The sequence below is a fragment of the Camelus bactrianus genome, chromosome 23 (assembly GCF_048773025.1).
Source record: "Camelus bactrianus isolate YW-2024 breed Bactrian camel chromosome 23, ASM4877302v1, whole genome shotgun sequence".
Taxonomy (NCBI): domain Eukaryota; kingdom Metazoa; phylum Chordata; class Mammalia; order Artiodactyla; family Camelidae; genus Camelus; species Camelus bactrianus.
In genome coordinates, this window is record NC_133561.1 from 2,585,517 (window position 1) to 2,646,464 (window position 60,948).

The 60,948-nt window shown below is 43.9% G+C and overlaps 3 long non-coding RNA genes across 3 annotated transcripts in view; 1 reads left to right on the forward strand and 2 right to left on the reverse strand.

Moving 5' to 3' along the window:
* The window catches only part of LOC141574836 (uncharacterized), an 11,382-nt gene extending 3,531 nt beyond the window's left edge, over window positions 1–7,851 (reverse strand). The window contains exons 1-2 of the long non-coding RNA XR_012501977.1: window positions 7,492–7,851; window positions 2,115–2,262 (exon numbers count right to left, since the gene is read on the reverse strand). This is a non-coding gene — a long non-coding RNA (uncharacterized LOC141574836). The remainder of the gene's footprint in view (window positions 1–2,114; window positions 2,263–7,491) is intronic.
* Window positions 7,852–22,794: 14,943 nt separating this feature from the next.
* LOC141574745 (uncharacterized) lies at window positions 22,795–41,294 on the forward strand. Its single transcript, XR_012501770.1, has 3 exons — window positions 22,795–25,004; window positions 37,641–37,811; window positions 38,545–41,294. It is a non-coding gene; the product is annotated as an uncharacterized LOC141574745 (long non-coding RNA).
* Window positions 41,295–41,429: 135 nt separating this feature from the next.
* Window positions 41,430–60,373, reverse strand: LOC141574744 (uncharacterized). Its single transcript, XR_012501769.1, has 4 exons — window positions 58,812–60,373; window positions 56,357–56,477; window positions 45,062–55,851; window positions 41,430–41,893 (listed from the first exon to the last, which is right to left on the reverse strand). It is a non-coding gene; the product is annotated as an uncharacterized LOC141574744 (long non-coding RNA).
* Window positions 60,374–60,948: the final 575 nt, after the last annotated feature.

Consider the following 60,948-nt stretch of genomic DNA (forward strand, 5'->3'; position numbering starts at 1 on the left):
GACTGAAACCAACGGATAGTAATTATGCTAAATTCAGCACACAGCACTGGGAACCAGGAAGCAGCTGGAGCCTTGACCCAGTCTTCAGTGCACGTAAAGGGCTGTGTCGCGCTCGCCTCGCTGTGAAATGAGAAGACCGGACTAGTTTGCTCCACGTGCTCCCTCTCATGGAAATGCTTTATTCCTGGGAAGCTATTACATTTCAAACTCCAAAAGAGCCGCATGCAAGGCACTGATGGCAGGAGGACTGTGGACCTTGTAGAGAGTTGTAGGCAAGAAGTAATGTTTACCAACATAGCCACTTCCCAGCGTGAACGGTCGCCTCCCAGAGGCTGAGCTGTAACCACTCCCGGGCAGGAAAGCTCAGACAGGCCAAGCTACGCATCACACGTGAACTGTGAACGCTTGTAAAACACACAAAAACGTGTTATGAGAAATGAGTCATTTAGCAAAACAGAAAAGCAGTAAAACAGCATTTGGATGATCTTTTAGGCTGAAGTCAGCTCAGTTAGAGCGCGACGCAGAAGTACGGAGCAACGTTAAGAAAACTACTGAAGAGCTTTCCTATCACTCTTTAAAAAGAGAGAGGTTGACTTTCCTATGTTCAAGAAGTCGCTGGAAGACGGATGAGCAGTGGAAGAAGACTTAGGGATGAGTTAGGCTCTGTGTTAGTGACAGCTGGAGGTGAACAGATCAGGGCTTTCCCTCTGGGATCCCCCCAGTCATGGTACCTGTTTTGCTTAAGCAAGTTACCAACACATTTAAACTGTAACAAATTCACTGGAAGAAGAGAACATTACGAAAAACCACTGCTTGAAGCTATTCAAGAGTTTCATTTCTAGGCCATTTTCTGCTTTGTGCTTGTTTTTTCCCACATATATTTCATAGTAAAACACGATTATTTACACAAAGGTGAGAGTTTTGAGTTGCAGCCACAGTATTAAGTTGTTGAAGCGTGTTTAGTTTCAAAGTGTTCAAAATGAAATGAGTCTAGTAGTGCGATCAAATCTGGTGGAAGAATGATGAGTAAAACACAGAGTAATGACGAAAAGCAGCAGCTGCAAAAACATGTCTCCGAAAGAGCGTTTCCAGAGTTTTCGCTAAGGACAAAATATGTGGATATATATGGGAAATACAAATGAAATACTGAGATGCCAGAAGAAAAAAATAACTAAAAATAGGGGGGAGGGTGTAGCTCAGTGGTAGAGCACGTGCTCAGCAGGCACGAGGTCCTGGGTTCAGTCCCCAGTGCCTCCCCTAAAATAAATGAAATAAACCTCATTACCCTCCCCCCATTTTTTTTAAAGTAACTAAAAATAGAAGACAGAACTAAACAAAACCAGAACGTAACGATTTTGATTATGGTTCAGAATAGGACCGTGGAAGTAGCACAGCATATTTAACAAGCAGAAATTGCAGAATTCAGCACACCTGGGGTCAAAGCCTGCGTCCTGTGGTCTTTGGTCAAGAACCTGGACCGCTGTGAGCAGAGCTGTCTCATCTGTAATATGCGGAGAGTAGCTCCAAGCTCACAACATTTTCAAAACAATTAAGTGAAATCACAAAAGCAAAGCAGGTCCTCGTAAGTGAGCACCAAGTTGGGAACCTTTATTGTATTATCATTTTTAATACTTATTATAAATGTTGGTATTTGCTATCTATCCTGTATCTATAAAGAGAAAACATAAATATTTTAATTTCAAGGCATTCCATAATAGTTCTATGAAATGACGACATGCTTCTTTGAATTCCTTTTGGTTTTGTAAACTTTTTTTTTTTAACCTCCGTTGAAACTCATCTCATCTTTCGATATGATGAAGTGTAAGTCTTTATTTTAGAGATCTTTTCTGGGAAGATAGGTAGGTATGTGATTTGCAAAATGCACAGTGGACAGCTCTTGTAACCTTAAAACATTTTCCTTTCCCTGCCCCCCGTCACCGCCTCCTTTCTTGGTCACCAGTTGAGTACATGCAAACTCTCTGGCTTTAAAATGTTATCTATGTAAATTCTTCCATCACAGCTGGACAAGATGCTTTCAAGAGTTTTTCTGTTTCCTGTGTGGTGAGGCAGCTTTCCCCTAACGCCCGTTTCCCATCAGTACCACAAAGACCTACCTTCTCAACCACCGTTTCAACGGTCTCTTACCACTTCCACCTTTCTGTAGAACATTTCATTTGGAAGGAGGCTCACAAGTATTTGTTCACTGGGCTGTTCAGACTGATAACATCTCTTGGGACTTAAACTCTGATGCACAGTTCTCATCTGGGAAAAAAAAAAACGCAACTGTCAAACATCAGCAGATAATACCCAAAATGAAAACAAACTCTTTTCTGTTGCAAAGTCACAAGATGGTTCTTTGTTTTGCTCTTTTGGAAAATGGAACTCTTTACATTTTTCTAAAAATCAAAACGAGAAAGTTTTATTATTTATCTATTTGCTAACTTTTGTAGGATTTTAATATAATTAGATTCTAAATCATACACTTTATGAATGAACGTGTTGTTTTTGTAGTAGCAGCTATAGACCTAAGAATAGAAAATACAATTAGATTAACATGAAGACATAGATTTAAATTTTTATAAGAAATGAGAGAATTATGTCTTTATTCTAGTAACATAAAACATGTCAAGGCATCTTTTGACATGCCCTAAAACTTTCATCTAAAAATAAAATTACCCCATATTGACTGCAAAAGCAAATTAGTAGAATTATGTCTGTGTTCTTTATAAAGAATATTGTGATACAATCCCTATTATGCATAATAATATGACCTGCTCATTTTAAAAATGCTGAGTTTATTTGCATTATTGTTCACCAGCCCAGCAATTACAGGAGCTTCACTGTTTAATTTTCACTTGCTTTATAGTCTTTTCTTATGATTTTCATTCTATCATGAGTTTCCAAGATATTTTCAAGTAGATAAGTTTCGTAAGAATGAAAGCCAGCCTACAAAATGTTGACTTCAAAATATTTGGTGATTCAGAAATCTGTATGGCTCACAATGACCGCCCTCTCCTAAATGCAGACACTGATAAGCAATGATCAGCGCAGAATAAAAATATAAGCCGTTGTGCTTACGTCACAACAAAAGGCAGAACTGCGGGCGGCTGTCTGCACAGCTGGAAGCCGCGGAGAGCTTCAAACGTGGACAGGTGCTCTGCACACGACTGCACACGCGCCCCCGTTTCTGCTCTCTGAGACGTTTGGGAGTTTCTTGCTGAGATAAAGTTAAGCGGGGCTTCTTGTAGACTTCGCTGTGTTAATACTCTGAACGCCTCAGAGCAGAATGGAGTTCAGACTCCTTGATGCCCCTTGGAAAACTCCCACAGGCTTTGGGCTCTACTGTTACAGAAAGCAACTACTGCAAATTGTTAATTCGATAACCACATTTAAATAACCACAAATTGTGGGGTTTTTTTTCACAGTTTGGTTCCTTCTCTCCTTCCTCAATGTTGTCACCTAAGTTTGGATTTTAAGCTTCTCTACCCATTTCTAATTTTCTTTCTTGTTCCCTCCTACTAATTTCATCATATTAATCTTTCTAATGCAGCTCTGATAAAGTCACAAATTTTTTTTAAGATTTGCAATGGGCTTCCTTTACTACTACTACTAATAATAAAATTTTGAATGTAATCTGATATCCAAGAATGTGATCCCAATCAGCTCTCCAACATTTTTTCAAATGACTTCATTTCACGGCCCATTTATGTGAGGAATTAGCCTGATCACCAAACATGCCAGAGATTTCTTCTCCCCGATCTCGTCCTCACGTTCATTCATCTGTCTGAAAGACGCTCAACCGGTCTGTTTCTTCTGAAACCCAGGATATTCCTTGGTTGGAATTTAACTGAAATCTTCAGCATAAAACTCTCAGATGCTTCTGTCAGTGTATAGCAATCTCCTCACCTGCACTGCCGTAAAAGTCCCTTACAAACCTTTGAGGCATGAATCGCAGTTGTGTGTGGCTGCCTCACCTGCCTGGCTGGACTGTAAACACCTTAGGATGGGGGTGGGGCGTGGAGGAGGATTCTGCTAGGCAGCTCGGAGGGTGGCTTTCGGCCGTGGTCAGTTGTGTGTGGAATGGGTTCAGGGCTGTCCACCTGGGAAGGGAGCTCGTTACCTCAGTGATCACAGCCCTGAAAGATGAAGAGTGATGACGTGTTCGCAGCGTGTCTTCAGCAGAGCAGCTTTTATGGTTCCACCCTCTGTATGCATCACCGTGCTGCGCCCACGCGCAGAGTGGGGCTTTCAAGTATCTTATGTGTCCTCAGATCTGTTTCTGATTTGTTGAATGGACAATAGGGGGAAGTCCGATGCCCTAGGAGAGTGCACATTTCTTTCTCCCCTTTTGTTGATGCTACCACGGTCCTTCAGGAACCTAAATTATCCTAGCCCAGGTGAGTGCCTGCATCTTGAAAGCAGCTCCTGGGAGGGCACCTGGTGTATCACACCGAAAGCCTCTGTTTGTGACCATGAGGCATTATTGTCAGTATGATTCTCCCTAGGACAGTGGTGACTCCAGGCAAACGAGGGAGCGGTTCCGGAACGCGGGCCCATCCCACCTCTAGGAGCACGAGGAGTGGAGCAGGAGAATCCAGAAACACGAAGCAGTGTTTTCCACACAGGAGGAGTTTACGCCTTGGGCCAAATCTCCCCAAACAACCCACGTGCTATCCAAGGAGGAGTGCAGACACCCACACACCTCTCCAGGAAGCCTCGGGGAAGGCACTGCGCCGTGTTCCCAACAGCTCAGAGCCTCTCTGCTGAGGGGGAGTGAAAACCAAGACCTCACTTTTTAACATGTCTTTCGGGGGGAGGGTACAGCTCAGTGGTGGAGCGCGTGCTCAGCATGCACAAGGCCCTGGGTTCAGTCCTCAGTGCCGCCATTAAAATAATAAATAAATAAAGAAAACCTAATTACCACCCCCAAAATAATTAATTAAAAAAAACCTAATACATCTCAGACTTTACCTTAGGTTCATAACAGACATGATTTTAATGGAATGAATACGTCTATGCCCAAGGTTTTCCTCCTCTCCTTAATTCAAAGCAATATTGATAAAAGTAAAAATAGGAGAGCTATACGATTTGGCTCATCTCAGAAGATCGGCTTCAGAGTTACATGTTACAGTCACAGGATTTTAGTCCCCCTGGTCTTGTCCTAATCCCTTGATAAAATCGACAGACAGTAGATTAATGTACACACATTTCGTGTGCATGTGCACACGTATATATATGATGTGCCTGTTGCTAATGTGAATGCAGGTTAGTCAGACACCTGGAATTAATTTAACAACCCTCTGAACTTTACGTAAATAGCCATTATCTGACTAGATGATCTGAGTGGTTTCGGATGCCAGGATTGTCCGTGGTCCTGGCATAGGAAATTTGCACTGAGAAGATGACTTCCCGATGGGCTGTTTCTCTAGGGAGAGCAGTTTGAATTAAAGAGAAAAATGCCTGTCAAACTCATTATCAAAAGTGCATAATGGTAAATGGCAGCCCGTGGGAAATCCAAGGAGAATTTAATTTATTTCTCTAATGAAGGAGCCAGTGTTATTATTTAAAACCAGTCCTCTTGTACTTTTGCCTTGTCTTGAGGCAAATATTTTAAGATGGATTGTAAGTGATTTCTTTCTTTTAAAACTGACTCTGTTTCTCACTATTGTTGCCCTGAGTGATCTGGACATTCTAAATAGGCAATTAAAAGGTAAAATTGGGGAATGAGATGGTTAAGATAAGCTCTAATTTAAAAAAAAATGATATTTTGAGGTCTAAAGAAGATTTTATAGCACTCTTTCCAAACAGTGCAAAAAGAAATTCGGCCTCACTGTTGACTGTTGCCTTCACATATTATAGAGGGTGACAAGCTGTCTTGATTATTCCATTTGGGACGATTAAATGTCATTCAATCTTTATGTTTTAGAAAGAAAGCCAGGGAGAAAAAGAACAGAGAAGAAATAAGTGAGTTAAGATCTCAAATGGAATTTTGATTTTAAATCGTGAATAAACACTAATGTTACAATTTATATAATCCAGATAATTTGGGGAGAAAGGTAATAGTGGGTCTCAAAAAATAGTGGGGTTTTTTTTTCAGCCATCAAGGGTAACTAACTATAAATGCAAAATACCATTAGGCTTCTGCAAGAATAATCATGAGAGCGTACATCTGTTGATTACTGAACAATTTATTCCACTTGGGTCCTGTGAAAAGTCTTTGCACAGTACAGATCTTTTTAAAAACTTAGAATCCTGCTATACCACCCTACTGTAGCACAGCTGGTCTCTTGCTTAAAAATAAAAGTAAACTGAGAAATCTCTAGCTGCCAGAATTATTAGATATCACCATTGCCTGCCCTTCTTTTCTCATGCCACGTTATTTTTTTAATTGAATCTTGAGCTAATCTCTCAGAATGAACTCTTAGAATCTTCTATTCTGTCTTCCAAAATGAGAAGCCAAATTCTAGCCTTCTTTTGCCTCCCTCAAATACTGTCTTCCAGCTTTCAAAACAAACTGCCCCGGATTCTCAATCTAGCACAGTAGACCAGAAATAGACAATTTTATGCACATGTCAAGTATTGAAATCTAACTGAGAAAAGGAATAAGCAATGGGCATTATTAATCTCTCACTGGTATGCAATTCCATAGTCAGGAGCTGTCTTTGGTTCAAGCTAATCCTTTAATTTTATGGGTCATTAGTGTTTCCTGAAGTCAGATACCACAACATACTGCCAAAATCAGGGTGCATAAGAACCACTCAGAATGAGCACACTGCACCTGCAAGATGTATAAAAATATATTGTTCTGGGGCTTACTTTTTTTTACTTCTAAATTATTTGATATAGCTATTAGATTAGATGAGATGGACTAAAAGCATCTGAATTTGCTTATACACTGAGAGCAGAGTTCCTTTTGGGGTTCCAGAAAGCAGCCTTAAGAAGCTGATACGTTTGTTGCAAAATTAATGTTTTAAAACAGGGGTAACTCTTTTCTGCTTAAGTTGACATGCAGTTCAGAACTAGCATGCAAATAGCATAAGCAGCTTTGTTCAAAATCAGCCTTTCTACATGCGGGGTGATGATAACGCGCGTCCCCGAGCAGCTCCGTCTTCGCGGGTCTGCAGACTTGGTACGTAAGTTTTGCATGGTCTATACTCGCTTTAAATACCTGGTAATTTAACATCTGAGGAAATGGAGGCTCAAAAAAGTTAGATAACATGAGTAAAGGTTAGACTTTTAACATTAGACCCACCCTGCCTGCTCTTGGATTTGGACAGAGGAGAGGCGGTGCCCAGGTGGAGACGGTGGCCCAGGAGCCCTGTCCCCCGCGCACTGAGGGCATCGACCCCGGCACTCGGGGGTCCGTTCCAGGTGAGCCGGGGTGCCGGGAACGTGACCCCCAGGACGTCCACCACCGACCTTCAGCACAGGGCGCGCGTTTTAGCCGTTTGTCAGAGTTCCACCATAAAATGGCCCACTCGAGGTACCTACCATTTCGAAGATGCAAGGTCTAAAAACAGACCTGTTCTGCATCTCGCAAGGGTCAAAACTTTAGCCCTGTTTTAGGAGAGATGGCCTTCATTTGATTTCTTTTCGGGTCCGCGGAGGCGCACAGGCTGAGCCGGAGAACGCTTGGGTGGAGGGGTGGGGGGCGCGGTCCCGCCAACGTCCCGCAGCGCTGACCGCACCGCCGCGGCCCTGCCCCTGGGGAGCCGCGTGCTGGTGAGAGACGCCGGCTTCCTCTCCACGCAGGCCCCTGGTTTTCCTTAATAAGCCCACAAGCACTGTAGGAGTGTGCGGTAAACAGCATTACAAAGTGTAAACCAGGCACTGCCCCTCATCCGTGCTCCCTCCCCGCTGTCACCTGCAACCCAGTGACCCAGGGACGCTCCTCCCACTTCGGAGCCGCGGGGTCGTGAGCCGCTCATCCCCCGGGGGAGAAGTTTACGACTGAGCGAGAAAATCATGGTGGCAGGAAACTCTAGGCTTTATGGGGAAAAGAAAGATGTGTGTGTGTGTGTGTGTGTGTGTGTGTGTGTGTGTGTGTGTGTGTGTGTGTGTGTGTGTGTGTGTGTGTGTACACACATATAAAACAACCAAGGTTTGGGAGAGAAAGAACTGGAAAAACACCGCCCTTCCTTTTGCTCCAAATGGAGACGAGATTAAAGGAAAATGTAAGAATCTCTGAGAGCTTGGGGAACAAGAATGGCAGGAGGAAGCAAGGAAGGCAGACTCCAGTGAGGATGTCTTGGAAGGGCGCAGGCCAGGGCTGGGGAGTGGCTGGTGGGACGCCAGGAGATAGGGAATTCAGAGAGGAGACCACCAACTTCTACGCGGGACCGGGGATGTGGACACAGCTCCAGATAATCCTGAACGTCAGCAACAGGCGGTCTGAAATGTCCGCATGCTGAATCTGGACAGATGGGATCTGACCAGCTCCTTGGACTGTCCTGTGCAAAGTGTTGTGCGGGGGCCCCCAGAAATTTCCCCTGCCTCTGAGAGAGGTGAGAAATGGTGAGGGGAGAGAAATTAGGTGGAGGTGGGAAGAGGATGTGTGGATTAATAGCAATGAAGCCAACTCCGTGGCTCCAGGAGGAGGGGAGTCAGCCAGCTCGTGGACACCAGCACGTGTCCCTCAACAACAACCCCAAGACCTTGGGACGCAATCTCCCTAAATTAGATGCATCCAAGGAAGAAAGAGGTTTGTTGGAAACTGGAGATGACTGGGTTAAACATGCATTTACATTTACTAAGTTTCCTCAACATCAACAATTGTTACGTTTTCTGATAATGAATTAGAGTCTTCTAACAGATTTGGTTGAATTATAAAAACAAAGAAATTTACATTTTTTAATACCTAAGTGCTCTGCCGGGTCTACTGTCCACCTTGTAAATGTAATGCCCCAGGGCCGTCCCTGCGCAAAGCGCTGTTGTTGAAGTCTAGACCACAGGGCAAGGTGGTCATCAGGGTTTACGCTTTGCTTTGTTTTTAAACTTAACTCTTTAACGATCTTCTCTCATTTCACTGACAAAAATCAGTGTGAGTTATTATATTTTTATTTCAATATCAGTCGTATCAGAGAACTTGGCTTTCTGGATGGTTTAACAATATTTGAAGTTTCCCTCTTAGCAAAGGTCTGATCAAGGCTTTCTTTCTATGAATGCATATAGTCTTTGAATGGTTTAACTAATAAAATACATTCGACCCAATTTTTCTAATAGCTCTAAAATGGGTCTCATTGTGGAAAAAAAGGACATTTCAAGAGAAGAAAGAGAAAATGCACACTTTATTTCCAATGTCTTTTTGAGCTACCTACTAACACCAGGTAGAAATAAGATATTACATATTAATAAAATAAATTGTGCTTTGAAATAAAATCCTTTCACAGGTATAAAACAAGCCTGTGGCTACAGTGGGGCAACTCTTAAATCCACAGACACTCAGGCTGGGTGGACTAGGAACACACAGATGAAGTTTCCACCGCAGACTGCCTGTGTAGCCCAACGGCCGAAAGAACAAAAGTGCTTCTGGGGTTTGCATCGTTTGGCTCAGGGGGTAACACATCCAGGCGCTGAGCACAGAAATGTAACTCTTTGTGGTTTCTTAAAAAAGAAAGGCATTGAGTCATTTTAGATTAATAAAAGCAAAGAGGATTAATGGCCTTTTTAATCGGAAAGAAAATTCAGCTTTACCAGAGTCCCTTCGTTACAGAAAATTTAGATGACTTCAGACTGAATGGAACATGATGAAAAGGAAGTCATGGGCCCACTTCGTGACTATTTCAGAATGTCTCGCACCAAACAAACAAGCAAGCACACACATAACTGAAGCGCGTGTTTCCACCAGGTGAAGCCGCGCCTCGTCTTTTTTAACAGCTATTCAGTTTCAGTCGTGATTTTCAGATCCTCCCCCTGCAGATAGTCCTGTGATGAGAGGGCTCTGTGTTGTGAAGGCACATCCCCGCCCAGCGCCGGGTCGGTGTTCCAAAAGTGGTCTATGGTGGCAGAACGGAGCGCAACAAAGCCGCTCTCCACCCAAACGCTTCGCGGCTGCTGGTGCCGTCTGAGACACAATGAGCTTTTGGTGAAGTCAGATCACATTTTGGAGACTTATTCTTGCTAAAAAGAATCCAAAAACAAACAAACAAACAAACAAAAAGCCCATGGCTTTTCCACGTCTGCCTTGTCCATCGTGTACTACTGCAAGGGACTTGTGTGCGTCTGGAGCAAGACAAAGGGCTCTTCGTTGGTGAGCGTAGTTTCAGAAATCTATTCAGAATTCAGCAAATTAAAAATCTGGGCATGTGCACTCACTACTACTGTATGTAAAGCAGATAAACAGCAGGGTCCTGCTGTGCGGCACAGGGGACCGCACTTACACCCAGCAATGGCCCAGAATGGAAAAGAAAGCGGAAAGGAATCTATGTATGTTTATATACATGATGAACCACTACGCAGTGCACCAGAAACTAACACAACACTGTAAGCCGAACTCACCTCCATAAAAAAAAAGAAAGAAAGAATTTAAAAAACCATAACAGCAACAGCAACAAAGAAAACATACTAATCCTGTGTGAGTAAATGGAAAGTGACACAGTGATGGAATGTCTCAGTGTCTGAGGGGCAGAGAGAGAAAAATAGAAGTTCAAGAGCAGTTTGATAGATGCCTCATGGCTCCAGAAGATTTTAACGCCAAAACTGTTAATCACAACAAGCAGATAGGAGTTTTGGACTCAGGCAAGATGGATTCTGAGTGCACAGAAGATGTCTGGAGCAGAATGATCTGTGGCAGGTTTTTGAGGAACATACTATGTGGGATAAATTCTCATCTGTTTTTGGAAGTTGAAATGTCAACCTGTTTTGAAAATACTTTTTTACCATTAGGAATATGTAAATTTGTCAACAGCAAAATCTCTTCAGATATAAAAAAATTTAACAAGTCAAGTATGGCATGAAAAATAGTAAAGAGATATTTGAAAGCAGTATGATTAAATTCCTCAGATGCTTGAAAATGTAAGAATTATTTCAAATTATTTAAAAAATTTAAACATTTAAAAAATCAACTTTTGAGAATGATTTTGAGGATATCTACAGATATTACTGAGTGAGAAAAATCAGAGCATAGTTCACGTGGCACTGGGAAAACCATCGAGGATTCAGGCCTGAGTCTGGCCCGGCAGGCTGAGGGGCCGCGGGCGCGTCGCCTCAGCTCTCTGGGTGTCAGTTTCCTCACCCACAAAACTGGCGGTTTCAGCTGCGTGGTCTCTCAGCCACAGTAGAATTCTAACACGGCGTACTTCTCTAAATTTCACCCTATTAATTTTGTACCACGATTTAAATCTATTTTTAAATCTTAATATTTTTCCATCTGCCTCTGCTTTGATAAGTGTACCTTTATTTTTATCCAAGTCATTGATTAAAATGTCGAAGACGGCAGAACCCAGTACATGTCTCAAGAAACCTAACTAGGGTGACAGTGATGCAGAGCTTGGTAAGCTTTGTGAGCAGTTACTCAAAGCCACTCAATTTTCACTCATTTTATCTGCAAGAATATCATGAGAAACCTATTAAGTGCCTTTTAGAAATCAATATATATTCTGACAGCTAGGTTCAGTGCGTGCTGTCAGATCCCTGGGGGGGAACCCAAAGGCAGCCCAGAGAGCGAGCTTCTGTGTGTCCCAGTGCTGGGCGTCAGTGAGCAGGTGAGTCAGAAGGTGCTGTGTAAAAGAAACAAAACGCACACTATTAAGAAGAAAATAAGCTCCAAGGGTGCATTGTACAGCACGGGGGACATAGCACATATTTTGTAATAGCTATAAATGGAGTATAGCCTTTAAAAATTGTGAATCGCTGAGTTGTACACCTGCAGCTTATATAATATTATACATCAACTCCACGTCAACAAACGGAGAGAATGGAGTTTGAGAGAGCTCTTCCCGCACAACCTCTCCCACTCCACCTGAAATGCGCACACACACATGCACACACACTCACACGCGTGCGCACACACACACTCACACTTTTGTTTATTCTTACCCCTGCTGTGGGGGTAGGCACGGCCGGCTCAGTGAGTCGGGCTGTGGAGTGATGGAATGGTTGGGCGCAGGGGACACTGTGCCCTACGCGGAGGATCTAAAACTGTTCAGAGCCAAGCAGAGTGGAGCCCTGTCCCTTTAGACAGTGACCTAGGAGCGGAGACTCCTGAGGGCGGTGCCCGACCAGGCCCCCCCAGCGGGTGCGACGAGGCTGCGGTGGCCAGAACTAGCGCCTCTGGTCTGGATGCTGTGAAGCCCCTACTTCCCGGGGGACAAGAAGAACGGGGGCTCAGACACTGGAGTGCTGAGAAGTCGCCACCACTCAACAGAAGAGGTCGTTGTGAGATCACCTGTTCCCCAGTGCTCTGATCGTGCGTATGGCATTCAGCTGAGGCAGGGTCCGGCTCAACGTGTACAAGCCACCAGACTCAGGGAGGGACGATCAGCGATGTCAGGGCACCTGGCTCAGCAAAGACGCACAGCCTCTTGTCTATTACAGGACTTGGGGCAGCTTTCAGGCTGGAGCTCACCGACTAGATGAGAGGCCAGTCCTCAGTGGGCAGCACCCTCCACGAGCATGGTGAGTTTGTAGCAAACAATCCCTCGTTCCTCCCTGAAAGGCTTGTGGCCATTTGCTCACTCCATTGTTCAGTGGGGAAAGGACACCCAACCAAGTCAAGGACGGGTGGACACAGAACCTAGGTTGATGGAGAACAACAGGGGCTGGACATAATCTCATGTCCTCCTGCTGGAATGGGGGTGAGAGAGAGCTGTAAGCACGGGTTCAGGGCCAGTGCCACTCACTCTGGGTCTACGAGGCCCCTGGGCTCACGCTGGGACGTTTCCTTGTCCCGGGGAATCAGAGAAGGAAGACTTTGTCGTTGGAAGAAACCCCACATCACTCCCTTGGGCTCTCGGGGCACAGCCATTGTAAGAAGGAGGACTAATGGAAACTCTGCAACCGCCCTCCCACCCCGCACAAAGCCAGGAAGCCCCAAACGTGCTACGTTCTGGGAATCGGCAACTTGCTGCCACTACTCAAGACCTAAGAACGTCTGGAAGGTAGTTCTCAGGATCTCTCTCTTTTTTTTTTTTTTTAAACCAATTTACAAAAGTTGGGTGGATCTTTGAGCATGACAGTGGACTACCACAACTTGAGTACGTTTATGCCTCAATTACAGACACTGTGCGTAGGTACTGTCTTCGTGGGAGCAGATTAGCAAGGCCTCGTGCACATAACATATGTGGTCATTGATTTGACAAAGGCAAGCTTTTCCATCCTCATAGTTTGCAGTCACCTGGGACAGAAGGCCGTATACATATACGTTGACCCAGGGCTGGGCACATCACTATGCCCACTGTCACAGTATGGTCCCAAAAGTCCGAGCCATCTTGATATTCTTCAGAACATTACATTGGCCCATTTTATCAATGGCACCGTGATAATCTGACCAGTTGCATGTGGAGGAGCACATGCGTTAGGAGGACTTCTAAGACACATGATATTCAGAAGGTGGAGACAAAACCTGCAGAGATGGAGGAGGATTCCACATCAGCGTAGGTCTTAGGGGTGCAGGGGTCTTAAGCACGTCAAGATACTCTCTCTAAAGGTAAAAAGATCATTACACTTAGTGCCTCCCACCCAACTACTAAGAAAGAAGCAAATTCCACACTTGGGAGTGCTGCTCAATCCATGCAACTCAGAATGCACTGAAACTTCTGAGCAGGGCTTAGAGCAGTACATGATTCCGTAACAGGCCCTGTCTGCAGTGCAACTGACCCTGCGACTGGAGCCACAGGACCTGGTGGACCTTATTATTTTAGGGAAAAGTGCCTATAAAAATATACCACCGAGGAGTTCATGGCAAGTCCCAACTGGAGAGTCACACTGTAGATTTCCATGGTCTGGACCAAAAGGATGCCACCTTTTGAGAAACAGCTCCAGACATGCACCTGAGCACAGACCAGCAAATGATCATGGGGCCAGAGACACCCACCGGGAGATGGCTTCTGACAGACCCACAAACTCGTAGGGTCTGGCAAATCCCAACATCGCACTAAAGGATCTTAAGACAGAGGTGGTACATTGGGGATCAGAGTCCCTAAAAATCAAAATAGAACAGCTCAGCCACTTGACTGCAGTCAGCTTCCATCATCAGCCACCTTCGTGCCAGCACCGAGGCTCATGTGTTGACAGGCCATTCACTGGCCCAGCAGCGTGGGTTCCCTCTCACCAAGATTGATCCAGCAACTGTTGCTGCCTGACGTTCAGCCAGGCAGCAGCAGAACCAACGCAGAGCCCTGATGTGACATCACTCGCGAAGGGAAGCGGTTACTTGGCAGCAGCTGGTTGCACTGGACCTCTTCCACCCTGGGAGGGGCGGCGCTCGTCTCGGCTAGAACTAACATGTTCTGAGGATGAGCTGCCTTTTCTGTGTGCAGAGCCTCAGCAGCACGACTAAGAGCTTGTAGACTGTTGCTTCATCAGTATGATTTATGATCCCCAAGTGGTCTGGGTGTCTGATAGGAGAGGAAGTTTAAACACCAGAAGTGCTGTTAACACAGCAGTGCTTTCAGTTTGCTTCCAATTTTGTAACTGTGATGTCCTCCTGGGACGTGTTTTCAGCGCTGTGAATACGCCTCTTTAAACGCGGGACCTGTCACCCTCCCCCTGCGGACGCGTTGTCCCACCCTCGCAGCCCGGCAGTGAGTTAGGGCACTTTGGTGGCTTGTTTCTGACAGCCAGTGGTGTCGTTGATTTATTTTGTTTCTATGTCTTAAAACAAATTTTCACCAGCACCCCGCACTCCACAAAGGTTTTGCTTCAAAGCCACGCCTTAAATTGGCCTTATAAATCATATATTAAGTCACTGAAAATACCAAGCTAAACTGAAGTGAGCAGCGTTACACAGCATTATGTTTGAGATCTCACTGTGTGCTACCAAAGATGTTTTCCAACTTTTACCATATCTTGAAACCATAGTGTGTTTGGATGCTCTAATTTCAGCAAAATAAAGGTCATGAATTTGGTCACAACAGCTCCGTATTTGTCAATGATGCAGCAGGTTACTAACAAGCTAAAACAAATGATTATAACAAGATGGAGTGATTCTAAGTCCACTGTCACGGGCGAAGGACAGAAATAGAATTTGAAAAATATATTCCATACTATAATTGCATATTTTGAAAACAAGTTAAAATCCAAACTTCAACAAAAACCAGGAGAAAATTTTGTAGGGAAAAATTCTCAATGGGAACTACCTTGAAAACTTTTATGAGGTTGGATGTAGACGTTTTATATTTATTTTGGAGATTGTAGGTTGTAAGTGTTCAGCAACATGGGGACAAGCTAGTAGCACTTTGCCCGAGAGCGACTGTACTGGAGAGCCGTGCTCTTCTTGTTCTAGCCTGTGTTATAAGGGCTTCCTCGTCAATTGGTGCAGATGCCTAGCATCTCGGGTTCATTGGCTTCACTATAAGTCTTTATAGAACATCCTTAGAGCAGCTCAGCTACTTGGGTCCAACATTCACCACTCCCCAAGGTACCACTTATGTTGTGAAAGAAAGGACACCCTTACACCTGTCTCCCCTGAACGTGCGAGTTAGTTGAAGGGAAGAAATCCAGGCATCATTCTCTCGTATCACAGCAGGTGGCCAGATGTTTCTCGATTGAGTGGACTGTGGCATTTGGCCAGCTTGTGACTGGAGTGCTATGGAAAGTACATGCTGCGAGCAAGGATTCCGGCAGCAGGGCGACCTGCCCTTCCCTACCAGCTCCCACTCCAAGCCATTGGACTCTGTTGGCCAAAGAGGCTTTGGAGCCCGTGGACACCCGGCAGAATAGGGGTGTGGCATCCGCTAGGTCACAGCAGAGGGAACTGGGGCAGGTGAGCTCCTGGAGAAAGTGCTCGTGGCCTGGGCGAGAGGTGCAGAGAGTAGGAGAGCCTAGGATGCCCCTAGCTTTCAGAGGTGTGCCGACCCACAGGTAGAAGGCTGACATTATATCTTCTGGACTTATCCTATAATTAAAATTTTTTTTCTCTCATGATTGCAATCTTTTTATATTCTCGGAACTCATAAGAAGAAGGTGGACCTCATTCTGAGTGAGTATGCAAGGTATCCCAGAGCCCTAGGGGACCCAGAAGGAAATAGATGTGTCCTCGGGGCTGGGAGAGAGCGGTGAAACTACAGAATGAGGAAACTTACTCCAGGGGCTTTGGCAAAGAACAGGTGTCTGTGCCTCTGGACTGGGCGCCAGAAGTCTTCTGCTTTTCTCACCAATGGGATTCTAGTCATTTAGGAAACTCTGACCTCTAGTCCTGAGAACCATGACATAGCAAGAAAAGAAGTAACAACCTACCTAAAATTTCCCAGCAGCTGCGGAGAAGGTATCAGGCAGAATCAGAGGGAGACACTTGCAGGGAATTAGAACTGCTGGTGGCGACAGATGAAAATCTGAGAAAATGAAACAATATTCAGAGCACTTGATATTCAAAAGTTTTCTTGTGCTAAAACAATAACAAAAAGAAATGAAACAAAAATCATTATTTTGGGGTAAGCAATATATTATCTAAATTGGAAAAGAAGATGGTCGGTGTAGAAATTACAGTGAGATCTCTGTGAGATCTAGTACAGTTAGCATTTCAATCACAAAGCAAAAACAGACAGGGAGATGGCAATTGTGAGAGGAAAGGTGAAGGATTTAAGGTTAAATCTGCAGGATATGATATAAATGGGAGAATTTCCAGAAGGAGAAAAAGAACAGAAAGAGGTCAGGCAACAAGTACATCAGCTGTATCAGAGAGTTCTCCTGAAACGAAATAAGAATCAAGTCTGTAGAATTAAATGTCTTCCATGGTTCTCGACTAAATTGAATAATGAAACACATCGAACACATCCTAGTGAAAATCTTAAGTCGAGGGATTAAAAACACACAAGCCCCCAAGAAGAAATGAAAGCTGCCGACAAGGGGGCAGTGTGTTTGGCTTTGCTTTATCTCATTAGCAATGGGCAGAGCAGCTGGAGAAGAGAGGAATGGAGCTACCACTCAAGAGTCCGATGATCAGCTCAAATGTTATTTATTTGAAAATACACAAGAATTTAGAAAACGTATTACCCAAATGCCCTGCATGAAAAAATACTCAAAGAAAGACTAACCAATCAAAACATAATTCTATGGAGAGGAAGATGAGGAGGAAACCAGGTGGTGGTCTGCAGATCCATCCATCCATCCATCCATCCATCCATCCATCTGTCCATCCATCCGTCTACTCCTGTATCTCTTTATCAGTCTGTATCTTTATATCTGAATACACAAACACCTAGTAGTAGGTGATTTAATGTTAAATAAAAACTCTTGAAATTGAAATGATATATTGCAAACAGCGGAGAGACCTAGTATAATTCTTCTAAAGTTTTAATATTTTGGTTGTTATTGTGAGGGGTGCTTGTCTATTTCAAACAATACTAGAGTCACAGATCTCGGAACAGAAGAGCAGGAGAAAAGGGTAAACGTTATTAACCGAATGGAAAACATGATTTATACAAATTGGCAAAAGGAGAAAAAAAAAAAAAAAAGAAGTAGCAAGTTGGCCAAATTTTTTTTTTAAATAAGAGAAAGGTGTAGAAAGGAAAGAATAATTTAAAATGAGTAATAAACATGAAATATATTTATTTTCACTCTAAATGTGAGTGGAATGAACTTTACCATGAAAGGCAGGTAGTAAGTAAAAATATCAGGTAAGAATGTAACACCAGTGAGAGAATTTTTACAAGAGACACACTGAAAACAATTGACACAGGAAGTTTGAGAGTAAAAGCGTGAACCCAAAATAAGAAAAAAATTCAAGCTAAGAAATGCAGGAGACTCAATACAAAGATGGGAGCCAGTGTTATTTAGGCTAAAAGAAGGATACGATTCAAGGAGGGCCGTCATGTGGTGATGAAAGCTGCTCGACGCTGGGAAGTTCGGCCCGTCACCGAGCAGCAGGCGCCCGGCTCTGGAAGGGCGAGCGCGCGCGAGGCGGCGGCCGCTGCTGCCGCCCGTCCCGGCTCGCGGTCGAGGAGAGGCCCCAGCGGGCCTGATGGAGGGGCTAAGGCGGCAGAGTGAGGAGTTGTAGCTGGTCTGTTCTGCGGCCGCATGTGACCGTGCAGGGCGAGCACGTTAGAAGACCCTGCGCACGCGCGAGCGGTTGCAGCCCGAGCCAACGCGCCGCACAAACCCGAGAGCGAAGGCCGCTCACTCGCGCTGAGGGCCTGCCTCGGGCCGAACGGTGGAACTGACAGTATTATTTTTCCGTCACTTCTGCCTCCTCCACTTGAGTATTTCTACCCAGCGCTCTGATGCCCCATAAACAGCCTGCTCGGAAGGCAGCCCCGGGGTCGCTGAGTGCTGCTCTGAAAATCATCTGGGCTTCACTTCATTCGTTAGAAACCTTGCAGGGAAGGGACGCTAATCTGATTAACTAAGTCGCAGTTTATAGGACTCATTCATCTTAATTCTTACAAAATAATTGGGTAATACAATTGGAATTGCCTTTTTAACCTAACTTACTCAAACTGAAGAGGCAACAGCCATTCACTTTTTCTGCCTTAGAGTCAGCGGACTGAAATAAAGCCATTTCTGGCCATTTCGTGAACTGCTGGGGTAAGTCAGGATATGTTAACTGATGTTTGCTCATAAGGAATGAAACCGTGAAGATTAAAAATGGGAGAGGAAACTAAAGCGATTTATTTAGAACACACAATTGGCTTAGAGGTAAAGAGAGAGAGGGAAAATGAAAGAAGGAAGCGAAGGGAGGGAGGGAGGGGGAAGGAAGGAAAGAAAAAAAGAAAGAAGGGGAAAGAAAGAAGGAACAAACAACTTCTATGATGGCGAATTTATGAGGGTGTATTTATGTAAAATGAGTATATTTACTTTTACATTAATTATTTAAAATCTTATGGGAAGTACGTCCACTTCCAGGTGCTTGAGGGGAGTTGATGGGAAGAAAGCCCTAGATGTTGTATTACTCAAATGATCTTAATTATGAATTTTACTTTCAAAATGGGAAGTGATATAAAAAGCACACCATGGAAAAAGCGTTGATGCTCAACTGTGTGTTTCTGAGATACTTGTTAATTGTCTGCTAGCTTTTAAGCGAAAGAGAGAACTATAGTGGACTTTCAGGGTGAGGGGAAGATGAATTTTTAGAAATGTTCGAAGGTACATGTGACAGAGTAAGAATCCAAATTACCATCGTCGCCGCCTTTGCTGCAATCCTTCAGAGCTATCATTCCAGAGAAAGCAAAGCGAAAGTAAGTGTCACTGACATAGTCAAAATCCAAGCCGTTTTCATTGTCAGGAGAGGTCAGGCAGTCGAGGGAAAGGGCACTCTTCTGGGATGTACGAGATGTGGTTTCCTTCCCCCGCCGTCCTTGCCGGCCTGCCAAGGGGGCCTTGGATGGGCAAATTCGTCGAACTGAGCCTCAGTTTCTTCAACTGTTAAATGACAGGGTTGGACTGGAGAAACACTGTAATTCTCTTTAGCCCTAAAATAATGATGGTTATAGTACCATAGCTAAGTAGGGACATTGTGTAGCCTTTAATTTTCGGTGATGCTACTAGGCTCCAGCCACATGGAACTTTAAGCCTTGCCATACCCACAGCAGAACAATAGCCTGTCATTTACAAGAAAAAGGTCCCTGATTTTTCCCGTCCTGGGTATTTAATTTTTTCCCAAAATGAACCAAAAGCCAATTTCCATCATCTTATGACTAACAAGCAATAAATTTCCTTCTCAGACAGATACACAAATATACAGGGTACTGTCTGTGTATTTGTTTTATAAATTAAAATATTTTAACATAGCACGGGTGGGGTGCCAGTTTGACTCCGAAGGGCTGAGTGTTTTAGAACTCAGTTCTACTCCACGCCTTTAACCTGGAACTTTTGAAATATCCCCTTGTAACCCAAATGCCACAAGCTGGATTGACACTATGCCTTAAAGCTTGTGAGGAGAAACAGAACTAGTAGAGATTATTAACAAAAACTTAGGCAAATTCAAGTTGTTATTCATTGTGGTCTTCTTTTCAGTAAAACCTTTCATGTTTCGTGTGGAGAGAGGGGAGAGGATGCCAGAGCCGGTGTGGTTCCCTCTTCAGTCCGACATATACTTTTCTGAAAAAATAAATGTATCTGAGAACTCTCCCTGAGTGGTATAAAAGGGTCAGTTAATTGGTGTCAGTCCTTTTATAGTTGTCCCTCTACATTTTTACTAAAAAAGCTTATATGCATCAAAAGTGCGATGACGTTGCATTTCTGCACCCTCCGTGACCCCACCCCTCTCCCTGCCTCCCTGTGGCTGGTTGGTGCATAGCCCTCTTGCTTTCATGCTGTATCTCGCTCCTAAGTCAACATCTGCACCCCGGCCCGGACAGCGGAGTCCAGTCTGTACCTTGGTGAAGGCAACCTGTCAGGACCTGCCTCAGAACACTGTAAATCCCTTCATTCTTGTACGTTTTCTTCCCTTGACTACTCCAGAGGTCTTTATAAAAGCTCCCCCCTTTTTATTTAGATTTTGCAATTTAAAAATCAGCCTATTAAATGAAGATTTAAAGAGAATATGTTTCCAATAATATTGCAAAACAGAAGGCTCTTGTAGCATCAGAGCGAATTCTAAATTTGAGATAATTAAATTTTGGTGGGAAATGAAAACTCAATATATTTTATAGAAACAAATTCTCACTTAGTCATATTTTAAAACTTAAAAAGTAATATTTTTCTTTTATCAAATACCATTTATTGTCTGGCCACCAGTCACTTCATTTAAAAAATTATGTTAATTTCCAGTACGCCATGAAGTAATAAAAGCAATAGAGCATTTGAGTCAGCGTGCTTTTATAAAAACCTAGACAGTATAAGCTGAAGCTGATAATTGTACAATTGGGATGGTAATGAGGTGCTTTTGAAAGTTTTTTTCATATACTTCTGCATTATTGATTCTTTATGTTTGTAATAAAATATAGACAAAACTTAAGGAGAAAAATAACTTGAAAATAAGCTCACAAAATTCTTTAAAAATCCTAATACAGCCTTTAATGGTTTGTCTATGAATCAAAAAGATTAACTTTTCTCATAAATGTTACATTATAAATCTTAAAATATTCATAAATGACATAAAATATCAGCTTCAGCTGAGATATCATTATTCATTGGCTTGGGGAGGTCTCTCTCCCTCCGTCTCTGTCTCTGTTTCACTGTCTGCACGCATAGGTGGATGCATGTGTGCATGTGAAATGTGCAACAATGAAAGGGGAACCAAGTTTTGACTTCTTTCTATGTGTCATCCAACAGGTTAAACACTGAATATGTATTATCTCATTTATCACTCAAAAAATCCTTAGGAAATGTTATAAATATTATGATCTCATTTCTGCTGATGGAGAATCAGCTTGGAGAATTTGAGCAATTGCCTAAGGTTACACACCCAGCAAAGGCAAGAGAAAGTCAAACCCGCAGGGGCAGGCAGCCCTTCACAGCAAGCCCTCTTCCTCCTCACTCCTTCAAAACGCCTGCTCTCTGCCAGGCGCTGCGTCTGTTTCCAGCTGGTTGTAACTGACAATAAATATATACACACCCACATACACAGACGGTGACAGCTAAGAGATTAGACAGGGTGACTCGATGGGTGTGGCTGGGGGATGGCAGCTACCTTAGGGTTGGTGACCCCAAAAAAACTTTTCTGAGGAGGTGACGTTTAAGCAAATATTTGCACGTCAGGAAGGAAATTAGCGTTAGAATACAATGCAGAGGTGAGTCCTGGATGTTCAGGGACAGTCAAGGACCAGGACGTGGACCACTGGGACTGCTGTGACCTGAAGTGGGGAAGGATGAAGGACATGAGATGAGTGAGGTTGAGGGGGGACCAGGCACACAGGGCTGTTGTGAAGCAGCCACGTAACTTGACTTTGTCCTCAGGGTCGTGGGGCGATGGAGTGATTTAGTAGGAGAGTGCATGACCCAGGCTGCATTTTACTGGGTATCTCTAGCCGCTCTTTAGGAGAATGACTTGTAGGAGAGGAAAGTGGATGCAAGCTGTGTGCATGAGAATGTGTGGACGCAGGTGTGTGGAGATTCATGGACAACTATAAGCATATTGACTTTAAGGCATTTTCTTTTTAAAGAATATATTCATATAATGATAATCCTGAAATTATCCCTTTTGCAGAAAAGCACAAAATTAGAGCATATCCTTTGAAAATCTCTCTTTTAAGGAAAAGTTGTTGAAAACTAAGGTATTTTGCAAGTATTTTAGCAAACACCATTAATGAAAATCATCCTTACAACAGTGTAGAATTTAATGTGTTCTTTTAAATATTGTGTTATGACTTTTTTGACAGGAGCATTTCACATGCTTGTCGGATGCGCGCTTTAAAGTACTTTCCCAGAATGACAACACAGATTCTAGCAAATGAACACACTTTGGATGTAGACTGACTCGATAGACTTTTCTGAATGCTAATGGTATGTTTCATGCCAGAAAGCAGCATATTAGCGACTAAAGCGTCAATTGGTGTGAGCCTTGTATTCCCTTTATTTGTTTTTTAGAGATTTCTTGAGATACAGAGTTCCACTTTTAAATCTCTGATCGCAAAAGATCATTTTAACCCTATTATTAGCACTTTAGATTTGCATGTAAAACAAATTTGCTGCGATGTTTATTAGTTCTTCCTGGGCCACATAGTGAAGATCTGAAATGTTCTTTTGTTAAGCCAGAGTCCTGCAAGTGAGTAATTTTAAGTCACTGACCGTTTAGAAACCTGTTCAGAATCTCAGTTACATTTAAACAGCTTTCAGAACAATTTAACATCTCTGGATATACTGGCACTTACTACTGCTAGGGAGTTAGCCAATGAGTGTAGAATATAGACGTAATAATCAGACATGAAATTACATGCCTAGCAGAACGCATTCCTGAATCCCCTTGCATTAGAATAGCATCACCGTGGGTGATAGTGAACATCATTACAATCCCTTTAGTGTTTAGCAATTCTTTGAGAGCATAGCTACCTATCACATACATGGGGGATGTTCCGCAAAACATACGCACAGTCTGGACTGTCTTCATGTTAAATACAATATTTATTTCACATCACCTACTACTTCTACAAATTTTGTCTTGCAGAGCTAAAGAAAGTTAAATTATTAACCAATGCTCATGAGTTTGATAATCAAAATCACTCTACAGATACAGACAGCAGTTCTGAGTAGAGCAGATAGAAAGTCCATTATCAGTAGAAGACTGAGACATCACAGACCACCAGGAAATGAAGTTAAGCTGCTTTAACCTTTATTTTAATATTCGGGACCTTGTGAAAGTTTTAGGAAAACTGTCACCATTTATGTAAAAATTAACTTGTGAATATTCATATATTTCCCTCAACACTATACATTTCTATCATTCTTTTTAAAACTTCTTATATTTCACAGTGCAAAGCCATTAGAGCAGATTCAGAAAAAGTAAATAAATGGAAATTTAAGTCTATTTATCTGCAACATTTTCTAGTCCAATCAGATGAGCTTTGTCGTCTTTTTTTTTTTTTTTGAAACAAAGTTAAGTACATATTTTAACCTTCCAGTATGTCAATTTTTAGGCTCAAAGATTTTGTAAAGTTTTATTAATTTATTAAAAATATTTATTGAGCTGCTAACACATGCAGAGCAGTGCGCTAGATGCCTTGATACTAAAGATGAATCGAATACAAATCCTGTCTTTTAAAAGGTCAGGGTCTAGAAGAGGAGATGCGCGTCCAAAACAAAAGTGTGAAAGAAGCATGTTTCTCAGGAGCAGGTCCAAGCAGGTGGCACTGGAGCTGAGAAACGGGAAGATGGCTTTCCAACACACGAGGGGATCCCTCCAGGTAAGTGGCACTGAATTGAAGCTAAAATTCCTGATCACATGCAGAAATACTTTTCAGATCTGAGTTAAGTCAAGGCTGTGCTTTGTTTTCTACTGCTGTGTAAGAAATTGTCACTAGTTTGTAGCTCAAAGCAACACACATCACCTCCCAGTTCTGTGGGCCTAGACTCTGGGAATGGCTTTGTTGAGTCCTCTCTTGAGGGTCTCACAAGACTGCAGGCACGGGTTTGGCCAGGACGGCAGCGTCACCTGAGACTCGGGAGGGATCCACTTCCATCCATCCCTTGCAGTTGAGGGGCTGAGCCCTTCAGTTTCTCATTGGCGTTCAGCCTGGAGAGGCGTCCTCTCCTCCCCATGGGGGCCACCCAACATGGACCCACAACATGACAATGTCCGTCTTTAAACCCAGCCAGGGAAAGATAGGCTCTAACAAGACAGTAACACGGCACTGTCCGTGTGACCACATGCCATCACTGGGCTCTGTGCCCACTGCTGTATCCTCGCTGTTAGAAGAAACTCATGGCTGCGCCCGTGTTCATGGGGACAACACTAGGCAAGGCTGGGGACGCCTGGAGATGGTGGTTGTGGGAAGCCACTGCAAAGCATGTCTTCCTGGGGTGGAAGGTGAAAGTTTGGGTTTGGCTGTAAAGTGTGCCGCCTGCCAGTCAGTACCATCAGGTTGGGAAAGAAGTTTGGATTCACACAGTGGGGGGAACTGAATGGCCTACCCTGGAGTTGGATGTTATTTTATGTACACGAGGAGACCATCGTAATACTTCTGAACAGGGGAGAAAAATTAATGGAATCAGGCTTCAGAAAATTTAGTCAGGAAATGGCTTCTAAATTGAATAAGGAGAGAAAAGAATTGGTTTTGGAGAGAGGTGAGTAATTTATTAACTTGTCGAGAGAATTAATTAAGTAATGAGCATTGTTGTAGAACATACAACCACAGAGTCAGAACTGAAAGTAAAACTTCTGCCTGTTAAGCTGCATGACAAAAAGAGCGATCAATCCCTCAGCAGCTCCTTAAGAATCAAAAAGACAGGCCTCCCCTTACACCGAGTGCAAGGTAAGACGCTCCTTGGACGTGGCTCTGTAAGGAGGAGAGAGGCGCTGCGGGGCGCTCAGGCTCGGGAGAGGAGCCCCCACGAGACTCAACAGGGGGAGGGAGGGTGGGCTTTGTGCACATGGCTTAGCATCTTCAAAAGGCTGTATCCGTTTGAAAAGACTGGTAGTTTGTCTAGAAAATACCGGGTGTGTATTATTTTGTAGAGAACTTAAACTTTTGTTTGTGAACTACTGACAAATAACGCAATCAAATGGGGGTAATAGTAAGGAAATTAGCGAATAAGGAAAGGCTGATTTTGTAAGAGCTTCGTAGGGAAGTGGAATTCTGGGTAAAGAACGGTAACAAGTGGAAATAAGCAGAACTCGACAGAACTTGACGACAGAGGGACCCAAGGGGAAGATACGGATAACTGGTATTTTGAACCCAGGTGGTTAGGAGATGGTGATGACCAGAAGGACAATGAATGTCGGAAAAGGACTAGGTTTCAAGGCTAAAAAGGGAAAAAAAATTAGTCTGTGCAAGTCGAATTTACGGCTGCTCAGAACAGTGAGTAAAGATGCCAAATGCTCACTTAGAAATGCGCGGCAGAACCCGCGGGGCAAACTCCGGGGAGCCGCCAGGCCAAGGCGGCAGCTGGCCGTGTCCGACTGGGAGGTTGCCGGCCGGTGAGGGCGGCGAGGGGAGAGGCACAGCTCCAAGCAGATCTTTTCAGAGAACCTCACTCAAAGATGTGATGAGGACGCAGGGTTGGAAGAACTTGAGGGGGGAGGGACAGAAAGAGAGGTCATAAAGGTAATTTAAAAAACAAAACGAAAACCAGGAGTAGTACCCAAACTGGGAAGGTACCTCAAAGGAGAGAGAGTCTGGACAGGCTACAAACTCAGCCCCTGGAAGAGCCAGGCAAGCGCTGAAGCCAAGCGTAAAGTAGCAGGAAGGGCGGGACAGGCTCGAGGCGAAGTGCGCTTGCCCGTGTCAGGTCGTTGACTGAAAAGTGCCACCGCTTAAAACCATGTCCGTGCAGAAAGCACACCTGTGGTGCTCAGCTGGTCTCCAGGAAGCCCCCTTGTGATCTCCGGTCTAGAATAAAGAATGCTTCAGAGAGGAGAGCTGTGAAGAAGGTGAGGACTGTCACTGAAGTTAAGAGCCCACCGGGGAAGTCCGAAATCCTCTCTCACGTGGTGAAGGCAGAGACTAAAGCATGTGATTTAGGCAGAAAAATGAGTGATTAGGAAACAAAAATTTTGTCCTGGTTTATCAGCAACCCACGACTGGGAAACTGTTTCCAGTTGTTGTGATGTAGCCGGGGGAAGGTCATAGCTGGTCGTGGACCACAGGGGCGTAACGAGGCTGATTACCAACTGTCCCATTTAGGGACGACCCGGGGCCGCATGAGGCCGATACAACAGTCAGAATCGTGAACTGGAAACTCAAGCAGCGAGTCGGCAGCAGGTGCCCAGGGGAGGGCGTGCGGCCAAACCTCGCGGGCGGCGACGTGCTGCTTCGGGGCTGCTCCCAGCACTGCCTGCATCCGCCGTACTCGCCTCCCCGCAGGTCTCAGATACCACCTGGGCTTCAGTGATGACTTACCCCTTTAGGAGGTGGAGGGAAGGTGCTAAATGGTCAAGAATTTCATCGACTATTTGGGTGCTGTGGGTCTGCGTTTTCACTTTTAGGCGACACGAGCTGTGCACAGCTGTGGACTGAGTGGCAGCAGCGGTGGCGAAGGAGCTGTGCTCCACCAGCGAGGGGGGTGCTTGGGGGAACAAGGCCCCGACACGGGAGGAGGGGTCGGAACCGGGGCCTTGGGTGGAGGACCAGCTTTGGAGGGAGAGAGAAGAGGGAACGCAGGGAGATGGAGATGGAGACACGGGTTGGAGCGGAGCAGTGGCCCTGGATGAGCTCATCCTGAGGAGCGCCGGGCTCTTACGCAGCAGGATAATCACAGAAGACACCGGGAAGGGCAGGATCACAGATGATCCGTGCGCACCGGTCTTAGGTTTCCAGTTTTGTCCTGGTTTCCCTACAGCTGAAGTGACTCAGGTGTCACAGTTTGTCTGGCCGATTTCATGGTCTTTGCTTGGATTCAGTCTCTCAGCAAGGATTTATGGAGGTACCGCAGTATGCCATATGGTACAGTTTATTTTTTTTAATCTTGATTTTTATGATGAAAAAAGCAATACTTGCTCTTTGTGAACACCTAAATAGAAGAAAAATGAATAAAATATCATTTAATCAGCAAGTGTTTCTTGAGTCTGTACCTCCCAGCAGTCAGGTCCGCAGTGGCAGACAGACAGACGCAACTCCTGCCCTGTGAAATTTATCATCCAGTGGGAGACAGCAAATTCTCCCCCAAATAGCCCCCCACCCCTCCCCCCACCAGGTAAACTTTCAGTACTTTTGTGGATGTTTTGCTGACTGGTTTTCAGGTTTAACATACTTTAGACAGTTTTATCACATGCTGACGGCTACACTTTTCTCCTTCACTACGTAGAGATTAGGCTTGTTTCATGCTATATTCAGACTAATTTTGACATTTTAGACAAGATGACCCAAAAAGGATGGCAGAGAAGGAGCTTAGAGCTAGAACGGATTTCAAATGTGAGCCCTCTCTGTATAACCTCTCCTTAAAACTTTCTTATTCCAAGCTGTGTAATTGAAAAGGTGCCTTTACCCTTTACACAGTCATTCATTTTACCCCATCAGATCTGGAGCACCCACTTTGAGCAAGAGGGCGTTCTAAAGACTGCTCACTCACCAAAGCAAATTCCATGAAAACCTAAATTTTCAGGAACAAACAAAACCTGCAGAGAAGAGCTATTAATAAAGACTTTTGTGGAATCAGTATGTTCCAGGTTAAAAAAGGAAAATTAGGCTTCAGAAAGGGAAAAGGAAGACAAGCAGAAAGGGAATTTCAGCTGATTCGGAGCGCGGGCCGGCCGATGCCCGGTCGCCTCCCTGCAGCAGTCATACACCAGCTTCCCGGCTTTAACCCGCTCACAGGCTGGTGTGGGGACTGTTTCAACGGCACGTCAACATTTGCGCTGTCAGCGGTCTCTGTGCGAAAGGAGGGGTTGGTGCATTGGAGCGCATTAAAAAAAATTATGGATGCAAGATGATAGAGTTTTACAGATGTGTTTGTTTTTGGCTGTTGGAGTCCCGTCTTTATTCTCATTCAACTCCCATTATTTTATGTTTAAAGTCCCATCTGTAAGACTCTGCACAGATGACGTAGCACTGGAGATTCGGCTTACTCTGCTGCAGAGGAATGCAAGAAATAACTATCGTGTCGGCCACTATGATTTTTGAAATGGCCGTCACAGTATCTTAAAGATACAGACTAGAACTCAGCTACCCAGAGTTAAGTAGAGAATGAGCCTGGAGTGCACTGTTTGGTTGATATTTCTATCTTCAATACCCAAAAAAATATATTGCCCTGCAGTTGTCTCCATTTTTCTACTTCCTAGAAGTGTCGCGTGTAACCCTGACTAGAACAGACAACTTGTGCGCGTGTCCCTCCGTCCGCTAGGACGCAGCAATGCTCCGCGGTCAGTAGGTGAAGGGCTGAACCGTGCAACGCGCCGGAGCTCAACAAGCACGCGGAGCGCCCAGCGCCGGGGCTGCAAGTCAAAGGCCCTTCCCGCGGTTGGGGGGGGGTGGGGGGAGCCGCCCCTGTGCTGGGCGGGGCTGGTTGGGGGCAGGTGATTTCGTGGCTCTCACAAATCTGTTCTGTGACTTCCATTATCCTTGTGAAGCAAAAACAAGGCTACATGAAGTAAGACAAAAATAACAGAAGAAATTATGGTTTAGAAAGTGTTCTACATCAGGCTGGCACGGCCACGAAACACGAAACAGAGCCAAGTGTTCTGTCTTGTTTGCTGCTGACGGAGAGTCTCATAAGAGGTGGAGAGTTTCGTCCCAAAGTGTTTTCAGAAGGGCTCTCAGGCACCTTTCAGTGGGGGCTTCCTATTTCTCCAGGGGGTCACTGTGAATTTTTTTTGCAGGATGGGCAGTAGGCAGAGAGAAAATTCTATTTCTTTGCCCCTACCCCAGCAACATTTTGCTTATTCTCAGGCAAAGAGAAGACTTAATCTGCCTTCAGGAGTGTGCCCACAAAATATCCTCTCGCCCTGTTTCTGTTTAAGGAGTAACATCTCAGGGATGGTGAAATGTGGTCTCTGGGATCCAGCAGTTCTGTCACCTGGCCATTCATTAATTCACAACTGGAAGTTACTGAAATCTTCTGTGAGTGAGGCCTTCAGGACACTGCCTGCCGTCTTCCTGTGTACATGGTATTTTTGTTACCATTATACATTGAGTTGGTAGCAAAAAGGTGAAATGAGAAAAATAAGTCCATCTGACTCTGAGATACCCTGATTATCTCTTATATGATGGAGAAGAGTTTACTCTTAAAAAAAAAAAAAGTTCACCAAGATGCTCTTTAGTAAAACCAAACTTATGGCACCTAATGGACACATTTTGCTTTAACTTACGGAGCCAAGTTAAAGCAAGTCCATTTTGAAAAGACTAAAATAGGCCTCCTTCCTTCCTTCCTTCCCTCCCTCCTTCCTCCCTCCCTCCCTTCCTCCCTTCCTCCCTCCCTTCCTTCCTTCTTCCTTCCTTCCTCTCTTCCTCTCTTTCTCTCTTTATTTCTTCATTTCTATATCATACCCTAAACCCAAGAGCCCAATTCTGCTTGAGAACTGGTCTAGAATATGACCCATTTTTAAAGTTCCATATTTTATTATTTACTCCCTTGGAGGTCCCAACTTTCAAATAAAAGTGCCTGCATTTCTTTTAAATGAGAAGCGGTCTGTGCTGTGCACACATCCAGGTTCTGCCAGCACCGAGGGGCTCTTTTTTTTTCAGAACAGCAGCTTATGTTCAGACAGAGCCAAACGGAACTTAAAGCTCAAAGGGTTTGACTAAACTTAGAAACCACAGTGCTCAGGTGGTTCTAAATTTGACAAAGCCGACTAGAAGCTAAGCAAAATTATGTATGAAATGATCTCTCCCTTTATGACAGCAGGACAAGATATTATTCTCCTAATTTTAGGAAAAATCAGACCCAGTAACTTACTATGAGGGAGTTAAGGTTGAAATATAAAACAAATGTGTTGATATTACAGAATAAAAAAAGTTTCCTCTTGAATATTCTCAATGATTTTTCTAGTAAGTTATGAAGTTGAAAATCTTGAAAGCACTAATCAGATTAAGGGGAGAAAAAGAAATTGTCCCTGTCAAGTCTCTGAGTTAGTGCTTCCAATCTGGGTTTCAGTGCACAATTCATGATATAAAAGTTGAATCGTCTACCTGGCTTCTCTTACGAGCGCTACATATTTCGTACGCAATATCATACAATGATGTGCCATCAAAATTCATTTAGTCATTTGCCTTTTTTATGTTTTTAAGATTTTGTCTGAAATTCTCAATCCCGGAAAGGCAGCGTTGTGTTGTATTCCCAGGACACACTTCTGCTGCCTTTGTGACGCTGCTGCCCAGCGCGCAGACGGACATCTGCTGATTCCCTTTGCCCAGGCAGAAATTTCAGGCTGAATCAAGAGGAGTCAGGTTAACTGCTAATATATTAGGGACGCACATATAATGATTATAATACAATATTTCTGTAAGAAATAGTGAGGCACGTAAATGCAAATAAGGTAATTTCAGTTGTACTGCGAAGGAGAAATGTAGGATGTGGCATCCATGAAGTTTTTCCAACGGTGAAATGATGGGGTTTTAAAAAGTACAGCAATACCAGATTTTACTCCCGTGGCAGCTACAAGGCAAGTTAATTTAGAGTGAAGTCAAAGGGGAAAGTAATGTATTTTCTGAGAGGAAGAAATTGGCTGTTTTTCTAAACCATTTTATGGTCTGAACCAACCTTTAAAAGAATTACTTTACCGTCACTGTGTGCTCCCCAACCGCTACACGAGCTTAAAGTACTGCTCCCTCACTTGCCCGTGGTCCTCTGCTGAAGTAAGAACCTTGTCAGCAAGAGTTTCTGTGCTCTGGTACTCGAACACAGATACCGTCATTCAAAGTGAAGGAAGCTGGAAAGAGAAAGAAAAATACCATACGATATCACTCATATGTGGAATCTAAAAAGAAAGACAAGACAAGACAAGAGAAAAAAAGACACTAATGAACTCATCTACAAAACAGAAACAGACTCACAGACATAGTAAACAATCTTATAGTTCCTGGGGAAAGTGGGTGGGAAGAGAGAAATTTGGGAGTTTGAGATTTGCAAATGTTAACCACTATAGAAAAAATAGATATAAAAAAACCCAGACTTCTTCTGTCTAGCACAGGGAGCTCTATTCAGTATCTTGTAATAACCTTTAATGAAAAAGAATATGAAACCGAATGTACGTACGCATGACTGAGACATGTTGCTGTGCGCCAGAAATGGACACATTATAATTAACTGTGCTTCAATAAATTTAAAAAATATCATCAATAGAAGCTAAATTTGTATGATGGCACTTTTCAAAATTAGATTATTTCTGATGAGTACAATTTCTGATTTTTGTAGCATGCCAACTAAAATTCAAATGGAGATGTCAAAGTTTTAAAACTCCCCTGTAATCTCCCTAACCTCTACATTAGACACTGAAACCGATGAAATTTAAGACCAGAAAGATTTAGTTTTATTTCAAGGAATGGGAAAGCTGAAACCCTAAAGTTTCCAGTAGGCATCTACTTTACTCCTGAAAATAATTTATTACAGTGGTCCATGAACATTAACACATCCATAAATCAACTTTGGATCATAAATTTGTGCTGGAAACAGGACCCGGTCTTTCTGTTTTCTGGTGATTTATCCATCTCTGAGTTTATTGTGCAGTATTTGAACCTGCCTGAATTAAATCATACTGAGTAATTAGAGATAATTGTGGACCATTCTTTACTGCCTACAGGTAGGTAAAAACATTTTCTTTCAGGATTAATAAAAGCATGTTATTTTTCTTATCACCACATAATTCATTTTCATTATAAGAACTTAGAATATGCAGATAAACACAATATTGACAATATGCCCAGAGACAACTACCATTAGTATAACTGGGGGGGGGGGGGCTAACTTTATTCATGCTTATAATTCAGGTTTTTTGTTTTTTTTTTTTTTGTCCAATGTATCAGTCAGGATCCAAGCCAGAGAGGGAAACCACACAGATTTGAACAGGAAATGTTTAACATCATTTTAAACTCTAGCAGAGGATGGGAGTAAGGAGAGATTTGCTAGTAGGCAGTTAAAGGGTTCTAAAGACTATAGGAACAGCAGATGTAAGGAGCAGTCACTGTCCCAGGGGTGGGGTACAGCTGGGACAACTGATCACACCGTGACCACAGGCACCCTGCTGCCACCCAAGAGGGAGCAGAGAAGCAGCTGGTTTCCACCCACAGCAGGAACCATGTGCAGGAGAAGCCACATGTGCTGAATAATGAGGTTTGTTGAGTGACTGAGTGAATGAATGAACCTCACTCACTTATCCGACATTTCTTATCAGTCTTTAATAGATGACCTTCCTTCCCTTAGCGTTGCCTTCAGACTCCTCTTCATCTCGCTCCACTCTCTCTCCTTGGGGATCTCTTCTCTCTCATGGCCGCAGAACCTTAGCAAAATAAGAAAGGAAATAGAGTGGAATTTCCAAGAATTTAAGAATATGAATCCCCAACCTTCCCATATCTAACACAGTACCTCGCATGTGAATAGCACTCAATGAATAATTGTTGAATAAAGAGAAATGCACACTGAAGAGCCAACATGATAAAGTAAACACCCACATCCCAAAATACATTATTGTGAAGTTTCAGGACACTGGATATGAAAAGATGATGTAAAAACTTCTAGGGAAATCAGCTGGGTCACCTACAATGGGCACTAGAATGTAACATTTAGACTTCTGAAGGAAACTTAATTTTATTCTATTTTATGCTTCATTAAGAAAAAATAGAGGAGAAGATTAAATAAATCTGACTTTGGATATATAAGATCTCAAAATATGTATTTATGATTCATAGGAAGATACAGTTTACCAAAGTAATGGAGTAAATAAATAAAGACATATAATTAAGGAAAAATGATTCCACAACAGGGAGAGAAGATAAGAATTCCTGGATAAAGATGAAGAGAAATCTCAAGACAGCAGACATGCTGAAGGCCTAGAAGCTCCTGTGCTATATGAGATCATGAGCACCAAGGACTCCAGAATGAATATCTCCAGGAAAAAAAAGGACCCGATAAATTAATAACATCTCACCTGGTGTGACCCGGCACAACCAAACATAAAACAGTGTTTGTAAGTGTTTTAGTTGAGGCCATAGCAATGCAAGAGAAAGAAAAGACAATTACTAACTCCAGGAAAAACAAAGAGTTATTTAAGTAAGAGTGCAGATTGTAGTAAATGACCTGGCTCAGAAGAGAGCAATTCTAACCCAGTCAAAATTTAAAAGAGGAAGAGGGCACTGAGGTTTACATAAAAATTGTGATATGATTTTATTGAGAGGCAGTAGGAAGGAGATGTGGGCATTTGTTATCATGAGGCAAAAGTGCTACTTTAAGTGTTACATGCAGGAAGTCATTAACAGCAGTCCTACAAAATATTTAGTGATAAGGAGACCGAAGAGAGAAGTAGTGGAAATTTCTAAGTAATATGTATTGGCGGTGCACCTTTGCATCTGATATCAAATGTCCACCTTCTCTCTTCCTCCTCTCAATAAAATTGGATCACAAATCACGATTTCATAATTTTTATTTAAATTACAATTCAATGTTTCCCTTTTTTTTGATCCCCGAGGACCACTGCTTTCTGTTACAAACTTGAGTTGTTAATTGGATTTTTCAACTCTAATATATATTCATTTAATTTTTTTTAAGAATTAAAAAAGTTAAAAAATTTTAATGGACAAGATGGGGCTGAGAAGGAAAGGTGTTCTATATGAGAAGATAAAGAGCAAATATGAAGACATTTTGAAGTACAGAGCCGCTGGTTTCTAGGACGCCATCACTCACCTGAAATGCTTCCGTAAGGTGCATGTAGATTTCTCCATCACCAGCCTTTCCCTCCAATCCCATCCTGCACCCAGCTTCCAAAGTCACCTCCTGATCACAGGCCAGGGCGTCCACTCTCTTGCTCAGAGTCCCACAACTACTGCTGTGCCACAGTCAGCTCTTCTGTGTGACATTTCAGTCCCTACAGTCTAACTCCAACCAAACCACCCGGGTTTAGGCCTTACTCGTTGATGTCAAAAATCTCCACTCTAGGTATGAATGGTTATTTTCTCCTTTTGCGTTTCTATCATTTTATGTCAGTTTCTTTTCTATTTTTTTTTTTATTTTGCATTCTTTTTTTATTGACGTATAGCCAGTTTACAGCGCTGTGTCAGTTTCATGCCGGTTTCTAGGCCTGGCACGCCCTCTCCCCCTCCTTCAGCCTACCTCACCCCCCGTGTTTCCGGACACGAAACCCTAGAGGCCCAGGAACACGTCCAGCACCTGAACTGCCATATTTTTATTTTTCCTTCTGTGCACCCAGTGGTCACTGAACCTTCACCACAGGATTTACAATGTCCTATGTTGGATCTCATTACGTGCTCGCAAGAGAGCACCCCTTTTCCTGGAGGGGAGAATCCACGTCTCAGTCAGAGTTCTCCTCTTGTGAACATTTATGACCAGGCAGACACAGAGCTGGTTCCCGAGAATTGTATGTTGACTTTTAAGCAAAATATTTAAAAACTGTTGAAATGCACACGCCTCTTCACTGTTACCACTCGTGATGAGGCTACCAAAGGTAGCGGCCACGGTGTTCTAAAGGTAAACATTTTTTGTGCTTGGCCATTCGTGAGGAGAAATGCAAGACCCGACAGCCAATTGTTTAAGGTTTCAAATGACTCATAAATTATTTCAAAAGTTCTAAGAAAATTTTTGAATAATTTGTTCAGAACTAGTGAGGAAAGCCCTGATGAGAATTCCCCAGATATGTTCGAATGAAAAATGAAGTACAATTAAAAAACCCAGGGTCTCCGCAGTGATGAGCATGGCAGCCTTTGTGTTAGCAAGGTGGTCTGGATTCAGTGGGAGACAGGGAAGTGAGCAAACCTTTCTAATGGTAAAGCTGGGGGACTTTAGACGTTAATGCTTGAATTTTTTTCCCTTAATCCTCATCCTTTATTTCTGTTTTTGTCTTTCTCTCTCTGATAAACTTTCTGATTCAGGAAGATAGTGAGCTACATATAAGGAGACCTTGCTAGAATTCTTTCCTTATCTTCTCAGTCTCTTTGTCCAATGATCACTTACCAGTTGGTCAAATAGCTCACCTTTGAGGCTTACATAAGAATACCTTTCCAATAGTCCACTTGGCCTTGTGATGAGGAATATGTCAAGAAGAGGAAACCAGGTGTCTTGCAGTGTGCTTTGAAAGTGTTTCCCCAGCAGAGCTGCTTCAGGGGCACTCACAGCAGAGGCAACCAAGGCGTGGCCTGCTGTCTCCTGAAGCCCTGTTTGCAGATCAAAACTGCTTATTATCCACAGGGGAGAATTTTCACTCTGCTCATTTTAAAATCTTTTCTCCTGAAAACCTAAGGATATAAAGCCAACATTAAAGGTCAGCGCTGAAAGGAAAAGTTAGATGTGCGGTGAGTGTTGCTTTTAAAAATTAGGAGTTCTTAGATAACATGTAACTCAACATTTCCTGAAATGATTTTTTAACTACCCTGCTAAAAGTGAATAAATTCAGAGAATTCTTTCACAAATACCAGGTTGTGAAGTATTTGAGATGTAAAAAAATTTGAATTATAGAAATTAAGAAACAAGTAGCAAGTGACTAATATTGATATAAATTATTTGTCAATAGTTATTTTGGGTATCTATGCAGTAATTTTTCTATTCTATTAAACATCTATACTGCATACCATCTGCTGATACTTATTTTAATTCATAAAAAGACTGTATTTAAATTAAAATGTGAGTGACAGGATCAGAACAGAAGAGAAAGGGCAGGACAATAAACTGAATAAATTCCAAATACGACTTCTAAAGGCAGACAGTATAAAAGCTGTAATCTTAGCTTAAGCCTTACACTCTCTAAACACAGTAATTATAGGACATCTGCTGAGAACACAGCTTTGCTATTGGATAACATTAATTGCCCTGTAATATTTCCTGACACTCCCCAAAATATGCCCCATTGCTAATAGTTCATTCACATTTCAGTACCATTATTAGCTGCTAATTCAAACAATCAAGGCAAAGACAAGGAAAGGGTGACCTTGAACAATTACCCACTCAGTGAACAGAATTTATTTTGTGCTTTTCAAAGATGTGACTGATTTCCTGAGGCCGTGAATGGTGCTCCAAAGTCAAGCAAATGCGAAGAAGGGAAAGCTGCGTGGCATATGCCCGAGGTCCCCTCTCGGTATTCTGAGAACAGTGATAAGAACCTACCCCTACATTATGCTTTCTAGAAGAAAAATAAAAGGAAGCGTGAAGTTCAAGCAAAAAGCAAATTCTCCTTATAACTGAGACAATCCAGTCGTGGAGAGTCAAGTATACATTCAGTGATTTCTTTTTAAAATTTTCAACCTGTGAGAACATTTAAGAATCCCATAAATTTAGAGCCAGAGAAAACATTCACTTCTCACAGCAAAATGGTGGGAGTTTAACGGACAGCTCCTCAGGGGGGCTCCTTTGGCAAAATACTTTAAACACAGCCTGCCAAGTTAGCGCTCCCTCCTCCTCGCCACCTCCTTGTTTCTCAAGAAATCCGAATTTTTAAAGGAATGTTGTACTCTTGGCCCTTTCTAATATGGAACGCATTAAGAGAAAGCCCACAAACAAACACTTACATGTGCTCGTGAGAAAGAAAGCAGACACCTCAGATGGGCCTATTTGCCGACAGAGGGGTGAGGGAGCAGGCAGAGGAAGTCACACGTGATGGGGCCGGCCCCGTCCTCACTAGCCGCCTTGGATGTGTTGGGCAGAACCCGGCCAGGAAGGCAAGAAGAGAGAACGGAGGCAGAGATGGAGCAGGAGTGGTTCCTGTTGAGAAAGGAGTGTTAGCTCTTTTCCCACTGCCTGCAAGTCCCAAGAAAGAAAGTGAAAATGTGCACCGAGTTAATACAAGAACCCCAAAGAGAAAGCGGAGCCTGGTGTCCCTCAGCGACAGGAGGCCCCGGGAAACGAAGGCGACAGCCTTACAGAAACAGGGGAGACGGGCATCTGCCGAAAACAGCGTTCGTGCGTGGAAGCCGCCAATTCTCCTACCTTCTCCTTCTCTTCTTCTAACATTTTATTCTTGTATGGCATGTACTACGGTTCAAATGAAGACGATCGTTTTATCCGGTGTGTAGGGAAAAAATCTTAGAAGAGAATTGTTTCTAATCATGCCCTGTTGCTCCCCCACCCCAAAGTCCAGCGCGTTTCAGAAGTTTCATAATATATCACTTTCTCCCATAGGAAAGCCTCGGAAAGATTCATGATGGTGTTAGTTTTGTAAGGACTCCTTTGTAGCCCCCCCTTCAGTTCAAGATTTTAATTTTAACTATTTTAACTTTATTAAAAAAAAAAAAAACAAACAAACTCATGCATACCACCCTCCCCTCACTGTGTACTTTTGTTTTATTCCTTTTTTTTAGCAAATGTGTCCTCTTCTACGGATGTGCTGCACAGCGTTAGAGAAACTCGTGTTAGAACCCAGGCTGTGTCATAGAAGAAAACTTTTGTAACATCGCACAAAACTCAGAGGAACCCTGCCCAGATGACAAAGGAACAGAAGTGTCAGAAAGCTGCGAGAGACAGGCTGAGAGGTCAGTCCCCAGCACCTGGTGAGAGGTCGAGAGGACAGACAGGAACGAGTGCCCCAGATGAGCCCGGCCTGCGCGGCGCTGGGCGCGGGGGGCTTTGCTGCGGGCACGAGCGGGCTGGGTCCCCGCGCGAGGCCATGTCCCTGTGCAGGGCCGGGTCCCCGCGCAAAGCCGGGTCCCCGTGCGAAGCCGGTCCCGGCCGGGCCGGGGAGTGAGCGGGTCTTTCACGCCGGGCCGAACTCGGGGCTGCTCATAAATGAGGACCCCCTGTGGGGACCCTGCAGTGCGGTTCCAGCGACACAACTCGTCTGCTTTACTAGCCTCGAGGCAGATACTAGTAGGGCCGCAGTCCAATAGGGTCGTATGTATATTTATTTACAAGAAGTAGAATTCTCAGCTTGCTTTCCTCAAAGTTTCATCTGGGTATTTCTAGAAAACTCAGAGGAGTGTCTCCCTGTTCTTTGCCCAGTCCTCATACGTCCCTGAGCCCTTGCCCTCCCTTCCTCCACATTTCTCACTGGTCCTCACACGTCCCTGGAAGGTGGGGTCTCCCGTTACCACCACTGTCTGCCCCACCATGAGGAAATCCGACATCCCTTCCGAGGGTGTGACACCCCCCCTACCCCCCAGTCTCCTCAGGCTGCTTAGCACTGAGGGTCCCAAAGGGTCTGGGGTCCCCACGGCTCTTCCTGTTCTAAAGCAATGGAGGAGATGCCCCGGTCTCCCTTCTGCGCAGGCCATCGCCCCCTAGGAGACCCACGAAGCCCCGCCTTATGGAGAAGCCCCGCATGGAACTGCCGTCTCCGCTCAGGACCTGGAGGCCAGCTCGTCCCGCAGCGCCGACGGGAGACCTCAGGCCGCTCCGCCGCGCTCCTGCCCCGGCCGGTGGACCCCTGCAGACGTCCTCCCTTCACGCAGGCTCCTCCCGCGATCAGCACGGCAGGCGTTTGGCGTTTGAAGTTCTTTCCGTCTCTTCTTTGAGCCCAAAACAAGCTGACGATGTAGGTGCTCCCTCGCCCCCGTGCGGCAGAGAAGCACGTCAGTTTGGCAAAGTTGGGTAACTTGGCTCAAACCACGCAGGTGGCAGATAGTTCACTGGCCTTAAATATCCTGTCAGTGGAACATTCCTGACCTCAGAGGACAGTCTTACAGTTGTCTGGATTCCTCAAATGGGACAAGTTGGTCATAAATTGGGATGTCTGTGACACATGCCAAATTATGGAAAGCAAAGTAAAAGCCTGTGCTGACAACAGGGGCCGCGGAGCAAGGTGCTAAGCGAGGCGCGGCAGCGCTGAGCTCCCGGGCCCTGACGTTACCGGAGCTGAGCTACGTGCTCCCCCGGGGTCACCGTCCGCCCGCGAGCGTGGCTCTGGTCAGACGCGCACGGCAGCTGGGCAGGCGCCACGCGCCCTCCGCGGCCGCCCCTGCGCCGCAGAAGCAAACCCGGATCACCGTTCCGATCTGCAGCCCCGAGCCGGCACGGCCGCGGCACAGAGCCGAAGGGCACGGCTCCCGGGCCGCTCTGCCACCGGAGGGCTTTCGGCCACCAGCGAACGCCTCCTGGTCGGCGAAATGGCCAGGTCGTGGTAGCCTCGTCCCAGGCGTGGCGGGGAAACGAAGTGAGTGCGCAGGTGCGAAGTGCTTGGCGCGGCGTGCGGCCTGTGGCGAAGGCTCTTCGAGTGTTACTGAGTTTGATTTATGGAGAAGACCACGCCTCACACGGCGCACTGAGAGCGGGGAGCGAGAGCGAGGCTCAGCCCACACCTGCGTTTTACTCATACGCCTTTGGAACCCCCGGAGTCACGTGCTAAACCCGCAGATTCTTGCTAGTCAATTTCCATTTGCTCTCGGCAAGATACTCATTTCCCCATGTGAAGGAAAAGGTCCAGAATAGCTAACTGGCTATGAGCTATCTAACTCTTGCAAAACAGCATTCTGATGAAAGGAAGGTCGATTAATCAGGCTCACGGCGACTAAATCTCTTGAAAAGGAAGGAAGGAAGGAAGGAAGGAAGGAAGGAAGGAAGGAAGGAAGGAAGGAAGGAAGGAAGGAAGGAAGGAAAAAGAAGGAAGGAAAAAGAGAAGGAAGGAAAGAGAAAAAGAAAGAAAGAAAGAGGAAGGAAGGAAGAAAGGAAAAGAAAGAAAGAAAGAAAGGAAAGAAGGAAGGAAGAAAGGAGAAAGAAAGAAAGGGAGAAAGAGAGAAAAGAAAAAGAAAGATTGGTTGAAAAAACTGGGCAAAGAATACAAGAGCTTTGTAGAAATCCATTTTTAGCCAAACCCTAAACATCCCTCCACAGGCTTCTCAAACGCCTTGGACCTGTTTGCGTGCACGCTTTGTTGAGCTACGTGATTCATGATCACTTTGGAGACACTCAGATACACTTATATGTAATTTGCTTTTGCATGATTTTATTAGAAAGAAGAAATCCTGGCTGAATTTCTTTTACTATTTGCATAATAAAAATATTAATATCCATTGAAAGGTCAATTCAGGTGTGCACTTGCCTGTGCTAAACGACAGTTTTGTGCCAAGAGCCCTAACAGGTTTCCTCACAGAAGAATGGAAGAAGTGTTTCTTCTAAGTGATTCTGAACGTGGCCCGTGTTGGGAAGTAACCTGGAGTTGCATTGTTGAGATTCTAGGATGTTGCTATTTTAGGAAATAAATGAATTCATTGGCCTATAGCCCACATTCCATTTTATCTGGAAAATTATATGCCACAGGCCAGGAGGCATATTTTTTTCTTAATAAATAGATAAACTGTGTCATGATGTTAACTGCATGGTAAGAGAGACAAGGGATTGTCTTCCTTCCAGGAGAAGTGAAGGTTCTGGAATGGTATTTAATAGTCTTTTCCATTTTTTCCTTCTTTAATTTTTTTCTACAGCGATCCATTTAAACTGAAATTGTTCAGATTAAATCAGGTCTGCTTCCCTGCAGGTCTGATAACTCCTTCTCAGACACCCGAAGATTTTAACTAAAGTTCGAGTCCTAGCTTACACTGCATACTTCTGGTTTTCCCACATTTTGTTTCAGATGTTGAGCCAAGATCAAATTAGATTCATATTTTCTTATTAAAAAAAACCCCACAAACTCTATATGGTGATAGATTATGTCCGTTTAGAAAAATTGGGGGAGACTAGAAAGATAAGGCTTTTTACAATTCGAACCTCATAATTCTCTTGTCGCCATTTAAGAAAGTAAGGTAAAAATAAAATGGATCATGGCCAGCATGCAGATAAGTGAATTTATTTAAAGAAGGAAGAACTCTAAAGAAAACACGGCTTCAAGCAAAATCACCACTTTGCATCATAGGCCCATTAGTGCTGAAAATTCAACGTGTCCCACCCGCCTTCCGTGGCACATAATGCGGAGAAAGGCTTGTGCGGTCATTGTATGAGATGTTTATTCAGGACATGAAAGCACAGGTCCATGTAATAATGATATTCTTCAAGAAAATAGTTTAGAAGTATTCAAATTTTATTATATTATCCAACAAGTAGTGCTGTTCTTGGATCTCACCTCCTGAGCAGCTCATGTGAATCACACAAGGCCTTTCACACAACCGGCTCGCAGGGGCTTAGTCCCTGAGGGCGATGTACACGGACCTGGGTCCTCCCCATCCCCGCCTTGAACCTGGGGGCTGCCAGGCACCCAGAGAGTCAGCTTGCACACTACCCCTCAGGAGCTCGTTTCCAACATCACAGACAGTTGTCAACAGATCAAATGTTCGAAAGAACGACCAGTAGAAATAAGTGTGACGTCTGAGAGGCATGACCTGGGTTCAGATCCCGCCTCTGCCACTTACTGCCTTTACGCATGTCATGGAATCTTAGGAGTTACTGTCATCAGGGACGTTTGATAAAGGAGACGCCACCCCAGAGCAGACGTGTAGGTACCTGCAGGGGAGGCCGGCTGGGTCACCCGATGCCTCTCGGGGGCCCTCCGCTCCAGCTGCCACGCAGGCGATGAGAGTGAACGCAGGGATGCTGGCCAAACGGCATCCTTGAGACAACGGGGCCGACAGCAGGTCGGAGAAACCCGCAAGATTGTCCAGAAGTAGAACCCGTCAAGGTTCCACGAGGCCTAGAGAGAAGACAGTTGGATAGAAACGCTGTGAAGAGACCAATAACCAGTTACAGCTTCTAAAACAATGTGAGAATTCTCACCTAATTACAGTGTTGGCAGGGACACGTTTTAGGAGCTATCATCAATGCATAAATGAAAAAGCAGTACATTTTATCATAGCACAGATGTGTTCCCTGTGTCCAAGGGCAGAGTGTCAGAATTTGAAAAAAAAAATGTATAATGCGTGTCATGTGTTTTTCTTTTATTTTTCTAAAGTTATTTACTTTTGTTTTCATGTCTCACCCACTTGTGCTCACCTACACTTACTGTAGTAAGTATCTGTCTGGTACACAGTACACACCAAGCACCATATTAAACATGGGATGAAAAAGCATCAGCGTCTATTCTTGAAGAGCTCACGGTAAATTCAGCAGGGACGGATCCGAACGCACATGAGTTCACACCAGGAAGTACTGGGTTCTCTAACAGACGTACAAAGTGCTCTGGGAACCCCAGTGAGGAAATAATCCGGATTGAGCCAGAGGAGAAGGGGTTTCCATACAGACGCGGAGAGGGTCTTTGATGTGGGCACTGAGAAGGGGGAGAGCGCTCTCTGCGTCCTAGAATCATAAACTATTACTGCTAAAAAGATGTTTCTGACGGTTAAGTTTAACTGCCTCATTTTAAAGCTAAAGGAAACAAGACTTGGAGGGCGGGGTTAGGGGATGTGCTGAAAGCACCCCATATGAAGGCAGAGAGGAGTCAGGGTCCGGGGGCTGGGTTTCCAGGTCACTGGACCTTCTCTTGCAGACTCTGGCCGCAAGTCAGTGTCCCCCTGTGCAAATCCCACCCCCAAGTCCAGTTCAGGCCAGCTAACGGAGGTTCCCCGCGGGACAGGGAAATACTTACCTATCTAAAGGAGTCAACGACTAAACAAAACCTCAGAAGTGGTGCTTTCAGCCATTGTTTCCACATATTTCCATTTATTTACCCCGTTGCTGAGGAAGGTGGTATTATCTAGACATTGCTCAGTTTGCCAGAAGTGTAATACTATTTACCTTTTTATTGAATGCCAGGAATCCTTAAATGACAAGCGCTATTTATTATGTAAAACATCCCTTAAAACCCATCACCATCTGACTCGTACTTGCTAGGGTCTGGCAACTTTGAATTGGGCCTTTTGCCATGTCTGACAGATGGTCAGAAATATATGTAGCCAAAATACCATATATGTGCACTGATTGTGAAAATCTGGGGTCTGCATCTCAGCTGAATCACCCACATGGTTTCCAGGCTGATGGACACAGGCGAGATTAAAGAGACGTGCGGGGTGAGAATGGTGCCTAGAGAGAGGTGCTCCGAATCTCCCGCTGCCCGTGGTTCTCGCTACAGAGAGTCCTGGTCGTTTTTTGGTTTTTGTTTTAGAATTTTTAGAATTTTTTTTTTTTACTAAGGTATAGTGAGTTCCAATGTGTCAGTTTCTGGTGTACAGCATCGTGTCTCAGTCATGCATGTACATACATGTATTTGTTTTCATGTTCTTTTTCATTAAAGTTTATTACAAAACACCAAATAGAGTTCCCTGTGCTGTATTCATTTTGAAGCTACGGAAAATTGTGTTTTGGATGTAGACCTCCACATATTTTAAGCATCTGCTTTTACTTGGAGGCCCCTCAGTCCCAGTGCAGACAGACACAAAGCTGGCACTCGCGCGGGGTGCGGCGCTGTACGATGCTCTCAGATGGGATGGGCACGGGTATCGTTTAGATCGAATATTTTCTTATAAGAAATAGATATTATGTACTATCTGAAATTTAAGATTGAGCTGATTGCACTGTTGGTCAAATTTGTAGGTAGGTTTTAATAGATTAACCAAAGGAAGAATAAGAATGCCTTTTCACATAATTTGGGTCATTTGAAATCATGAAATTGGTTTGGCCATATGGTGACCAAACAACAATGGTTAACTGCTCATTAACTAGCTGTTCTAATGACACAAACGTAACCATACAGGGTCAGTTTGGTCCGGTCGTAGGGACCGTGCGTCCTTGATTTCATCACCTGCACATTCTTTTTAAAGAAGCCAGTGACTGGGTTCAAGTTTATTCTCATTTTCAGTATAACTAATATGAATAAAGTCAGTCTATTAATTAAATGCTATTATGGTTATTATTATCAGTGAATACCTTATAATCTATACTAATCATATAATGCATATCAATATAATTTTTTAACATTTTTATTGATTTATAATCATTTTTAATGTTGTGTCAAATTCCAGTGTAGAGCACAATCTTTCAGTTATACATGAACATATATATTCATTGTCACATTTTTTTTCTTTGTGAGCTACCATAAGATCTTGTGTATATTTCCCTGTGCTATACAGTATAATCTTGTTTATCTATTCTACAATTTCGAAATCCCAGTCTATCTCTTCCCACCCCTCGCCCCCTTGGCAACCACAAGTTCATATAGTTCATATCAATATAATTTTAACGCATGCTCAAAAGTCTATTTGTATCCTGAAAATTGTCAGATTTTACAAATGCTTCTTTTGGTTTTTATTAAGTGTGATTTTTATTTTTTTCACCCTTTCAAGGCGCATTAAGAACAAGTGGTTTAACATTTCAACAATTATTCTGATAGCACAACAAAATATCTATTCCCCCCACCCCACTTAATTCTAGCTCATTGGTTCTGATTAAATGATGATCTTAATGTTTGAAATGTTAGGGGATCGGATGGGAAATAAAATTTAGTGCTTTTCATATTTTCATACTGAGCAAGAATTATAAAGTTTTATGATGCGTAGGACGGTGGAATCTCGTGGTACATGCGGTTAAGCAAACGACAAGAATCATTAATGCCTTCTGCAAAATCACCATCCGCCAAAGAAAATAACCCCACGGGCTGATCGTTCCCTTCGGGGAATGAAGTGGGAGAGCGGACTGGCACGGCTGCTTCCTTGTCCTCCAACGCAAGGACAACAGCCATCACTCAGCTCCTTCCTTCTAGCCCCAGGGAGGGGCAGAACCCGCGAGTCCTGCGGGTTCGGCGCTGTTCCCCGTCTTCCTCCCGCCCGCCCGCCCCTCCAGCCGTCGCGGGGCGTGACCGGTTGTTCCAGGACCGGCGATGCCACGCCGGGAGCGCGCCTCTTTTGCGCTTGAGCCCGGGAAGACCCACCTCAGCGCTGCCAATGAGCAGGTCGCAGTGCACACCTTGGAACCAGAGGAGAAGCTCAGCGCACCTAGACTTCCACGCGCATCACACGTCTTCACAAGGGAGAGAAGTTCAGGCTCCCGCCCGCCGTGAGAGGAACAGGGTCAGAGGGAGGCCGTTTCATCTTTCAGTCTTTTTTCCCCTTTGGTTCAGTAGGGACTAACCTGGAAAGGAAACTGAAAGAAAGAAATTTCACATTTGTTTTTCTACTGGGGTGTTTCCCTTAACCCGCTCTGCACGTCTACTGGGGAGGGTGGCACGGGACACACTGCGAGCGTCAAGGTCGCCGGGGTTCTCTTGAGAGGGCGCACGTGCTTCCTCACAAGGTAGGTGTATGATACCAACATACACGTTAATGTTAATTATGTGTGATGCAATTCTGTATTATATCATGCATTATATATAACTAATAACATTATTGTGTATAAACATATATGCATATAAATAAATAGTGACATCATTTATATATACAATATATAAATATATATGTATAATTATATATAATGTCAACTTATAAGTATATATTCTCTATAGTCTGGTAATTTTACTGTTCTGGGGTATAAAACTTAAAGGGTATAGAAGCACTGATAAAGTTTTAAATCTGATCAAGGAAACTTAGAGGATCTTTTCCTAATAAATTTTGGGGCAGAGGTGATGATATATCCTGGTGGGAAAGTTACTACATAGAAATAAAACAAGAGAAACATAAAAAGAATTATCACGCTATAATACTGTGCAATAATTTACGGCAGTTTCCAAGTGGACATTCTTTTTCTCGCTGCTTTCCGGACAAATGAGAACGTGAAGACCTTCTGTTAGATACTGGATAAAACGGAAAAGAAGAAAATGACTGGTATGAACATCTTCTGTTTCTTTCCAGATGATCTCTTGTGTGCTAACGCTGTTCCTTTTATTGATAGAGAGAAGGAGTGAAGGTCAGGATTTCCAGGGGCCGTGGTTTACATCAGCACAGCTAATAACACAGCTGCGATACAAAGTTTGCATCTGTGTGACGTTGCATCTGCATAAAAAGAGAAAATGGAGGACTAAGTGGTGGTCTTTTACAAAGTAATTTATTACAGCTTATCACTCTCACATTCACGAACGTTATTATGAAACTGCCACTTTTGATCATTGTTTTAATCACAGAAAATATTAAAAACTTGGAGTAAAAATATTTTTCCTAACTGGTAAACTCGTTTTCCTTCTTCTGTTTCCCTATGGTAGGGAAAGGCATGGATTGTCAACATTAATGTATAACATAGGATAGATGTTACTATGAACGTCCAGGTAGCTGACCTTTGATGCAAAATGCTTCTATGTTCCCACAGTGCGTTCCTCTGTGTGTGTGTGTGTGTACATGTATAAAGAAAGAAAGAAAGAAAGAAAGAAAGAAAGAAAGAAAGAAAGAAAGAAAGAAAGAAAGAAAGAAAGAAAGAAAGAAAGAAAGAAAGAAAGAAAGAAATATATATATATGACACATACTAGTGGGCATTCTGAGTTTTATCAATACTTCTACTTGACTGTAAAGAGAAAGGTGAGTGGAGGGACCCACAGGCGTCTTGGAGCAAAACCACGCCCATCCCCACCTCCTGCATCTTTATTCCTCGGCTACTCCTGTTTCATAACTGGACCAGGCAGATCTGCCTCTGCTGTCTCAATAAAAGAACGAGAAAGGTGACCGCATGTTAAAATGAATGAATGAATAAATGTAGAATTTTTAACAAAAAGAATACTAGTCTATCAATTAGATATCTTGTTCTACTCTCCTGAAGTCGAGAGATGAGTCATCTCTCTCGTTCTGAGGACTCCTCTGATCATCAAACAACGCAAGGTGGGGCCTCTCACTGTAGGCCTGGCATTCTCACTTGTTTGTAACCCTCTGCGTCTTGTCTGCTCTTGGGTCAGGTGCACAGTGTCCTGATCATTGCACAGAATTTTCTCTTGCTTGGCTAGGGCGCACCAGCACTTGGAAAGGCTGTGAATCGTCTGGTAATTCACATCTCACTGGGAACAGCCTAAGTCACTGATGGGCCTTGAGCTTTCGATGCCACGAATCTGGTCCTTGAAAGTACTTGTTTTCATCACTTTGCGATTCCATTCATTTTTTCTCGCGTAGCTTGGCTGCCCCCTGATCGCCAGTACAACCACTACCTCCCCACGTGTTCTTTCTTGTTTTATCACTTGCAGTGAAATACATGGTTTATGTGAGCTAGATTTTGACCATTCTTGGGGTGATGAATGTCTTTGCATTGCTTCTGCCTTCCTGAGTTCTCTGCGGAAGTGTAACTCAGTTTGTTCTGTTGAGTTTGCTAATTATTCCCAGCACTGCCTCCTGGGACCATCATTCCAAACTGTACCATGTATTTACACGGCAGTAAAGCTCTGTATCAACAGGTTTGACAAGGCACGGCAGGTACACAGCAATTATCAATTCAGTTGCTGATTTCACTTCTTCCAAATTTCGTAGGTATCAGGAACATACGTATTAATAGTTCCTTATTGCTTTTTAATAGTTCATTTAAAAAACCCATTTAGCACCGTGGGTCCTGGGTGAATTTTATTTCTTCTCTCATTGGTTACTGTGTCCTGTGCCAAATGCGATGATGCTGTCAGCAAAATTTCTTCAAGTTACTTTTAAATAGCTACTGGTATTTTAAAATTTAGATTCCAGAAAAACCCGGATGTCCTCGGAAGTGGGTGGCTGTGAGAATCGGCAGACATAACTCACATACGTAGTTAATTTTTAATACATGCTTTTCGAAAATAAATAGGAGCAAATGAGCTTTTCTCCAGACTGCTGTGTTTCCCAGGTGTGTACTAGATACTTCTGCTTTAAGGAGACCTTTTGAGTTGAATGCCAAGCGTAGAACGATGCTTCCTTCATCATGGCCATGCCGTTCACGGGTGACGTAACTGCGAACATACTTTATTTCAGAACTGGGTACAGTCTTGGTGTGAATGTATAGAATTAGGAAATTAAGAAATGTCTTAAATTTTGTGTGGTTCTTTAGGGACATACCTGCAGCTCTAAAATGGAGAGTTGGTTTCAAAATCAGGTTGAGAATTAGTCACATTCCTCTGTCTCCTGCTCATTCCCAGCGCTGCTCCTCAGTACGCAGTTGCCACACCTGGTCCCTCCTCGTTGTCCTTGAGGGAAGCCGCCCATCTGATGAGTCACGGGCTCACACGGACAACGTACGCGGTGATGTTTATGGATGGACATGCTTGCTGCAGGTATTTACACGCACACACACTTAACCTTCATTAACCTAGTGCTCAAATGTGGAAACATTTAAAGCAGAAAAGCTTTTATGTAGTAAGATTTCTTTTCCTATTGGTAGGAAAAACCCATCTGCCAGAGAATTAAACCGCAGAAAGAATTCACTCGAGTACTGAACTTAATGTTCTTTCCAAGGAGCCGTGGGGGTGGAGGACCTGTGTGGAAGAAGGGGGGTCCCTGGGCAGAGCAGGGAGCACCTGAAGAGCTTTCCAGGCCTCCCAGAAACACTGTGCTTTATTCCTTTTGAAGAAGCAAAGGCAACACTTCAGTTTTCTGGGTTTAATAAAACGCCCGGGTCATACTTAGAACTACTGCTTCTTGAGCATCTGTCCCGGAGCCCTTATCCCTGCATCCAAGGGATGTGCTGCCAGCTCTGTTTTACAGATGAGGAAACTCAAGCTTGAAGATCTTGCATGATTTGCAAATGCAGTACATTAAATGGAAGACTTATCTGGGAGCCCAAGCTGTTCTAACTGATTTCAAAGCCCACTTAGGTCCTTTCCGTCCTCATGCAAACTTAATGACTGTTGCATTTAAGCCTTTGGGATGTGCCTCGCCCACAGGGATTTTCCAAACCACACTTTTCATCTTGTTTGGCATCTTCTTCCTCAGTCATTATTCATTTGACAGGTAACGAGAGACCACATGCTATCTCCCGGGCACGGGGCTGGATCTGTTCTCCTGGCCTGGAAAGTGTCTTCTCCATTTAATTCGCACGTGAGAAAACACTGAGCTTAACTTCTGACTGCCACAGATTCCTGTTCTTTCAATATTTTCTGAGACATAGCAATAAAAGATAACGGATGTGGCCTGAGAACAGTCTGAATATTTATGGCAAAGTCTGAAAAGAGTACATTCTACAGTCCTAGGCTGTCCGACTGAGATGCCATAAATCACAATTATATCAAATAGTTGAGCCAGAAGAAGGGACATATTTGTGTCTTTAAGAAGGTAGCTTGTTTCTCTTCATAGAATGATCCTGACAATTTTATTATGAGTTTTCCTACATAAATGAATCTTCTTTTCCTTTTTCTGCTAATAAAGTGCTTTTCAAAATAAATTACTTCAATTTGTGTGTAATAAATGAGGGCATTAAGCTCAGTCCTGGGAACTGCTCGCCGTGGCTGCAAGTCACTTATTTTTGCCTAGGAGTTATCTCATAAATTGTGAAATCGGGCACTACCTGCTAAGTTCAGCCAGATTTCTCCCTGGAAGCCCATAATAAATGGATGTGTTGAACTAAATTTAATGATGGAAAATGGGTAATTCCAAAGATCTCCTCCGTCAACAGGTTCACAGTGTTTAATTCCTCTTAATGCCCTGCTCACCCCCAGGGCTGGAACAGGGGCCTATTTCAGTGAAGGAAACGGAGCTACCTCGGGTTCTTCTGGTGGAGACAGGGATTTAGAAAGAAGTCTCTTTCAAAGCTGTTGCAGGTGTTAACAGGAGCGATGGGTTACGCGGCGGACTTCCCGGGATGACTGGCACTGATTTACCAGGTGAACCACTTCTCAGTCAGGAAGGTGGGCAGTCAGGAGGCTGGGGCCACAGCCACCGAGTCTGACGACACAGGACACGAGGACTTGGCTGGGATGTGGGGTTGGGAGGCCAGAATGAGGCCCACTCCCCCACACCTGCGTAGACCCCGACGTTGTCTGGTCCTTGCTGCTAAACTCTCATTAACATGCAAGGAGGCAGAGACGATGCGGATGTGCCCGAAGTCCTGACCCCCGTCGGGTGCCTCAAGTTGCACACAGCTGAGCTGAGCAGAGCAGCACCTCCACGCCTTGCCAACAGGAAACAGCCAAAATCGTCAGTAAGTTGACATCAGCCTCTGGGTGCATCTAATCAGAGGACTCTAATTTGCGTGGCTAATCTTGGCGGTAAGGGAGACTGGGAAGTGTAACTTCACTTTCCATACGCTGCAGACGAGGCGGGTGCACAGAAGGAGGGTAGGGTGACTAGTTAACCACATCTATCAGAAATCCCAGTAGGTAGTGAATGGTATTATTGTTATTTTTCAGTAACAGTAACTATAATAGAGTGTCCTCACTGAGAACAGGAGAAACTGTTGCTGTAATGCTATGACGGAGCTTCTGTATGCCTGGTTGAATGGTTTTATTAATTATATTTTCAAATTCTAAATACCTAAATGCTCAAAACTTGGACAAGCAAGCAAAAAAAATATATCCTGTCAATATGAAGATGCCACAAAAATAAAGCAAAACAAATGAGGAAAAACTGGCAGAGCTAATTCTTTCCCTATGAGAGTCACTCGTCGGTCATGCGAAGGCGTAGAACTAATGACGGTTCAATCAGTTCTAAAAAGAGGCTGGTCGGGCGTGTGAAGCTCTCCAGAGCATCGCCTGGAATGTGGACTGACTGACCTTGTGACGTGCTGACACTGGGTCTGAGCATCTGGAGTCCGCCCTTGCGTTACCCACCTTTGAGCCTTGCAGGGTTGTATTCCATTTTTCAAACCTTCTTAATTGAAAACCTGTTATACTGTATAATTTTTTCTTATCATGAAATCAATATGTGTCTACCAGAAATATATAAAATACTGACAGCAAGTAGAATAAACTAAAAGTCACCTGTGATCTCACCGTCTAGAGATAACTTCCATCAAACGTTAGTGTCCTGCACATGCACTTCAATACGTTTTACAAAAATGAGATGACGTCAGACTGATAGATGTCTGTGCTACTGAGCAGATTTGTCAAGAAGCCAGAAGAACAAAATGCTAATAAAAATGATTATAAAGATTCATTTTCCCCATTTTGAGTAGCCAATATTTACAAAGATAGAGGACCTTATTAAATCTTCTTAGAAGCAGGCATTGTGCTAAATGTTCCACAAACGTGTTTCCACTTAATCCTTATGACGAACCCATGAAATAGTTGTTCTTGATGATTTTTTTTTAATTGTAGTTAATTTGCAATGTTGTGTTAGTTTCAGGTATACAGCAAAGTGACTCAGTTACACGCAGATGTACATACGTATATTCTTTCTCATGCTCTTTGTCAGTGTAGGTTATTACAAGATATCGAATATAGTTCCTTGTGCTATATAATGGATCCTTGTTGTTTATCTATTTTATATGTAGTAATGTGTATCTGTTAATCCCAAACTCCTAATTTATCCCTCCCCCCATCCTTTCCCCTTTGGTAACCATTAGTTTGTTTTCTATGTCTGTGAGTCTGTTTCTGTTTGGTAAATAAGTTCATTTGTATCACTTTTGTTTAATTTCACATATAAGTGATATCATATGATATTTGTATTTCTCTGTCTGCCTTACTTCACTTAATATGACAATCTCCATGTCCATCCATGGTGCTGCAAATGGCATTATTTCATTATCTTTTATGGCCAATTAATTCCATTCTGTATATGCACACCACATCTTCTTTATCCAGTCGTCTGTCAGTGGACACTTAGGTTGCTTCCATGTCTTGGCTGTTGTGAACAGTGGTACTGTGAACATTGGGGTGCACGTGTCTTTTTGAATTAGAGTTTTCTCTGGGTATATGCCCAGGAGTGGCATTGCTGGGTCATATGTTAAGTCTACTGTTAGGTTTTTAAGGAACCTTCATACTGTTGTTCATAGTGGCTGCACCAAACTGCATTCCCACCAGCAGTGCAGGAGGGCTCCCTTTTCTCCACAGCCTCTCCAGCATTTGTCATTTGTAGACTTTTTAAGGATGGCCATTCTGGCTGGCGTGAGGTGACACCTCACTGTAGTTTTGATTTGCATTTCTCTAACGATTAGCGATGCTGAGGGTCTCTTTATATGCCTGTTGACCCTCTCAATGTCTTCTTTGGAGAAATGTCTGCTTGGGTCTTCTGCCCATTTTTCCTTTGAGTTGTTTGTTTGATTGATATTAAGCTGTATGAGCTGTTTGTATATTTTGGAAATTAATCCCTTGTTGGTCTCTTCATTTGCAAATAATTTCTCTCATTCTCTAGGTTGTCTTTTCTTGTTCTCGATTATTCTTTATTCACAAGTGGAGAAATTGAGTCTTGGAGTACTGAAGGAACTTTGCGAGATCACAGGACAGGCAAAAATGCCAACCTTCTTCTGTAAATGTGACTTTTCACTGCTTTGACCAGACGCACCTGGAAGGAAGGTGACCCCACTCGCAGCGCTTTAGGTGACAGGCATTTTGCTCACAGGAGTCTCAGGCTGCAGGTCCCTCGAGAATTTCTTTAGAAGCCAAAGCAAGTCTTTCGTCTTTCCATATCTCAGTTCACTCACTGTCAAACAGCATGATATGTTTTACATGTTTTACACTTAGAATGTTATTGTGAAGATGAAATAAGATAATATATAGGAGGGCACCTAACAATGGATGCAAAAGTCACAAAATAGAAGGGTTTTATGTTAAGGAAAGGAACAGAAAGAAGAATAACCTTCACTATGTGCCTGTGATACAAAAAATTGTCTTGGGAAACATATGCTAATTTTTCCATCTTCAAAGCAAATCTGTGGGGTAGGTTTGCGTTGCTGCATTTTCACAGGTGGGGAATCTGAGGCTTAGGAAAGGAAACTTTACTCAAAATGCTAAAGAAACAAGTCAAACAACAACAAAGTGGAACCGGGACACCACACCCTCTCAGCTGGTGCCACGCTCAAGGGTTACCTGATGCCCATTTGTTGTTGGAACCTGAAAAGAGTTTATTTCTGTAGAAAAATTATTGAAACTCGACTTTTCTATGGAGACAGTATGATGACAGATCTTAAGAATAAAAAAGACATCTCTACCATATAGTTAACATGCACTCTTGTGGGCAGGCTCCTGTACTCACGCCTGCCCGCCATCCCCATTCGCCCCGCTGATGTACAGAAGGTATGTGTTTTTTCTCTATACATATTTTTAAAATCAAGCTATCTCTTAAGTTTTACATTAGAAAATGTTTAAGTTTTCCATCTTAAGAAGTTATAAGTATAGACTTACTCTATTTCAGGAAAAGGAAACCCACTCCGCACAACATGGCTTCGCCGACTTGTGAATCTCACAAGTGCTGGGATGTGTCGCCTGTAACCATATCGGGAAACCTTCCTAGAAGGGATCATTACATCACTGTAATTTTGAAACACTATTTTTATCTAAACCAACACAAGTATTGTGGACTGGAAGGTAAAATTAATATCTGTTTGAGAGCTCAAGACTTCAAAGAACTTCTGGGCCTCCAATGGTCTGGTTTAAGGTGTGCCCTGGAGAGGGGGCCACTCATCCCCACCTTTGTGGCTGAGGGACCGCCTCGCCCAGATTTCAGGAGCTCACTCTGCATCACAGATGGGCTTTACGAGGGTCACAAGTTCTTGTTCACAGTGGACACCGGCAGTGGCAGGGGGCCGCTGTGACGTTGCTTCTGGCTGTGAGTTGGGTCCAGGTCTGTGTCCTTGCTTCAGATTCTGGGAATTTGGCTGCAGGAATGGCCTTGCTCGGGACACGGCAGAGGACGCATGAGCAAGAGCGTGGGCAGAGGCGTGCCACCACGACAAGCTTCTGCGGCCAAGGGTCTGCGTGTCTGGGTGTGTCACCTCCGCCCCCCCCCCCCCCACTCCTCGGCCAAAGCGAGTCAGCAGCGGTATGCTGGGGGAGGGGTTCATGCTCCTCTTGCAAGGGGAGGAGGGGGCTGGGAGAAATTGGGAAAGCAATACAACCTACCACGAGCACGTTGGAGGAATTCTCAGGCGCAGTGACATGTATCATGTAACATTCATAGGAAATCAGTGAGACTCAAGAATGCTGGTCTCCCTTTAACACATCAGGGAACTGAGTCTCCAGGATGTCAGGAGGCTTGCTAAATGCAGGGTCTCCGGCTGCGCGCTTCCCTTCTCCATAAGCCCGTGTCCTTCCTAGTACGCCGGAGAGGATACAGGATACTTGTTTTTGTGTTCCTTTGAGTCCCTTAGCACCGTTGCTGGCTCGTGGTGTTGACTGATAAGATTTTATAAAGTGTAGCTCGTTCGTTCACTGATTCATCAGGTGTTTGTTGGCAGTTTACCTTGAGCCAGTTGCTCTGCTAGACGCTGTGGATAAATCCGAGAACACGGAAGAGACGTGCTTTGCCTACGTTGGGTTTACTGGAAGCGGGGAGGATTCCATTTTTAAAATACGTGATGTTATCATCTTCCTCATAATTTACAATTACCTGATGATTTACGTTACCGTAAGTCTGTTTGCCAGTGGGAAGGACTGGAGTGTTACCTACCGTCCTGTCACAGGGAGAGATGAGCTCGGGTAAGAACACGACACGGAATACAGGAATCTTACGAAAAGAGGATTGGGTTGCAGGATCCTGGGGGTTCGCCCTGCAGAGTCGTTATCTTACTTTTAGTTTTCCCCCTGTCATTCTGTGTGAACCTTTGAAGTTTTAGTCTTTCTGGGAAAAGATGATTAGTACTTACTTTCAGATCCTTATACTTAAAAGGGAAGAATAGTGATCAATAAAGGAATCAAATGTTGATTCAATGTGCCTAGAAAAACCCTGCACATTCAGAGGGAGGCAGCCAGAATCAATGGCTAAAAGCAAAATAGAAACTCAGGGTGAATCCTGGCCTTGTTACAAAGGTGCCTTGGGGGTCACTGGCCCCACTGTGGAATCTGTAACTTGGGAGGAAAAAAGTGGATTGGGGCGCTTGCTGGAAGTTCTTAGGTGTTACCACTGAGAATTAAGAGGTAGAGCAGAAGTTCTTTGTGGCTTCTATCCTCTACTGCCTCTTTTTCTCTGTTCTTTGTACTACACATTTTCTCTGCTCTCTCTGTACATCTTTCTTTTTATTGCACATTTGACTCCACATGTCTTGTGTGTATCACCTTCCACAGCCTTCTTGTCTAACACATAAAACTGTCAAGCAGTTGTTTCCTGTCTCAATAATGGAACAAAAAAGTATCGAGGACCAGTGGAAGCTGGGCACTCTGGTCAGCTGGAATAGACACTGCCTGCTCTGGTCTGAGGTCCTGAATTGTCTCCGTGCCACGTCCTGACTTCCCTAGGGTAAAATGGTAGAGATGTTCCAGAAATAAGTCGTTCACAACTACACGTGGTTCTGATGGCCATGAGCTAAACGAGTCACAGTCAGATTTTGGCAGGAATATTTCTGATAAGTATTCAAACAAAGATAAAAACGACTGATGAAGATTCACATTTCAAACTTTGAGAAGTGAAGTCACAGTATTATACCTAAAAGTCAGAGCTTCAGGCAACCGGGATGTGGTCAGGAGGACTGCAGGAAGACCAGGGGACAGTAAGACAGCCTGAAACTCATCGCCCCAGTGTCCCTCATGGACCTGCATGTGTTTGCATATATTCGCAGCCACTCCCGTCATTTTCTCGTGTCTTAGAGGAAATGTTCGCTCGCCTGCATCTAAGGTTCAGCCCCCCAGCATCCAGGCCACGCCAGCCCCTCCGCAGAGGTGACGCATCACTGGTATCTCATCCTGTGCTCCGGCCGTCGCTTTATCTGTAAGAACATAAACACAACCGATCACCATCATCTTTTAAAAAAAAACAGCCCAGAAAAAGGCGGCTCCCCATCCTGTCTACATCTCTGTTTTCGGTAGCATCCCTTCACAGCCGCCCTCATCCACCGCCTGCAGCCCGGCTCTCCCCTCCGCTCCCCCCAGACAGATCTTCCCCGCGTCCACGGAGCCTCCCCCAGGGCCTCCGCGCTCTCCCACAGAAGCCGGCCGTGGCACGACGTGCGGCGGACGCTCTAGAATCACGAGAGAACCTGGGGCCGAAGGCTCTTCTGCTCTGCGTTTCACCTTAAATGGGACACTTGCGTTATTCATCCGTGTCTGCTTAAATATCAGGACGACTCAGGATGTTTGGCTGTAGGGTGAGGAATGACGTTAAACTGCATTCATCGTATCTAAAAATACATACTTGAGGGCCTGCTCTGAGCATCGCCCCCGAGACTGAATAAAGAGCTGACACCGACCTGGTCTTGCCTTCGTGAAGCTCACCGTCAGTAGTGGGGATGGAAATTCATCGTGGAGCCGTGAAATGCCAACATGTGTAAGCACGTGAAGTGCGGCGCCAGCCGTGGATCCAGGTTTAAGTGTCCTTGGTGGCAGGTCTTGTGCACTAAGGAGTATCGATGTGATGCTTTTTTAGAATAGAATTTGATATATTATCTAAGCTTTTAAACTTCAACTTTCAAACTTTATCCTATTTGTAAATCTAGCTAATTGTAAGCATAGTATTAAGCAGAGCCTAGATTAATGTCTGGCTTCATTTATAAACTCAATTAAACTCACCTGAACAGTTTAAGCCCCCTGTATGGTTCTCATATTCTACTTCCTTTTTTATTGACTTCTAGTTGATTTACTAAGTGAAGTAAGTCAGACAGAGAAAGACAGATATAAGATATCAATACATGTAGGATCTAAAAAAATGACACAAATGAACTTACTTATGAAACAGAAACAGACTCACAGACGCAGAGAACAGACTGAAGTGATTTCCCTCCTTTCAAAGCATCTCAGTTGCATAACCACCAAAATCAAACAAGATCTACACGCACTGAGTGTTTTTTAAATATAACAGAAAGAGTCTATAAATGCAATGAACCTATGTTTTCTTAAATGTTTTGATATTAAATATACACTTAACACAATTTAATCTTCGACTCCAGAGTCTAAGTCAACGTTTAATGATACTTGTTAAAATGATGCCACAAGTCTGACCTGTTACACTGATAGGTTGAATGTTCTAAGATATTATAAATACATAAAAATATGTCCAGATTTTTTCTTTTGATATTTTGTTGGCCAAAAAATTAATGCATTCAGTTGTAACTATATTCAGCTGATTCTATGGCAATTACAGGGGGAAAAAAATCAGCACTACAGAAAGCAGGCAGGTCACCGATTTAATTTTAATGCCTCACCCATCTCTCAATATTCTCTTTACCTGCCATGTAACAGACATGCCAGAAACCTCATCGCCTACCTATTGTTCCCTCTTTGTCTATATTTGTATATTTTAATTAATTTCCCCTTTCTTATTTTTAATAATATTTCCTTATGAATGTATACTTTTCCTTGTATCCTTCATCATTTTCCTGATCAAAATTTTGCAATTGTCCTGATGCTTTGCTTTTATAATTCTGCATTTTGCAGAAGATTGAGACACTATCTCAACAGAACAAGAAAAAGCAGACTGTTGAGACAGATGGAGATTAGAGGGCACGATGCCGCACGGAAGATAGTCGTTCAGAGAAAGTGGTCCAGAAATCTGCCCAGGAGTCCTCGATGTTTCCATCCAGATGTTAGCTGTACACACAGAGGGGAGATGAGGTGAGGTTTGGAGGAGGACAGCCAGGAAGGGAGCTGTGAGCTGAACAGAGAGTCCGGAGACCTCACCAGCTGAGACAAGTGAGATTTCCAAAGACCCAGAGAGGAGAGGGCACGGGTTGCGGCTCAGACGTTTAACTGAGTTCCCGGAATAGTCATGTGTGACAGGTAGGACTGGGCCAGACCAGGAGCAGACCTCCCCTAGAAACGACTGAAAACTGAGCTGCCCAAGGACCAAGCTCATCTGCCAGCAGAGGAACCTCCTCCCAGAGCCAAAGCCAACAGTCTTGCCATCTTGAAAGGGAGACGAGACTAGGGTCTCAACGAACGAGCACTGTAAATCACTGGGCATGAGAACAAGGTGTAAAATGTGAGTCTCTAGCTGGCGATGGCATTGAAACATTTATTGAAATATGTTTAGAACGTAAAAAAGATACATATGTGTATAACATACATCTCAAGCGAAAAGATGAGGGGTCTAAGTAGAGCCATAGACACTATGAAAATGAACCAAAGGCAGGTTCTAGAACGGAAAATACAGTAACTGAAATGAAAAGTCACGAGGTGTGCGTAACCGCAGATCGACGCTGCGGGAGAGAAGACCCCAGCAGCCGCGGCGCAGCACGGCAGCAATTGTTCAGACTGGAACTCAGTGGGGAAAAAAAGGTAAGAAAAATAATGAGCAGAGCCTCACTAGCCCGTAGGAGACTGACAAGCTGCTTCACGAACGTGGAATCGAAGTCACACAAGGAGAGGAAGGAAAGTGCCCAGATGGCAGAACTGTCGCACCTCTGGGGCAGAAGCTGCAGTGAAGCCACGTCCCCCTCCTCCCCTGTCGTGTCCCTTCTTCCTGGAACGCGCCCCCTCCCTTCCCCCAGGAGAAAGCGCCCCCCTGCTTATTTGGATGAAACGTGCCAGACGGTGTAGACGGTTTTTGCCCTCTTTCCTTCTCTCTCCTGTTCCTTCTCCCCTAAGTCCTTCCCGAGGGCTCACCTGGCTAAACCGTTCTGGCCTCTCGTTCGCACATGGAAGGTCAGCATCTGGAATCGCAGCCAGGGTCGTTGGTGCTGTCTGACTAAATGGGACATAGCCCATAATCCATAGTTGTTTTGCCGAAACTCACCTGTCGTCTGTGCTGGGTAGGTGTAGTGTTCGGTCATGATGTGGCAGGAAGCCCCTCGTGCAGTTTTCAGGCCTCAGAGAGGCCCTCGACGCTGAGACGGCCCCAGCTGCGCGGGGTGGCTTTGGCTGAGCGTCTTGGCGAGCGTGGGAGTTCCAAGAGCTTGCCCTCAGTCTTGCCAGCGTGGTGTCTGCTGGTCGGAGAATGACTTGAGGGTTCTGACAAGTGCGGAAAATCTCTATTTCAACTACACACTCAAGAATTGAGGATGGGGCTATGAAACGAGTCTGGGGACCCAATGAGCTTAGGACAACTTGAGCTCAAATCAAAAGTCCATCATTAAATGACCCTCAGAAAGACCACGCCCTGAATGAGGCATGTGAATCCTCATGATTTAAAACAACTTCAGACTCAAGGCTCAATAATACCTGAGAAGTGCAGGTGTTTTCCTGTCCCCAGTGCATAGCTGCCTGGTAATAGAAGCCGGGGTCTCTGGGGGAAACTCGGCAGAAATGTTAGAACATGTGCTCTGAACATGTCTGCAGGGTCTTTCTCGTCCTGGGAGCTGGCTGCATTTGCGAAGGGAGTGAGGTGCCCCCAGTCCCCTGTGACGACATCTCACCCTGGGCCTCTCCTACCCGATGGATTTTCCCCCAGTAAGTACAACAAAGAAGACCTTGCGGATGGCCCATCTCGTGCGACCCTAGGGGTGCTCTAATCCATTACTCTTCGGCGATCAGACCCATCTGGTGGGCCGGCTCCTTGCTGCTCGCCGTGGTTGCCTCCCCCACCCGGAGTTCACGCTGCACCACTGCTGCCGGCAGGACCCACGCCTCGCAGTCTTCTTGAAATCAGCCACAGCATCTGCCATCAGTACCCTTGGTCTATAGGAAATGCCCACAGAATTGTTTTTCAAAGATGGCGAAGTACCCACCACCATTAAAAATAAAAGTAGAGTCTGGATGAGGAGACGGGCAGGCAGGTCCGCTGAGACAGCAGAGTCTCCAAAGTCTGGCTTCTTCTCTACTTTATACCGTAAGTGTCCAGCATCTCCATGGCACTGGGCGTTCTCCACTCCTTTCTTTTTAATTTTATCTTTTATTGACATGTAGTTGATTTACAGTGTTAGTTTCAGGTGTACAGCAAGCCAATTCAGTTATACATACACATATTTTTCTTTTCAGATTCTTTTCCGTTATAGGTTATTGCACAGCATTGAATACAGTGCCCTTGCTGTACAGTAGGTCCTATTGTTTATCTCTTTTATATATAATCGTGTGTATCTGCTAATCCCAAACTCCTAGTTTATCTTCCCCCCCTTTCCCCTTTGGTAACCATAGTTCGTTTTCCATGTCTGTAAGTCTGTTTTTGGTTTGTAGATAAAATTTGTATTTTTTAAAATTTCACATATTAGTGATATCGTATAATATTTGTCTTTGTCTGACTTACTTCACTTAATATAATAATCTCTAGGTCCATCCATGTCACCGCAAATGGCATTATTTCATTCTTTCTTATGGCTAAGTAGTATTCCACTGCATACACATACACACACCACATCTTCTTTTTACATTCATCTGTTGATCAATGTTTAGGCTGTTTCCATGTCTCAGCTATTGTAAATAGTATTGCTGTGAACATTGGGGTGCCTGTGTCTTTTTGAATTATAGCCTTCTCTGGATCTATGCCCAGATCCAGACTGCTGGATCATATAGTAACTCTGTTTTTAGATTTTAAAGGAGCCTCCATACTGTCCTCCATAGTGGCTGCACCAGTTTACATTCCCACCAACAGTGTAGGATCTCCTCTCCTGAATCAAACCAAACTAGGAGGTAATTTGAACTACTCACCACTGCTTGTATGAACTGTTGTGACGAGATTCCCTGGTAAGGGGACCAACACTGATCAATTCAGCCTTATTTAAAATGATCTGTTTTCCTCTTTCTATCACCTCAGAATTCCTTGTCATGTGTGTGGCCCAGAGATTCTCCTGTATTAATCAGTGAATTCTTGCATTTCCTTTCAATCACAAGCTGGGACCTGACACCACATACCAGGTCCAGCATCCACTCAGTGTCTCTTCTGTGTCTTAAAGTCATGATGTAGGAAGCCCTCCTTCACTGCTGGTGGGAATGCAGTT